The sequence below is a fragment of the Lotus japonicus genome, chromosome 6 (assembly GCF_012489685.1).
Source record: "Lotus japonicus ecotype B-129 chromosome 6, LjGifu_v1.2".
Lineage (NCBI taxonomy): Eukaryota > Viridiplantae > Streptophyta > Magnoliopsida > Fabales > Fabaceae > Lotus > Lotus japonicus.
In genome coordinates, this window is record NC_080046.1 from 22,750,349 (window position 1) to 22,822,193 (window position 71,845).

Sequence of the window (71,845 nt, forward strand, 5' to 3'; positions counted from 1 at the left end):
CCCTGCACAGAAGGACCCGGCACGGTATATCAGTTTGTTTTCTCTTATATACTACTGTATAGTGTATACTCCAGTTTGCTTGTTTGTTATTATTATCTCTACTACTTTTATTGGGATATGAGATAAATTACTGTTTGTATACGAATACTCATCATTCATCAGGATTTTAACATTAGGAATGAACGCGTTTTGGTGTCTTTAGTTCTGTGGTTGTGTGTTGATAGAGACAGAACTTTAAATTAGATAATTGCTTAAGAAATTGATCTTTTTGTGTGTGGTAGCTCGCTCCCATTGAAGTGGAATTGTAGTGACGCCATAAATTTCCCTAGCAATCATAGAAACGGAGGTGTTTGAAGTCATGTAGAACTGATTATATTAGGTATTTTAGAAGATATAGGCATCCTGCCAACTATACTTATGAGGATTGCATATTGAGAAGTTTGTGATATTCAGTTTCTTCTGTGCCATTGACATTTGGACAGAGAATAAAATAGGGGATACTCTCATCCCTTTGTCTTAATTTGGGTCAAAAGGTTGTATGGTATATTTAGTAAATGTTGAGCAGAACTATGGTTCATTCCGTGCTTGTTCTTGTTCATATTGACAGTTACTGAACACTCCATTCACAGAATGTCTCTGACACTGAAGATTTTATAATTTATTTGCAGATTGTGTCAAAAGACCTGTCAGACCCTGTGCGCTCTCATAAGGATCTCGATAAAGACGCAGCACCATTCTTTAAGAAAGCAGTCAAATTCTATGAGAGTCTCGCGAAACAGCTTGTTAGCCAGGGTCATGTTTTGGATCTTTTTGCATCAGCACTTGACCAGGTGAGTGCTCACACTAATTTTCTCAAATTTTTCAAATTATTTCACTTGATAGTTGGATATAGAATGTATGTATAGATCACAGTGCTTCTGAGTTTCAGAAAGTTAGACTTTTGAAGCATGCAGTATTATTGTGCAGTTCAATTTTCCCAAAGTCCACTTTTGAAGACATATAAGCCCACATTTCAAAACTTTTTAACTTTCAGTTTTGAAACAATCAACGCTTTGGAAAGAAGCCAAGTTTTTTAATAGATTAGTTCTCTAATTTTTTAAATCTTTAAAAAATAAAATAAATAATAATTATTTTTTCTTGAAATAAGTCCAGCTTACTAGTGGTGGATTTCAGAAATCATTTTCGATTTTTCGTATGCTTTTTCCTGATTTAACAGTTTTAATGCTTCAAAATTTTAAACTTTCAGTTTTGAAACAATCAACGCTTTGGAAAGAAGCTAAGATTTTTAATAGATTACCCAAGTTCTCTAATTTTTTAAATCTTTAAAAAATAAAATAAATAATAATAATTTTTTCTTGAAATAAGTCCAGCTTACTAGTGGTGGATTTCAGAAATCATTTTCGTATGCTTTTTCCTGATTTAATTTCATGAAAATATCTTATATTTATTGCATTTTTGTGATATATTTAAATAGAAGCATGCTATACATACCATAGTTCGCCTTCACTATAGTGAAATTTCCAGGGGCTTGTATACATCCTCTGAATTTACCTTTGTTTCTCTCTAACTGCCAACACTTGTCTACAAGGCCTCTAAGGCTATATATATATATATATATATATATATATATATATATATATATATATATATATATTCAATGTGGGTGTTTGTAGTCATGGCACTTCGTTGGCCAATAGTTATATCTGCTTTAGATAGAAGCTGTTAATGTTTTCAAACTTCAATCTTGAATTCTTACTATCGACTTCTTTTTTTTTGAAAAGGATCTTACTATGGACTTTATTGGGGGATATGCTAGAAAGTTTTTGTTTATATTATGCATTAGGCAGTAATGAAAATGAAGTTGGTATTATTGTCAGATTGTTGCATTGAGAAACAATTAGGATCTAATTCTGCTCATTCTTTGTTTTGTGCTGATCCATGTATGTTTTAAATATATAGGTTGGAGTTGCAGAAATGAAAGTTGTGGTTGAAAGAACTGGTGGCCTTGTTGTCCTGGCTGAAAGTTTTGGTCATTCAGTCTTCAAGGACTCTTTTAAGCATGTTTTTGAGGAAGGGGAGCAATCTCTTGGACTTTGTTTTAAGTGAGCATTGTCCCATATCAAATGTTTCTGATATTTTCTTTGTATTGATGCATTTTCATTTTTCTCTCCCCTTTCTCTTATTTTCTTAATTTCTTTAGATATCTTGCTCACCTGTTATCAGACATACTCACTGCCAAGTTTGTTTATATTTCAGTGGAACATTTGAGATAAATTGTTCAAAGGAAATCAAAATTCAGGGAATAATTGGACCTTGCACGTCGTTGGAAAAGGTTCGATCATCTTATGTTTGAAACTCTTAACTACACGTTGCTTATTGACTCTGGAATTGTAGTTTGTGTTGGGTCAACGGTATTAAGAGTGAGCCGATACATGATATTTCTGGATTCTGATGGTTTACCATCACATATTGCAGAAAGAGCCTTCTGTTTCTGATACTGTTATAGGAGAGGGGAACACAACTGCATGGAAGATGTGTGGTCTTGACAAGAGTACGTGCTTGACTGTGTTGTTTGATCTTTCATCAAGTGATCGTTCAAACACTCCAGGTGGTGCCAACCAACAACTGTACCTGCAGTTCCTTACAAGGTTATAATGGGGAAATTTCACTAATAGGATCTCATACATATATGATTTTGTGCATATTACGATTTGCACACTGGGCCTTGAATATTAATGATAATGTTCTTATGGCAGTTACCAGGCGCCAGATGGTCAATTAGTGCTTCGTGTCACAACAGTAACCAGAAGATGGGTAGACAGTTCTGTTAGCTCTGAGGTAGTTTCAGTCTTTTTTTTATCTATGGCTGAAGATGTCTTTTTATTTGTCATTGTCAAAGAAATAGTTGGAGCTTGTGAATTTCATGATATTAAGAAGCTTCAAAGTTTTTTCTTTAAGCACTTCTTGCTGTCTAGTCTAATTCTCAAGTTATTTCATTTGCAGATAGCTGACCTTATCACATTTACGTATTTATTTTCTATATTTATGACAAAGTGAAAGTTAGTTGTTTAGTCCTGTTAGAACTGACATCAGAAGAGAAGAAAATACATTGATTTTATTTAGAAAAATGAATGCAGCTTCTGAGGGTTTCGAGAGCCTAAGTTCTCCCTAGAATTCCCAATTTTACAATATGGATGCCTTACAATGAGTTCCCTTTTCCTTTTTATACTACACTAACTTCCTAACTAAATAAACCATTCACACTTTAGGTTAGTTACTTATTATTACAACAAGGTTAGTTACTTGTTATTACAATAACAACCTCTATCAACCTAACTATCACTCCCCTCCCTATTCCTATCAAGTCCGTATGTTGCTTGCTATTTAGGACTGCATTTTATTGGGAAGGAGATTGTTAAATTGATAATTGGCAGGACCTTTAATTGTTACATTACTATGCAATTTAGGAATTGGTTCAAGGATTTGACCAAGAAACTGCTGCAGTGGTAATGGCTAGATATGCTTCTCTGAAGATGGAGACTGAGGTATGTCACAAATTATCTAACTATCCATTCTATATGGTATTTTAACACCATTGGGTTTTATTTGCTCAAGCTGCATTATTTTATAATTTGTTCGAATGGATATTGTTGGGAGTTTCAGTAAAACATGAAATTGGGAGAAATGGTTTTATAATTATTAAAATTTGCACTTGTTTATTGTTTTGCTATTATCTTGCTACAAATAACCGTTTTGCCAGATATGAAATTGAGTTGTTGGACATGTATTACATGTTATATCTCTTTTAAGTAAACTATTTTTATAAACAAATGCCTTACTGGGCATCAATTTTTGTTTGATCAGGAAACATTTGATGCCACACGGTGGTTGGATAGGTTCCTCATCCGGCTCTGTTCCAAGTTTGGTGACTACCGCAAGGATGATCCATCATCTTTTACATTAAACCCGTCGTTTTCGCTGTTCCCCCAGTTTATGTTCAATCTTCGACGCTCACAGTTTGTACAGGTACCTTCGATTGTAATTTTCTTCCTTACCTACTTTTCAAACTTATTTGTTAACTTTGTGGCATATGGATGGTGAATTGTATTGGCAGGTTTTTAACAACAGTCCAGATGAGACTGCATACTTCCGCATGTTGTTAAACCGGGAAAATATTAGTAATGCAGCCGTCATGATTCAGCCATCTCTAATATCATATTCATTTAATTCACTGCCTGCACCAGCATTGTTAGATGTGGCTTCCATTGCCGCAGACCGGATTCTGTTGCTAGATTCATATTTCAGTGTGGTTATTTTTCACGGGATGACAATAGCTCAGTGGCGCAACTTGGGATACCAGAACCAACCAGAACACCAGGTCTGTGCATAGTCCTGCTAAGGAAATTTTTACCTCAAAATTCAGCGTGCAAATTATATAGATTTTATAATTTAATCTTCTCATTGGGGAGGCATTAGTTACTTTCTGTTACTTTTTCTATGGAACTTGTTTTGCTCTGAGCCATATTTATGTTTAGTGTTGTGAGTTGTATCTACCATTATTCCTTTCATCACTCTGCTGATAACTTTAATATATGGCACAGGCATTTGCCCAGCTATTACGAGCTCCACATGATGATGCCCAAATGATAATCAGAGAACGGTTCCCTGTCCCTAGATTGGTAGTTTGTGATCAACATGGTTCCCAGGTCAGTACTGTTTAGCTAAAGCAATTTGAGTGTTATTTTTCTTATTAAATGTTGCAGAGTCTTTCCTGAATTCTCATACCATGAGCAATACTGATGTAAATTATTTCTAACCCTTCCATAACATACTGTCCTTTTCTCCCCGTCTATTAATTCCCTTAAGTTTAGATTTTCATCATGGAAAACTTAGCTTGGTTTTCATTGATGTTTTGAGCAGGCTAGATTTTTGTTAGCAAAGCTGAATCCCTCAGCAACATATAATAGTGCACATGAGATGGCTGCTGGTTCAGATGTAATCTTTACTGATGATGTGAGCCTTCAAGTTTTCTTTGAGCATCTGCAAAGGCTGGCTGTCCAATCTTGACAGCAGATAATTGTAGAGACATACAGTTTAGGGTTCTGGACTTTTTGGTTTGGGGAATTCACCAATGATGTGTGTCCTGCCATATGCTGTTGCATTCAGTTATTTTCCTTTCTTTCCTATATTCTTAACGAAGTGAAGGTCGGAGGCCTGCATAAATTGAGGAATAACGAAGGAAGACCTGAAACATGATTCTTTGAGGTTCTGGTGGAATTTTGTTTAATGGAGAAAATAAATGGTTCAAAAGTATGTAGAGTTTGGTTATTGCGGAAAGAAGGGATCGAGATTCGAGTTAACAGCTACCTCTGCCACAGCAGTATAGCAAATGAGGGAGATATTTATCTCATTTTTTTTTTCAGATTTGTTTTGTCCTGGATATTAATTTTGGGTTCCTCATCTGGTAAATTCATATAGTTGTTTACATTTACATGCTCCCTAGGTTGCAAAGTAACTTAAGTCATTTTGTCATGTTGGAGTTTGAAAGCATACCTCTTCATATTGTTTTGTATTGTATATTGAGAAGTAATGCATACAGGACTCATCGTGGTGAATGAATGCTGTGATCCCTGTTTACGTTCTGACTTCCATGCCTGCCTAAAAAAGGTCAAAATCTCCTTATTATAAATGAACCGAGTCCACTAGCCTTTACTAGGGGTATTGGAGAATGGGGGCTAGACACCCTAAGCGAGGGAAATGAAGAGAACAAATGAGTAAAAGATGTGATATATGATTAGATGTGATAGAAAGAAAGATGTATAGAGGAAAATGAGTGTATGTCTCTTGTTTGTGTGTTTAATTGAGGGTGTATTCTGGTTGGTTATGTCTAAATACATGTCGGATTCTGTCAGAGCTATTATGTTGGGTTGGTTTGGGTTTTCTCAAATTTTACTAGTCATTCATAACTTAACTTGTGATAGGGTCATTCATAACATAGGGATATACAATGTCTTCAAAAATAAGAAAAACAATAGAAAATTATGGAATGTTTGATTGCAGTTTTAGTTTTCAGTTTTTAAAATAATTTATAAAAACAGTTTTCAGAAGAAGAAAACAATATGAATGACATATTTTCCAACATTTATAAAACTGATATCTGAAAACTAAATATAGAAACTGAAAACATCTTTTAGTTGTTTTTGTTTTTTAGTTTTAAAAACTGAAAAATGAGAACTATTTTCAAAACAGTTTTTGAAAACAGGTCGTACCAAACAAGTTTTCAGTTTTTAAAAGCTGAAAACTGTTTTGAAAACAGGAAACATACAGGTCCTTAGTATTTTTTTTCTAGACCTTTTGGTCACTCCCTTGACCATGTTGAGGTATTTCATAACCACTCCCAATGTATGATTCCTACTAGGTTGACAGAGTGACCATGGTTTAGTTGGACAATTTCAAGACCCTTTGGTCATTCCTTTGACTTGTAACCTTCATAATAGGAGATTTGACCAAATTGAGGTTGCAAATGAACCAGCTTGGTTCTGAAATGTGTTTTGTTTTGGTTGAATTTGACCAAAATCGATCAATGGACAAAACTAATACCCATAACCTCCCTCACCTGTGAAGAAACTAGTAAAATTGGCAAGGACCAATTCTTGCACATAGCGTTGTAGAGACATCTGAGAGTATGACAAATACTTCTATTAAGATGATTATGGATTGACTTGCTTTTTGAGATTCGACGATGATCTGCCAATTTGTAGCAAAGGAAATTAATGTGCTCAAAACTTTCAAAGGTGCCTCATAAACCCGCTCCTCTGCATCCTCCAATTATGCGACCATTACCTTAGCCTTCATGCGAGACTTATCCTTCCCCTTGGGTGAATCTCCTTTATTGACGACTTTTGACGTCTCTTAACTTAGACCAACTAATACATGCATGCTTATTGGAGGAAGGACCTATGATAATGCCATTTATGGAGAGCTTATTGGAGTTATAATTCAATAATGACTTCCAATTTAGCTTGTATTGCTAGTATTGTAATCTTCCTCACTTGTATTTTCTTTGTTTTTATTTCTTTTGAGCTTGTATATTGGCCTACTTAGAATTATGATTGGGCGTATTCCGACCTAATAGGGTTTTGACTTGTATATTGGTCCATTATAGGGTCTATCACTTAGATGTGCCATGATGGGCCTAGCTCATGCTACATGGTTGAGTTCTTTAGAAGCTCCTCCTATAAAAGGGGCTTCTTCTTTTTATTTAGGACATATAAAGTTTTTTAAATCGTGTTCTCTCTCAAGATTTTCTGAAGGAACTTCCTTAGGGTTTTATCAAGTGGCTTCATGTGTGGCAATCCAAAACCAAGACTTTTCAATCTCATCCATGGATGATTGTGGTGCCTAGATCCATTCCTCGTCCCTTCATCATCTTTTATTTCTTCTCTTTTGGTTACAAGTTACTCATAGCGAATTTGGTTTCTTAGGCCATAAGTAACTAGATCTAGTAGTTGTGGACTTTCCTTGCATGGATCCTTATCACCAACCACAAGGCTCAACTTAGTATTGGTCACCTGCCTTTACAATATTTGTGTTCAAGTTCTTCACTTCACTTAAGTTTTATATTTTCCATTTCTTTGTTTCTTTTTAACTTAACTTTTTTTTCTATAGATTTGCAATTTCTTAGAATGATTAAGGCCTTTTAAGTTGCTTTCAATTGGCTCTATACTTATTAATAAACAACTCTTTTTCTTATTCATTTTGAAGCTTTAAATTAAGCATACTAATTCACTATGCACGTACTAAAGAAAACAATTTGTTCCAAATGATGTGACCGAGTGGCCTTGTAGCTTCGACTTTGGTTGGTTGACCGAGGAAAACCACCCTTGGCCTTGGCAAATGTCAAAGGTTCTAAATTATACTCCCTCCGTTTTAAAATAACTGTCAACTTTAGAAAAATTTTTTATTTCAAAATAATTGTTCACTTAGAATTTCAAGAAAGCATTAATTGATGTTTTTCCAAACAATACCCTTACAAAAAGAATAAATTAGGAGAGATAAAAATGTATTCTAAAGGGTAAAGTAGAAAAACAAATGAAATTTTTCTAAAAGTTAACAAAATTAATTACACTTCTTAATATATGTGTTTTTTACAAAGTGGACAATTATTATGAAAAAGAGGGATTACTTATTAAACGGAGACATCAAGTTGAAGACATCAAATATGACTCGAACCATGTCATTGTCAATGTCATCCAACTTCTTCTGCCAAGATTGCTGGATGTCAACCACCTTGGTCGACCTTTCTTAATCTTTTTCTACCAACTTTTCATTAGCAATTGAGAGGCCCTCACCTTCAGCATGTTCGATGATGTTCTTCAACTTCTTATCTTTCCAAGCTAACACTACCACGTCCAAGTTTAGATTTTTCTTTCGAGGCTCATAAGTTGACAGCTACTTGTCGGTAGCAACCTTGGATTCATTGACTTAAGCATTGAAGTGTCTTCTACATGTGACCAACACCATTACCGTCCTAGGCCAAACCACGACAGAGCTCAGCCACTGAGCACGGCAAGAGAAACAATCCTGAATCTAGGAAGAACACCATCATCCATCATATATTTCATTTATCTCTCTTCTCTTTCTATCTCTCTTTAACGTTGTGTTTGGAAGACATGAAAATGCTAGGAAAGAAAAAGGCCATGATGGAATATGGTGGTGGGATTTCCGTATTTCCATCATGGGGATGACAAACCCAGCTAAGTAGTCCACGTCATGCGCCTTTGTGGCCCAAACTCGCCTTGTTCTACTAGGGATTTTATGGGAAGAGGTCGCGCCGACCTGTGCGGGGCATGACCGACCCACATAATTTTTCTTTTATTTCTATTCCTCTCATTCTTGCATCTCTTGCCACCCAAACAGGGGTGTGAAAGCAACTTTTTTCTATAAATTATGGTTGACGATGGAAGATGGAATAAAAAATGAGAGATAGATAAAATGAAATAATGATTGAACTCTATTCAGGATGAATAATATTGAATTTACCACCCATATCCACCTCCACATTGTTCAAATGTATTGAGAAATGAGAGAAATAAGTGAAATGCTATGTAATGTGACAGGATATACAGAGAGATAGAAAGAAAAATGAGTGAAAATGAGATGCTAGAAAAAGTGAAGTGTGAATATATCATTACTCTTGATAGAAGAGAGAGAGAGAGAGAGAGCAAAATGCCCGTGTAGTGTATTAATCAAAATCAAAACTGAAATGAAAAATCAGTTTGGCGCCATCCCCCTCCATTAGCATTTAGCAGAGAAGAGAAAATGTACTTGAGCAGCGATTCACAGAGTATGGATGTTGACGACGAGGGCGAATCACAATCACAATCACAGCGGTGTTGCTCTCAAGGCCACCGTTCTTCTCTGAATCTTCCAACACACCAAGGTGGCTCAATCTGCCTCGTATGTTTCTCCAACCTCATCTCTAACCCTCACTCCCCAACCATCCATGTCTCCTACGCTCTCTCTCACCTCTCTCGTTCCCTCTCCTTCCCTCCTTTCCTTCACTCCATCCTCACCTTCCACCCTCACTTCCTCCTCTCCCCTCTCATCACCGCCCTCTCCTCCTTCGACGACGACCCCGTTGCCGAACAACTCATCCATCTCGTCCTCGCTCTCGCTGTTTCCCCTCAACAACCTTCCATCCGCCGTCAATTCGTCGCGAGAGTTTCCGATCGCATCTCCTCCGGTGCTTTGGGTTGGAGTCCCCGTCAATTGCACATGGTACGTTAACGTTTCATCTCCTCCACTGTAATTGTTCAATTTCGAACCTAAACACTTGCTATTGTAGGAATTTCATATGATTTTCAAACACCGCGCAGTTGCAATGCGATGAAGCTCTGCGATCGGCAGCATAACAACAACAATTGCAATTGCATCATGATGTAATTGCAACTGGACTGCAATCAGAACTTAAAATAATCAGAACTTACAAAATAGAATGAGGAATTGTTAAGAATACATAGAGATGATATAGCATAAAATGAAAATGTTGCTCTAAAAGGAATGAGGACTTTCATGGAGTGTTTCTGTTGTTTTGATGGTTGTGAATGTGCAGCTTCACTGTCTCGGCGCTCTTCTGAATTGTGAGAAGGATGATGATCTCCATGTCCACATCAAAGATATATATAGCCTCATTTCCGTTCTTGTTACGGGACTTCAGTTGCCAAGGTAAAAAAAGAATGTATTGGTGATGTTGTCAACTTGATGTGCTGTTGACTTCTGAATTTGTTTTACGCTTTGTAAGTCGTATGTTTTCTCGTTGCAGTGAGGAGATTCGCGGGGAGGTTCTTTTTGTTCTTTACAAACTGTATTTTCTCCAAAGTAAATCGGCGGAGGGAGATGGGAGTGATATTTTGATTCGCTTTTGTCCAAAGCTCCTGTACCTGTTGACAAATGTTCTCATGAAGACTCAAAATGATGATGTTCGCTTGAATTGCATTGGTCCGTTGCCAACTTTTCAGTAGTTTTGTTCATTGAAAAGAAAGATTGAAATTTCTTGTTTGTGTGTGTCTTTATGTTTTTCCTTTTGGGAAGCCTATTTTGGACTGGTATTAAGGTGAGAAAATAGGAGACTTTCTCCAAAAAAAGATTTGTTTATTTTCCTTATTTAGACTAATAGTTTCCATTGTTGTTGATTAGCACTTTTGACTTTGCTGGCACAAAAGCATTTGCTTCAGGAAGAATGTGCATGTGATTCTAGTTACATGTCTTCCTCTGGTGGAGTTAACTACAAGGAATCCGAAGATGGAGTCAATGGATCATCTCTGGTTAATCTGTTTGCTGAAGCGATAAAAGGCCCAATGCTCTCGTCCGACAGTCAAGTCCAAATCAGCACTCTAGATTTACTCTTTCATTATTTGTCTTCAGTTGGAACTTCAGGCAATCAGATTCAAGTCTTGGTGGAAGAAAATATTGCAGATTATTTGTTTGAAATATTAAGATTGTCAGGTGAGAACTTTGGGCAGAAATGTCTACTTGTGATGGTTCTTTGAACTCATTGTTGATTGAATGAAATTTTGGTTCGTTATCTGGATAAAGTTTACTCTATTCTAATTTAGCTTCGCTTATCTTTTCCCATCATAAGTTCCATGAGTGAAAAACTTAATTTTGACCTTACTCTGATACCTAGGAGGCTTACTATTTGTTCTGTTAATGAACAGAGTATAAGGATCCAGCAGTGAAAATGTGCCTTCAGCTACTAGATCTTTTATCAACTGCAGAGGAAGTCTTTAAACCAAGGCTTGTTGTTGGGTTTTCAACTTTGATTCCAGTACTACGTTACGTGGCTGAAGTTCCTTTTCATCCAGTCCAATATGAGACACTGAAGCTAATTTTTTACTGCATTTCTGAGTTTCCTGGAGCTGTATCAACTTCTCAGCTGGAGGAACTGGTTCTTATTTTGACAAGAATGTTCAGAAAGCATTCTGATGGGGAGATGGGTATAATTCCCGAGACGTTCGCAATGGCCTGCTCAGTATTTGTCGCTCTTATAAGATCTCCATCTTGTAAAGAAGCATTAGATCTGTCAAAATCAATTGAGGAAGCAATCAAACATGCCATTTCAGCTTGCCTTTATGTCTCTGAAAGGAATATCAACCAAATATTGCAATGCTTGTACCTACTTAAAGAGGCATATGCATACAGTCATGATGGAAACTCCACCAACTCTAGTATACTGGAACTTAGATGCAGCATTCTAGATATATGCAGAACACGTTTACTGCCTTGGCTTCTATCGGACATCAATGAAATGCAAGAGGAAATTGTCCTCGGTTTGCTGGAAATTTTTCATTCTATACTGCTTTTGCATCCTAGTATTGATTCCACAGAATTTGCAGAGACTCTGATTTCATCCTGTTGGTTCAGTTTCTCCTATGGATGTCTGGGCTTGTTTACCGGAGATAGGATGAAACATAGAATATATTTGTTACTTAGTTCACTCATGGATTCTCTACTGGGCATTGATTCTGGACAACCAGTTAGAGATGCTGCTTTACACCTGCCTTCTGACCCTGTTGATTTACTCTTTCTGCTGAGGCAAAGGAGTACCAACCGTTCAGATTTTCCTTCTTGTCAGTCTGCTGCTTTGCTGATTATGTACACCAGTTCACTGTATGATGAAAGGTATTTGAACTGCCAGATCTACTGTACTCTTGGTCCTCTCATTGCCTCCATGAAAATCTATTTTCACTAATAGTTCTCTAACTTTCATTGTCAGACTTGCAGATGGGAAATTGGTTTTAGCTTCTCTTGAGCAATATATTCTCCTTAACTGCGGTGCTTTTCATAATTGGGCAACAGATATTTTGACTGTGACGCGACTGGTGAATCTTTACAGTTTGTTAAGGGGTCTTGGCAATATGGTCTACCAAGTTCAATACAGTCGAGAAGCTGAGGAGATTATATTCCAGCTGATAAACAATGGTGAATGGGATTTACTTTCTGCAAGAACTCACATAGTATCTCTGAAGTGGTTGTTTCGACAAGAGAATATAGTCAAATCATTGTGTCATCAGATTTTGAAATTCTGCCAAAGCTATAACTTAGAAGAGGCTGACATAATTATCGGAAACAATAGCCAAACTATCAATGTACAGACACTTGCAGAGTTAGTATCCACTGGAGAAAACTATGGAGCTAGACTTTTCGTATGCTTATTGGCACAGCTATTCGAGGAAGAAGGCCAGGAACATGAGATGATTTCTGTTTTGAATCTCATGGCAACTATGGTTCATGTCTGTCCAGCTGTTTCTGACCAACTATCTTTGCACGGAATAGCGGCAACAATCAAGACTTGGTGCTTCTCGACAACAACTTTCATGTCCATCTTGATTTTGGCTTTTAATATTTTGAGTTCAGCGCATCCTCAAACACTATCTGCTGATCAGAGTTGGGTTGCAGTAACCATGAAGGTGAGTAAGTGAACTCTAAACTTCTAGTTATGCACCTCATAAACTATAATGTTAATTCAGTATGTAAATTGTAAACTATAAAGTAGTTAGAGAATATATAAATATAATCATTATCATGATTAGAAACTTTCCCTGATTGGCCTCATTTTCCCTGGTTTTGCAATTTGCGGGCCTCAATTTCCTCTTAGAGTTGCCTCATGCCCTCTCTTGTTTTTATTTGGCTAGAGTACTATTTTGGTCCTTCTAATTCACTCTTGCTATTGAGTTAGTCCCCGGATTTTCTAATTGTGTCAATTTACTCTTGATTATTTATCAGACTTAACGTAATCTGTAACCCTCCATCTTTGATGTGGGTATCATTTTGGCCAATTTCGAATTTTGAATCCTGATTTCTGATATGAACATCCTGAAAGATGTAACTTAGCATCCTGGTTTTTGGTATAGCAAAGCATATATGGCAAAACATAATTGATGTGTGGAATGCAGCACCAACACTCATGTTTGGAAAAGTTTGAACTGTACCATGTTATTATATTAATAGATAATGGGTCACAAACAACAAACTGGGGATGGATCATATGAATGATTTAGAACTATAACGGTGCAACTTAAAGTTTGAAACACTGATACCAAATTGAAATAGATTATCGCAAAACATAGTCGGAGATGAGGTAGAATGCAAATAGTGTATGACACTGCAAAAATTCCGTAACTTACCAACTATCCCTAAGCTTACCAAAAAACAAGATGATTGTTCTAACAGCATGTTACCCCTTCTGCAGATGATTGAGTACTCTATTCCAGCCACAATGGCTGATATATTAAGTCATGAAAGTCTCTTCGTTATTGGCATTCTTTCCCTGATTTTGCATCTTTCCACCAATGAAGCACTTGAAGATCCTTCGAAGTCCATTCTTTTTAATACTTGTATAATATCTGCAGTCAACACTGTAGTCTGTGCAGCTTCTTCAAAGGGAGCTGCTTTGTCTGACCATGATGAGGGAACAAGCACCGGAGAAACTTTAATATTTGTTCTTTTACTCAATTACTTCGCCGTTAAAAGGTAAGCCGGTCCACATCAGCAAATAAACTAAGTTATCAATGCTAAAGTTTTAGATTTTAATTTATCTTGGTTAATGGACGCCTGTTTAAAAGAATTGCTTCTTACATTTTACAAGAGTTGCCTGATTATCAATCGTAACTTTAGTGTTTTCTTAGTTCTTAATTTATCTTGGTTAATAGACTCCTTTATTTTTTTATAAAAATTGCTTGTTGCATTTTTCTCCCCTCATGCTTTACCCCAAACAAAAAGAAACAAGTTATCAATGCTAAATTTTCTGTTCTAGCTTGCATGCTGTCATTCCAGGGTTTGTGGATTGGCAAAGCTTCCTTGTTTCAACGAATCCATCAGAGCCACTAGCCTTCATAGGCATCCGTTGCCATGAATTGTGCAGACTTCTGCATTTTGGTTCTTCTGTGATCAAGATTATTGCTTCTTATAGCTTGTTAGAGCTGTTTAACAGAATATCAGATCAAATAAACAGTAAACATGAAGAGTTGAGATGTAGCATTGGGCACTTAATGTCCATAAGGAGTATACTGGAAGGGCTGGTATTTTATAGCGACCTGAGAGTGGCTACAAATTGTGCCCTCTGCCTGTCGATGCTTATGCGATGGGAAAATCATGCAGAGGAAACAAAACTATTAGGACATAGCAGCTGGTGTAGATTGGTTATAGAGGAGATGACAGTATCTTTGGCAGCCCCTTCTCTAGCATCACAATCATTCATGGAGAGTCAAAGGCCTGCAGTCCTTATAGCTATTGCGTTGCTGAAACTGCATAAAATTCCACAGTGGGTGAGATATGTGTTTAATAATTCATGCATATCTGGCATACTTGAGAATATTGCTGCTACTAATTTGAGCTCAGAGATTTTGGTTTTATTTCGAGAACTACTGAAATCCGACTTCTTAAGTACCGAGCAAATCACAACTATAAATCAAATCCTCCAGGTAACTCATTTAAGTTTCCTTATATACTTGATGCTTCATCCTGGTCTGCATACATTTAATTGTTTTATGGCTTTAATGAGTTTTTCCACATGTATATAATTTATATAGTCTACTGATACTGATATATGGTGAACACGTTCAAAAATATTGATTACATAGTTCTGGCATTTGTTGATATTCACAGGAATGCAGAAAGCGCATGTACACAAACAATGCTCAGGAGGGTCTCCCAAAAGAACCAGTGAAGAGGATCCTCACCACACCAGACGATCTTGGAGACATTTGTCGGTACCTCATTGATTTGATGTCATCAGAGACACATTCAGATCCAGATTCATCGGGATTTAATAAGGGCAGTAGAAAGCTCTTGGAAGAAATAGAGCTGTTTTTCAGTACCTTGACCGTAGATGATGGTGGCATTAGATAGCTTGTGTGTTGATAAAACTCTAGTCCACTGGACGCTTGGATCTGAATACTTACAAATTGGTAAGCACGTCTAAAATTCATTGACAAGCTAAAAAAATGATTCTGACTATTTAGATTGAGTCTTGATAAAGCCTAATGTAAATTCTGATTGGCAAAGGTAAATATATGTAAAAACGCTAATTTTCTTGTAATCTATCCTGGTTATTAGTTTTTGTAAGAACTGTTTCCATCTAATAGGAATCTGGTGATTGACATTTGGTGTCATCAGAATAAACCCTTGAAATACTAAATGAAATTCCGACAGAAAAAAATAGCAGAAATACACAATATTTACATTGACAAACTGAAGAATGAGTCAAAGAGAAGAAGCTCTGACTATTTTTGTTTTGAAGGAGAGAAACAAGGTAATAATATTAGAGGAATGGAGCAAAATAGGAATGAGCGAAGGAACGAGATTCATTACTGATAGAACATATCGCACATAAAGTACTAACGCTTGCTGGCAATGCATTTCTTCGGGATAAATCTACCTTCGTTTGCACTCTATCTATCAATACTCTCCAACCGAAAGCAAGTTGATTGGAAGGGGCTTTGACTGCCCAAAGTTTACAGAAAACCCCATTCCCATCATCAGTGAAGTCTTCCTGAATCCCGTCATATGCAGAACTTACCGTATAGGAGCCCGAACTATCCTTAGTCCAAACCCACGCATCCCTCTGTCCTTCTTTTGGATAAAAGGATCCAATCTGTCTCAGAAGTTCATGGACCTTTTCCTTATCTCTGTCCAGCAAGGTCCTATTCCATGGTAATTCCCATACCCAACGCCCTTCTCTCCATGTCTTACTTAAGCTAGCACACTGTTAGGATGACAGTTTATACAGTCGTGGGAATAACCTCCTGAGTGCTCCACCTCCCAGTCAATCTTCATTCCAGAAGGAGACATCTTATCCATCCCCAAGTCTCCTACAAATTGCCTCATTGATGATTGAACCATCTACCTTGATCATCCCAAAACAGACAGAATGGAGATACATTTTTAATGCTAAAACACAAGTGTGCTTTGACTTAATGTTTTAATCTTGACCGTTGATGGTTAGATCTAACGGTCGTGATTTATTCTCATTTTCTCACATAAGATTACCTTTCTCATAAGATACATCCTCTATATATATATATATAGAATTTAGATATAGATAGAATTTAGATATAGATAGATTATGTTTTTCAATTGCTTGCAGTAATATATCTTCAACATACTTAAGCTATGAGATGTCGACAATTAAAATAGAGACTTCAATGTTGGAGGTTTCAAGATTGCATAGGTATATTTTTCCCTTAAACAGTATGTCTTAAGATTGTCTACGATTTTTCATATTCAATTTCTCTAGACTCTTCAGAAAAGGTAAAAGGAAAGGAGTCATTACATTGTTCTTTCAAATTATCAATTTTTTTAGGAGCACTGCATGAGAGTCATTTAGTGGCTGTTTTGAACCGCCACAAAATTACAAGTTCAATAAAACAACAGTACCGTTTCTGGCGGTTTTAAACCGCTAGAAAATGCTTCGTGCCGTTGTGGCACACAACATTTTCCTTTTTTTTTGATAGTTCAATAACTTAGAGAAGACATTTTGAGTTAGACCATAAATACCCGCGTCCCGTAGAGTTAGTGAGGTATTACAATTGTAGAAAAGTTTCGCAATGAAACTTGACTAGATGAATGGGTGAACTTCATTTAGAACCATTTCCACAACCAGAACGTTTTATTAACACTGTGACTATTGATGCTTAAGGACAAAATGTCATCTCCAAGTTAGTTGAACTAACACTTAAGAAAATGTATAATTTAAAAGAACTCTGCAATGGTCTCTTTCTATGTCACTTTCTTAAGAGTTTGGAGCTGCTGAATATGAAAATTTGTAGATGGTTACAAGAAATATTGTTCAAGGGAAATATAAACCTAAGTAATCTTAACATCTACGGATGAGATATTGACACCCTACAACGACCGTTACACAAATGGTTACATCTAATTAATTGTGTAAAATGTAGCTTTGAAAATATTTCTTTTACCAAAAGAAAACATTTAGGCCATTTTTATTATTTGATTTTTATGTATTTTTCTTTAATTAACTAAAAAAGGAATTAGCTTTGTGAAAATATGATTTGTGAAATGACCTTAAAGAAAGATTTTTTATTTTTGGAGTGCCTACAGATTCTTTCTTGAGATACATCAAAACTATTTAAACAGAATTTTTTTAATTTGATTTTTGAAGGTTTGAAGAAGTCATTTTTGTGAGAGGATTTTAATAAAATGTTGAACAACAAACCCATCGCTGCTCGCGACGAGCTTTTATCAAGGGATGTCTTGATTTATTCTACCAAAACTCAATAATCTTTTGTTCAAATTATGTTGAAGAGGGATAATGAAGAAACTTAGAGTACTAGCTTTCTAGAAGCCTTTATTAAAGGTGATTCCAAGTTCGAACCAACCAAGAGCTGAGCCGAGAAATCAAACATCGATGTGTTAAAACTAATAGTCTCACATTGGATACTTTGAAGGTAAAATAATGGTCTATAATTGAGGGTGTTGTTATTTGTCCAAATTCTAATAGTGCAATTTTGGACTACGACACCCACCTAAAACCCCAATCCTATTTTGCACCCTTTGGGCCCGCGAGCTTCAATGACCAAGTTCACAAAGTTTTAAAGTTGCAATGAACTTAAAGCCTCCATGTAGATTTCTTAGCCTCTTTATTTTTTAACAAAAATATTTAGATTAAACACCTAAAGCAGTTTCTTAGCTGCACTTACATCATGTTAGACCAAAATACTAAGAAGTGATACTACAATGTATAAAGATATGTAAATTAAAAACAAGCATGTTCTGTTAAACCAGCTGATACATGAAGTAAGCGAAACCCTAATGTCTATACAAAAAGCCTCTAAAACCCCAAAATTCAATAGATTATGCATCTGACTACGGAGTAGAGAAAGTTTTTTTCTACTTTTTTAATCAGCACTTCAATATCAACAACTCATTTGTTTTGTCGAAGTTGCAATCTGTGTAAGTATCAGGATAGTCCAAAATGTGACTACAGTAGCATTAGATAAGGGCCAATGTAGATAATTTGAGAATGAGGAGAGGTGAGACAGGCTTCTGTAGAACCCAAACAACCAACATCAAAGGCCTTTGAAGGAAGGTGGAGGCGGCAAAGGTAGAGACAGTGGGGAAAGTGGGTGGCGCAAGGGCGCAGGAAAGGGCAACAACGGTAGTAGTAGGTGATCAGAGACAGAGGAGGAGGCTGGTGGTTGTGGCTGACACGAGAACTTGTGAACATCGCAGCAACAGGAAGAGGAGGTTGGACTGAGATTTGTGATAGGGATGAATGTGGGCGCGGTGGAAGGCCGGTGGACACTCAATGGGCCGATCGCTAGAGGTCCCGCTATAGAAGAAAAGGAGGCACAATGGCCGAAGATGGAGGATGAAGGAGGTGCAGCGGTAGTGAGAGGCAGGAAGAAAAGGGGGAAAAACTAACACACCAAAAAACCCACTTAATTAAGTAAAGAACCACTTGATATGGCAAAAACCCACCTTTTATGGGTCACACACCTAGGCGCGCAAGAATGAGAAAACTCAACAATCTTTTGTTCAAATAGAAGTCGAGCATCCATCAAATTGTGTTGAACAACTAATGAAGAAACTTAGGGTACTGGCTTTCGAGAAGCTTTTATTGAAGATGATTCCAAGTTCCAACCAACCAAGAGCTGAGCCAAGAAATCGAACATCTCATCTCTTAACTTGATGTGTTAAAACTAATAGTCTCACATTGGATAATTGAGGGTGTTATCGGTCCAAATTGTCATAATGCAATTTTAGACTACCCCACACTAACCTACAAATCCAATCCTATATTGTATCTCGAGCACCCTTTTGGGCTCGCGAGCTTCAAGGACCAAATTCACAAATTTTTAAGCCTAGAAATGAGTTTTAGACTTCAAATATGAGAACTTAAGGAGAAATATGTTGCAATGAAGTCAAAGCCTCCCTTTTAGATTTCTTAGCCTCTTTTTCTACACACCTAAAAGGATTGCGAGGGACACTTATATCATGAGACTAAAATTTCATGAAGTGATACTAAAATGCACAAAGATAAATAAATTAAGAACAAACATCTTCATTGTTGGTACAACCAACTGATACATGAAGTATATAGTAGGGTTTATTTGTCCTATGGTTTTGGTGTACCCTTTACTCCTTTTATATATATATATATATATATATATATATATATATATTCATTGGCTTATCAAAAAAAATTTGATACATGAAGTAAGCAAAGCCCTAAAGGCGATACAAACAACCTCTAAACCCCTAAAATCAACAAATAATCTAACTGACTATAGAGGGGAAGTATTTTTTCTACTTTTTTAATCAACAATCCAATATTAACAACTCATATGCTCCATCGGAGTTGCAATCTGTGCAAGTATCAGGTAAGCCCAAAACGTGACTTCAGCAACATTGGACATGAACCAATTCAGATAATCTAAGAGCAAGGAGAGGTGGCGAGCTTCTGTAGAACCCCAAACAAACAACATCAAAGGCTAGGAGAAGAGCTCCCTAAACACACCAAAAACCCACATAGCCTTTTTTTTTTGTGTTAACAACCCACTTAACCTTGTTTCTCCTTTTTACTTGTTGTAAGGGGGCTGGTCACCATTCTATTAGGCCCACCATTACAACTAAAAAATTATGGGTTGTAGCTAAACATGTTGTTAAAAGAAAATTATACCCTTCTTTCCAAAAAAAAAATTGAGAGTATTATTGTAGCCGGACATGAGCTATTGGCTGCAATGTGGCGCAGAAGATATAAGGAAGAAAAAATTGGTATTTACGGCATAAGAACGAGAATAAGGAGGAGGAAGAAGAAGGGATGTGTCATGCCATGTAACTGAAGGTGTGAAAAACGACTAAAGGGGGGGGGGGGGGTTGAATAGAGTTTTGAATATAAAAACTTTCCCCTTAAGATTTAAAGTAAATCTTTTCGGTTTATCTGAGATAGATGGTGCAGCGGATAAAGATAGAGAGAAGAGAGAAGCACACAAGTATTTTATCCTGGTTCACTTGATAAATCCCTCAAGCTAATCCAGTCCACCCGTTAAGGTGATTTCTTCCTTCTTAGAATGAAGGCAATCCACTAATCAGATAATTGTTACAACTGCACTTGAAACCTACAAGTGACTAACAATACACTGACTTAGCTCACACTAAGATTCACTCTCTTAGTTTTCTCTAGGATCCGATCAACCTTGATCTCCTAAAGGAATCACCACTAAGATACACAGATCCTAGTCTTCTTAAGGATACTGACCTACCCGGTCCCTTAAGGAAAATCAAACAACTGTTTGAGGTTGGTGTTTACAAAGGTTTGCTTCTAAATAAGCTGAGTGTAAACTAAATAAGAACAGATGAAGAAAGTGGAGGCTTGAATCTTTTCTTGTATTGCAGCTCTTGGTTTCTCTCTCTCATTTCTTTCTTCTTTTCTTCAGCCTTAAATAGTCCAAGGTGCAAAGGATATTTCTGTTGAGAGAATATGACCGTTGGAGGGCATTTCTGGAACTTCCAGAACCTGCTGTGGCTGAACCTTGGTAGGTAGGCTTTTCAGAATAGTACACTGCTCTTGTACTTCTTGATAGAGACATTTGCCTTTAACCATTGACTTCTGATCTGACGACGCTTCATGTTGGAACTTGTGAAGCTTGGAGATCAGAGTCAGAGGGAAGCTTGGATCCTCTGACCTTCGTAACTTCTGCTTCTGTACCTTCAGAGCTTCTGGACCTTCAGAGCCTCTGGTCCTTCAGAGCTTCTGGTCCTCAGATCTTCTGATCTTCTGATCTTCAGATCCTCTAATCTTCAGATCCTCTGATCTTCTGATCTTCAGATCCTCTGATCTTCAGATCCTCAGATCCTCAGATCCTCAGATCCTCAGATCTTCTGATCTTCTGATCTTCAGATCCTCTGATGAATATATCTTCTGGTGTCAGAATCAGAACTTGTTTGTCAAAACACTCAAGACAAACATAAGAGTATCATAATTGTTCATCCACAAATAAATACTTGTTATCATCAAAACATAGAGTTGTACCACATGACCAAATCTTGATCTTACAATCTCCCCCTTTTTGATGATGACAAAACCATGTATTTTGATGAACAACTCTAAACAAATAAACTGAATACACTCAGAGTATAAGGTATCAGAGTTAAAACTTATCCTGATGTGTATAGTTTATCTTGCTCCTTCTGAATCCAAGACTCGAGCTTGATTCTGAGCTTAGCTCCCCCTGAATCTAATACTTAATATCAACCTCGTCAGAGCATAGAAATTGATCACATAAGGGAGTTGTCAAGATACTATTAGTTCTCCCCCTTTTTGTCATAAGCAAAAAGAATGAAGGTGGGAAAAAAAATACTAAGAGCATAAAACGAAATACTCCCCCTCAGAAGGAATACCAAGGGATACTTGGCTTCTGATTAGTGTATCTTCTGATGAGAGCAGAAGTGTGGTTCTGGTGACATCTCCATTCTGGACAAAATTTCATCTTCAGATACTTCAGAATGAGAAGCTATGAACCTACTCTTCTTCTGATGATGCAAGTCAGAAGTTGTAGTAGCATCTTCTGATGTTGTTGCTTCTGGTTTGACAAGTTCTGAGTCTTTGTTTCTTTCTGAAACAGTCATGCTCATCTCTGCAAGCTTTTTCAGCTAGCTTTGACTTGTTAGAGTCAAGCTTATCATTAATTCTAACATGAATAGCGTTCAGAATATCAACAGAGGGGTTCTTATAAAAAACCAATGATTCCTTGACCAAATCTTACTCTTCTGATGCCTCCAAGATCAACTTCACCTTCAGGTTCAAGTTTTGGATCTTGGGACATATGCCTTTCTCTCGTCATGTGTTGCCTGCATCCACTGTCCAGGTTCCATGGTTGGAGTTTCGATGGACCTACTGAAGATATCTGCAACATATATAATCTTATCCCTAGGTACCCACTTTCTGGGTCCTTTCTTGTTAGTTAGCCCAGAAGTTCTGACAACTTTGGGTCTTTCAACAGGATAATATACAGGAATTTGAGCATGATATTTTGACATAGAGAAAGTTCCTTTCTTAAGAGATGATGGAGCAACTTCAGAAGGTTTAGAATAATCAATGCCATATATTCCATTTCTGCTTACGCCATAGATCATTGAAGCCATTAAGCTTCTGTCTACGTTTTTAGCCAGGAATCTTTGAAAAGATTTTTCATATATAGATTCATTCTTATTATCAGAGGCATCATAAGCAATAACTTCTTCTAACTTAACAAATTGATTTTTGAGCACAGAGTTAGAATACACTAAAGCATGATTATCATTTTTCAAATCGGAAATAATTTTCTCATGTTCAGAAGAAGTCTTAGAAGCAGCAGAGAAATCCTTTTTCAATTTTTTATGCTTAGTCAGTAAGGAGTTATACTTATCCATAATATCAGACAAAGCATGTTTCAGTTCAGAGGTTGAGAAAGAAGCGAATACCTCATTTTCATCGTCAGAGTCTGGCTCTTCCTCTGATGCAGATTCAACGTTAGTTGCATCTTTTGACTCTGCTTCTTTGTCTTTGACAATAGCCATGAGTCCTTGAACTTCACCATCAGAGTCAACATCCTCTGATTCTGATTCATCAAAAGTCACCATCAGACTTTTCTTTGGTTTGAAATGCTTCTTTGACTTTTCGTCCTTTGATGAACCTTTGTATTTGCTCTGCTTGTGCTTCCACATGCAGTTGAGCTTTATGGATATCAGAGTCAGCTCATCTTCATCAGAATCTTCTGATGCTTCTTCAGATTCTTCTGCTCCAGCTTGGAGAGCTTTTGACTTCTCAGATTTAGCCTTCTCAGAGCGCTTCAGCTCATGGCATTTCAGTATGCTGATGAGTTTTTCTAAACTTATATGCTCAACATTTCTTGTAAGCTCTATTGAAGTCACCAAGGGCATCCAGCTTTCAGGAAGACATCTGATGACCCTTATGACATGATCTTTAGTTGTGTAGCTCTTGTTGAGAGGTCGTATTCCAGCTACGAGCAACTGAAATCTGGAAAACATATCCTCAATGGATTCGTTAGGTTCCATGATGAAGGATTCATATTTCTGGATCAAGGACAGCGCCTTTGATTCTTTCACCTTCTTGTTTCCTTCATGTGTCATCTTTAAGGAATCAAGGATACACTTAGCGGAATCACGATCAGTAATTTTCTCATATTCTTCATATGAAATGGCACTTTGCAGAATAGCTCTTGATCTGTGATGATCTCTGAACTCCTTCTTTTGATCTTCACTCATCTTCTTCCTTGGGATCTTTACACCATGTACATCAACAGGAGGGGTGTAGCCATCAACAACAAAATCCCAGAGATCAGGATCAAAGCCAAGAAAGAAGCTTTTGATTCTGTCTTTCCAGAATCAAATCTCTGACCATCAAAGATAGGTGGTCTTGCACTGTATTGATATTTGCTTGTAGTAGTGGTGGAATCCATGAGTTTTTCACACTGGCCTGAATCTACTGAACACTGTTATGTGTGGTAATCAGAACTTGCGCTTTGATACCAATTGAAGGTGTGAAAAACGACTAGAAGGGGGGGGGGGGGTTGAATAGAGTTTTGAATATAAAAACTTTCCCCTTAAGATTTAAAGTAAATCTTTTCGGTTTATCTGAGATAGATGGTGCAGCGGATAAAGATAGAGAGAAGAGAGAAGCACACAAGTATTTTATCCTGGTTCACTTGATAAATCCCTCAAGCTAATCCAGTCCACCCGTTAAGGTGATTTCTTCCTTCTTAGAATGAAGGCAATCCACTAATCAGATAATTGTTACAACTGCACTTGAAACCTACAAGTGACTAACAATACACTGACTTAGCTCACACTAAGATTCACTCTCTTAGTTTTCTCTAGGATCCGATCAACCTTGATCTCCTAAAGGAATCACCACTAAGATACACAGATCCTAGTCTTCTTAAGGATACTGACCTACCCGGTCCCTTAAGGAAAATCAAACAACTGTTTGAGGTTGGTGTTTACAAAGGTTTGCTTCTAAATAAGCTGAGTGTAAACTAAATAAGAACAGATGAAGAAAGTGGAGGCTTGAATCTTTTCTTGTATTGCAGCTCTTGGTTTCTCTCTCTCATTTCTTTCTTCTTTTCTTCAGCCTTAAATAGTCCAAGGTGCAAAGGATATTTCTGTTGAGAGAATATGACCGTTGGAGGGCATTTCTGGAACTTCCAGAACCTGCTGTGGCTGAACCTTGGTAGGTAGGCTTTTCAGAATAGTACACTGCTCTTGTACTTCTTGATAGAGACATTTGCCTTTAACCATTGACTTCTGATCTGACGACGCTTCATGTTGGAACTTGTGAAGCTTGGAGATCAGAGTCAGAGGGAAGCTTGGATCCTCTGACCTTCGTAACTTCTGCTTCTGTACCTTCAGAGCTTCTGGACCTTCAGAGCCTCTGGTCCTTCAGAGCTTCTGGTCCTCAGATCTTCTGATCTTCAGATCCTCTGATCTTCAGATCCTCTGATCTTCTGATCCTCAGATCCTCTGATCCTCAGATCCTCTGATCCTCAGATCCTCTGATGAATATATCTTCTGGTGTCAGAATCAGAACCTGTTTGTCAAAACACTCAAGACAAACATAAGAGTATCATAATTGTTCATCCACAAATAAATACTTGTTATCATCAAAACATAGAGTTGTACCACATGACCAAATCTTGATCTTACAGTAACATGGTGATGTAAGCTTTCCGTGTACCGCACAAACCCTTTATAATTTTATGTATATGTCTTTAGAATTTTGGGTGAAAAATGCGTGTTTTCATTAATGTGGTTTACTCCTCGTCCAATGCAGTTTTTTTTTTTAAACTAAACATGAATATTATTAAGGGCCAACTGGCCGAGAAACAATTACATCAAAGTTTACCAAACTAGCAGCAGCATCAGGAACTTCTTCCACCCACACCAAATCACCATAAGTAGAAGCGTTCTTAGCCAAGTAGTCTGAAACCGAATTACCAGAACGTCTAACAAAAGACAAAGAAAATAAATCAAAAAACATATTAATGATTATGCATCTCTCATACTACAGTTAAAAAACATATTAATGTAATGATTATACCTCCTTACACCATAATAATAGATATTTTAGCTGATGATTACCACAACCAGGGCCGGTCCCGACATTTTGGAGGCCCTGGGTATATAATAAAAATGGACCCCTAAATTTTTTTTTTGAGAAAGTTTAATGGGAACACTACGCCAAAAAATGTCTTTTACAACGGTTAAATTTGGCCTTTTACAGCGGTTCGGACCCGTTGTAGAGCTCGCCGCTGTAAAAGACTATACAGCGGTCCGAACCGCTGTAAAAGATAGATTATTTACAGCGGTTCTTTAAGGATAACCGCTGTAAGAATGTTCGAATTTTTTTTCGAGACCCTTCTTTTTGGAGGCCGTGAGTCTGCTTGCATAGGCACAGGGCCGGCCCTGACCACAATAAACTGTACACTTCAGCACTTATTACTTTAAAATTTATTTGGATAAAATACGTGATGTTGTTCATTAATGTGATTTATTTTTTGTACAATTTAATTATATAAATGTACCAACGGCCCATGTCTCTCTTATTCTATAACTGTGAGGGTATACTTACCCCTCATGCCATAACATATAACCCATGTATCTCACTTCAGAAGTCAAAACACGTGGTGGAGGAGGAGGAGGAATAGGAGTTTGAGATTTGGATAAGCATCCGAAATATAACAAAATTGAAAAACTCAGAAGATTATCCATACCACATGCGACAACAAATACAATACAACCTGCCTGAATAATCATCAATTCTCAAAGGTTGGAACTGGCAAATTCCAGTTCCCAACGTCAAACTTGTCATGCTTGACATCCTCATTATACATACATGACATAATCACAAGCCCTCCAATGTTGCCACTTCATTCAGAATGAAATGTGCGTTTGATTTTGCAATTGCTTTAATGAAGCATTGATGCTTAATAGACCATTTTAGTGAAAAAAAAATAGTCCCTCCGGTCCTATTTATAAGCAAAAAAAAAAAAAATTCACATAGTTTAAGAAATGTAGTAAAACTAGATAAAATGCATTAAATTTGTCTTGAATCAAAATAAACTTCCAAAATTACCCTTTGTTATTCATATTGGAAAGTGGGAAAGAGAGAGAATAATTAATGAGACACATTCTACAAGTTAGAATTAATAAGGGCATCATTGGAAAAAAATAATTAATATAGCTCAAACTTTCATTTGGTTCTTATAAAAAGGATCAAGATTTTTCTTCTCTTTCATGCTTATAAATAGGACCGGAGGGAGTATTAGCACCTTTCCCACCTCCTCCTACGCTTACTACCTTCCAAAAGTCATTTAAAAAAAAAAAACATCTCCTCTCTGTTTCTCTTTCTGGGATTTCTTGCATGTTCTCCAGTTGAGTTTGCCAAGTTCTGTTTTGTTAGTTTTTGACTTCTTCAATCACAGAGACCCGTAAATGCTCATAACAAAGCGTGACCACGGATTCTTCAAGTTCCGTGCACTGCACTGCTTCTTCTCTCTCACAAACAACAAGCCCCATTTCTACAGCAACATCACTAACACTTGTTCTCTATGAATTCCCAAAACTGACCCTGTATAGAACCCACATGTGGCATGATTCTTTTTCCACGTAAAGGGCAGTGAGAGGAACGTGTCACATTCATAGTAGTACAATCATCAATATCATCCGTTTATTCCCTTGTCTTGTCAAATCTTGCAGCCTCCACTAGTTATCTCTCTGTACTTTTTTTCCTTGCCAAGAAAAACAACAACAAAAATACCAAATGGTTACCAAGAACTATGATGATCACTTCACAAGCGGGGTTGTTGTGAAGATGGGTACGATAATGCTGCAGAGTATTGGTCACTCAAGGCTCTTCTCGCTATTTTTATTCTTCACTTTCCTACTCTTTCTGCACAAAAACTGAAGTGTTTTGAGTTAAGGTGATTCATTGTTAGCTGGAACATTTAGTTCAGAATTCCAACATGTTTTACAATCAAAAGGGTAACGAGGATGCCAAAGGTGAGTCTCGTTACATGGAAACCGACCCAACTGGTCGCTATGTCCGGGTAAGTTCTAATTAGTCTAATGGCTTTTGTGACTGACTCATGTGATTTTGTGTTATAAGATTTAATGAAAACAAAGTGATTTAGTGAAATTTTTCTATAGCTGATTCTGAAGTTAAAATCAATTTTATGGACAAACTTTTGTGAGTATCTTCTGGTGTCACTTAATTATGAAATTGATTCTGACGAAGAATAAGCTGATCTAGACATGCTATTAGATATCTTGTCCCTTATGACTCATCTTTTCTGTACTTTAGGCCTTGTTTGCTTAAATTAGGCTTATGGCTATTTTAGCATAATTCTATAGAGTTGAACTTTATAAAATTTGAGACTACCTTTGATATTGGAGAGTTTTTGCATATCAAGTTTGCATGCACAGACAGCTTGTATTAATTTCTTTTACTATTCACATTCTGATTGTTCTTTTACTATTCACATTCTGATTGAGCAGATCAAGCTGGGTCCGATGAAATTTCATAATATTTGATGTGTGGTGTGAGACTACTTAGAAATAGCCATATATGGTTCAGAGCTTGCTTACCCGTTTTCAGAATTTAATAAAATTATTATTTCTTAGTGTTCTATTCAAAGGATTGTGTTTGAATTTGTACTAGACTACAAGTGACAAACATACTTATCTTGATTTCTCTAGAAATAGCCATATATGGAGATTAGGTTGACTTAATATGACAAAAGTTCTTTACTTTTGTTTGAGATTAGGTTGGAGATGTTCTTGGAAAAGGGGCAATGAAAACAGTGTACAAAGCAATTGATGAGGTTCTTGGAATGGAGGTAGCATGGAACCAGGTGAGACTCAATGAAGCACTTCGTACACCAGAGGACTTGGAGAGGCTTTATTTAGAGGTTCATCTTCTCAGCACCCTCAAGCACCAATCCATCATTAGATTCTATACCTCATGGATCGATGTTGACAACAAGACCTTCAACTTCATCACAGAAATGTTCACTTCTGGGACACTCAGAGAGTAAGTGCCCTTTGGTTACCGTTTCATTTTTCATTAAGTGTGTTTAGGTTCTTTCTGTAAAGAAAAAGTGTCTCGGGATGTGTTATTTTCCCGTTTTCATCCTTCCTAACTACTTATAATTATACATTGCTTAGAAATATTTTTACTATGCCATATGAAATAATTGATAAGTTTGTGGCTTTTGCAGATACAAGAAGAAATACAATCACGTAGGCATACAAGCAATAAAGAGTTGGGCATGCCAAATCTTAGAGGGTCTTGTTTATCTGCATGAACATGATCCTCCAGTAATTCACAGGGACCTCAAATGTGATAACATATTTGTGAATGGCCATCTTGGACAAGTGAAGATTGGTGACCTGGGTCTAGCGGCGATTCTCCGTGGTTCCCAGCCAGCCCACAGTGTTATAGGTACTTATTTTTCTTCCAATGAATGTTACAGGCTGTGAGCCACTTCAATTATGGTGAAATTTTTTCACTTTTTGTGCCAGGCACCCCTGAGTTCATGGCACCAGAGTTGTATGAAGAAGAATATAATGAACTTGTTGATGTGTACTCATTTGGCATGTGTGTTCTTGAAATGCTTACATCAGACTATCCATATAGTGAATGTGCTAATCCTGCACAGATATACAAGAAAGTGACATCGGTAATTTCGTAAATTCATAACCTAGCTTAAGGTTTAAAGATATTAGTAAAGCTGGGATTTTGTACATGAGCAACTTCTCGGTCTTTCTATGTTTAGGGGAAGCTACCCAAAGCAATTTTCCGGATTGAAGACATGGAAGCGCAAAGGTTTATTATCAAATGCCTGGTACCTGCTTCAAAGAGACCGTCCGCAAAAGAATTGTTGCATGATCCGTTTCTTGTGTCTGATGATGCATCATCCACACCTAAGATTGGAATGCAGAATCCATTTTTGAACTACAATGAGATGGATAAACTTCAATTGAGTGATGGTTCATCAAGGACTGCAATGTCAATAACTGGGAAGCTGAATCCTGAAGATGATACTATCTTTCTCAAAGTGCAAATTTCTGACACGGATGGTATATAGTGTTTATCCTATTTGATTCATTGCAGGGAAATTTTTATTTGAGCTATTTAAATACATGATTATTGCAATTTCACCACAACAGCATTTACTTTTATTAAGTAAATTAAAGCCCACAGATTGAAGTAACAGTGAAACTTCTCTTCTGCCTTTTCCTGCAGGTTCTGCTAGGAATGTATATTTTCCCTTTGATATCTTCACTGACACCCCCACTGATGTTGCAACGGAGATGGTGAAAGAATTGGAGATCGCGGATTGGGAGCCTTCTGAAATTGCTAGTATGATTGAAGGAGAGATATCTTTGCTGCTTCCAAATAGGAGGAATAGTAACTGTTCACACATCTGCCATACATTTAGTTATCCAGATGATGATGATGATGAAGGTCCTCATCATCGTTTCAACTCTGCCTCTTGTTCTTCATCCCAAGAATCAATATCTGGTTTAGCTATCAGAGCTGATGAGATATCAAATGAACATTGCTGGCTTCATGGTACCTCTTCTTTTTCCCTTCCCTTGTAATGCAATAGCCATATGTGGATGTCCTGTTTCATTAATGTACTTTAAGCTATCTGTTTAGCAGCAGGCTTCTTAAGTCAGTCCCTTGGCTGGGTTTGAGGGGCATTGCCAAAGATTATGTTAGGATTTAAAAGAGGGGAAAATTAGTGAGGGCTTTTATAGTAATTAGGGGAGATTTTTGTAACAGTAATGATATTCAGACATGCAAACAGTGCATACATCCAACAGATACCTCAATTTTCTCTCTATCTCTTCTGTCATATATCACATTAATTACTTCTCTTTCTTCCCTTTCTCACTGCGGTGTCTGTTGGATGTCTGCACTATACAGATGTCTACAAATCATTTTCCTTTACGTAATTACTTGTAAGCAAGGTTTAAAAATAAGGAATAGAGAGAGTAGAGGGTGTCATTCGGTATCATTGTTAGTTTGTGATTAAAAGGAGAAATCCTTTGGGAAGTGGAAACCCTTGGGGAGAATTCATTCTCCATTTTCTTGTTCAATTTTCAGTAATACAGTTCCATCCTTTTAGTTCTTTCAATCAATCTTTCATCTTCATTTTCTAGTTCCTAGTAAATGGTTCCTAATAGATTACCACTGAATAAGTGTCCTTGAGGGCATAACTAGTAACTAGTATTTGTTTGGTTAATTAGCTTTTGGAAGGATAAAATGCAATTCTAGGCTTTGTGCTACATGTTCCTCCCCCTATTTCTCTCACATTTCAGTTTAATGTTTGTCTATGTATATCATGAAGAAACCATGCCAAAAGCTTAAGTTGTTGGACGAAGACACATGAATGATTTTATATAATATTTCCAACATCATGCTCACACAAAAGTCAATTGGAACTGAAGCATGGACAGAGGCTCACCTATCATGTTCTGAAATTGAACTTTATTTATTAGAATAATGGGGCAACAAGGTTCAAACTCTAACCACTTGGTCATAAATCCTCTGATACTATGTCATGAACCAACTATTACAAAAGCTTAAGCTGATGAATAAGACACATGAATGAAAAACTAATACTATGAATATGAATTTGTAAGCAAGTCCTCATAAAAACCTACTATAGTTTACATTAATCATCTAATGGGAGAGGGAAAATGTTGTTTAGCTCTTAACTAATTTTAATTTCTGTAGTAACCTGGGTGACAAACTACTGTTGCAGATGATATGCATGATGATGCTAGTTCACAATGCTCTTCACATGGAACATATTCCAACTTGAACTTTTGTTCTATGGACGACCAGGAGCACAATGTGGCTTCTACAAGAAAAGAAAAACATCCAATCATAAAGAGTCACAAGTTTACAAGGTTTTCACCTGGTGAAGACTTCATCACTTTGAACCAGTGCAAAGTTCTAGCAGGACTACAATCACCTTCTTCAAGTAAAAGTAAGAGGGTGATAGATAATCGTAGATTGACAAGGAACAAGTCACTGATTGATATACAGAGCCAATTACTTCACCGGTCACTAGTCGAGGAGGTAAACAAAAGACGGTTATTCAAGACAGTTGGAGCAGTTGAAGAGATTGGATTTCAGACACCTTATGAGGTTACCAGCAAAATGTCACAGCCAGTGTATAGTGCTTTGGATGTGAACCCTTCAAGGAGTGGCAAGGGAGAAAACTTGTAAGATTAAGAAAAGAAAAAAAAAGGTTGTCTCTTGAGCATTGAACAAAAAAATGTATATCTTGTGTGTGCTAGAGAAAATAATAAGGTTGATGTGTTGTGTGGTTATCAGACTTCTAATATTTAGCATGATTTGAAGGAAAAGTTTAACTTCAAGGTTGGCCAACGAGATACCTATTAAAGTAGTTGTATTATTAGGGGGTTAGGTTCAATTGAGTGTAAATAAAATGTACATAGTGTGTACTGAAAGTGAAAATAATGCATGCCATTATGGAGATGTATAAAAGTATCAAGTAAACTTGATCAGCATTAAGCACACTATTTCTCTAGAGCTTGATAGGGATAGAATTAGAGATAGGGAAAGAAGGGAAAGAAGAAGATAGAATCAGAGAAAGAATAGAGAAACTGGGGAAAGAGGGGTTCCATTACATGATATCAATCACAACATAGCAAATACAAGGACTGACTCTAGTATATATACCCTCTTCCTAAATGATGTGCTCTGATATCAATGATAGGGATAGAATTAGAGATAGGGAAAGAAGAAGATAGAATCAGAGAAAGAATAGAGAAACAGGGGAAAGAGGGGTTCCATTCCAGGATATCAATCACAACATAGCAAATACAAGGACTGACTCTGGTATATATACCCTCTCCCTAAATAATGTGTATCAGAGCTGCAGCAGGGCTACCAATAATTTTCGGTGTAAGAGAAGTATCTTTTTCGGGAGGCAATCCTGTGAGAACATCCAAATCTCAAATCCGAAACTTTGCTTAAGGAGAGAATTAAACATGTATTACTTGATCCAACCAATGGTTGGTGAAAGCTACTAGAATCAATTGGGTTTATAATTTGTATAAGAAAGACGCGTCAAGTGAGTTGCACACCTTGTTTCAGGAGTACACCAATACACACATGACACAAAAAGTGGTGGTTGAGTTGTGTGGGCTTGGGTTGGAGAGAACTACGATGAACAACAACAAAGAGAGCGCTGCTCTGTTAAGACAGCGTAAGCCACACACCTTGCTTTGGGTGGGCACCATTACACACACCTTAAACTGGAGCCTGTGACCCACGGGAGTGCTTGACGCACTACAACATTGGAGGCACTACAGTTCGGCTGTGCATACTGATCACCTCAAAACTTGGAGGCACCCCTCCCATTTGCCGGGCCATACTACGAGATAAACTCCAACCCAGAGCCACACAAACACACAAATGGATAAATAATCTACCACCAATTTAATGCTCCATCTTTGGTCACAGGCACGCGTCACCATGCCCAGCGAACAAATTGCTCATATCAAAGGTATATAAGGTGTTGGGCAGACCTTAAATAGGTCGATGTGGGACTCAATGTGGAATAGTGTATATGTACCCTTATTTTCTTGTGCCTTTTTGTTCTAGTCCTAGAGAATTTCATGGGTCTTAAGACAATTTTTTCAAAGCTCACACTATGTGTGTTCTAAAACATTCAAATGAGTGTTGATATAAGACTTTTGGTCTTGGATCTTCTTGGATGATGAAACATGAGAATGAACTCCCTCCATATAAGGAAATGAAAAGGACAAGGAATGGTGGAGAAGCAATGACAATGTGGGACTATAAAGAGTTGACTAATTGTTCACTTTCATGTGAATTTTTAATTCCTTATGCCAAATTTGATATGTTTTTTAATTATCCAAACACTTTTTGTCTTTGATGAATGTCACCATACGGTTACATGTCCCTTCCAACAAATATTTTTCTTGAGATTCAAACTTGCGTTCTCATTCTTACGGAGGTCTAGTTTGTGTACTACTTGACCAACACCGTGTAGACGACAACATCTTTCGAATATCACCGACCTCATGCAAAACGCGACTCACAACTCTAGATGTGAGTTTCTTGAATACATATCCACGGCATGTTATACAACATTTTCATTTTGCCTTATAAGCCAAAAATAACTTAGTACTTAGTAGACATTTAATTTATGTCTTGAAGTGTTTTTTATTGTAGACATTTGCTCTGACTTTCTAACAATATAAAAATCACGTCAATATCATTTCTATGTTGTAAAATATGTCCAAGATTAAACTATATATTTCTCATTTTAAAAAAACTTGTGTAGTTCATTCAAATTTAATTCCTTTATGATGAAATTTGTAAATGGAGACCAAGACCCACTCAAATTAGCAGTTAGCTTAAGAAATTTGAAGTCACTTCCCACCTTTTTTTGTTTATCTTTTTACCGCTCTTCTTTTCTTTTCTTTTCTTTTTTTCTAATTTTTGATTCTTTTGGATTTGCATGGATTAAATTCAAATAAAATTTGAAAGAGAAATAGCATTGAGACTGAAATTAAGATTAAAATGAAGAGGATAAAATTGGGTACTGAAACACTTTACCTTCTAACACTTGATTGAACTAGTTAGTTTTGCAAGACAGCTGGTGCTTCTACTTTTAAAATTGGGTACTGAGAAAGACTTAACCTTCTAAGGAATGGGCAGGGCCATTCAGAATGTTGTTTTTGTTTCCAGTCTGCTGCTAATCAGGTCATCCGATCCAGATAGTCTATAGAGAATGTATCATAAACAAAAGACTACGTGCATGTTTGGAAATATTTCTACAATTACTCTAAAGTCATAATCAATTATGAGGAGAAGCTTCTGTCAGCAGGTTCTGAGTTCATAATTGATTGTTGAAAAAATAAGTTGATCCAAACATGCTATAATACTATTATCAATCACAGTCAATAAAGGAATTCTGAAGAAAGTGAGCAAATAACTTATTTTTGATGCCATATTCCAAGAGATTTCTAGGTTATCAAAGATTAAGTGAGCATTATATTTATTTGAGAGTCCAGAAAAGTTGTTGATCCAGGTGTTTGATACAACTTACAAGACTATTTACACATTTATTGGAGAATGATAATTTGAGATCTTTACATTTTAAGTTGAGCCATGTCATACCATATTTGCTCAAATGCTTTGACAATGAGCTCATGGTATTCACCTGAATTCAGTGAAAGATAGCATGCCAGCAGGTTCTCCAGATCTTTTGATTCCCTGATATTGTTCTCCATAATCATCTCCACCATTGATTCCTTGAAGTCTCTTTGTGGATCAAATGAGGACTTAACAACTGCAAATCCCTCTGGAAAATCTGCACTTAGTGATGAGTCTTTGCATGACACACTCTTTCTTGCATAGCCTTGAACTTTCTTGTTTGCAAGTTTTGGAGAATTTACTCTGAGCCTTATGCCTGTGGAATTAGCAGAGGACACTCTAGAAATTGGACTGGTTTTTCTCTCCCTCTTAGTTCTTCTGTTTTTCTCTTTCAATTGATGAGTCTTCAACTCATCCAATTTGGTTGATCGTATGAACTCATGAGTAGATTCAATGACCTTATAATCATCATTAAACTTCACTGGCTTTGTAAATATTGGGGCAAGACCTAGCTGTGAAATAGTATCAAATTCATCAAGTTTTTCAGTGAAGGATTCATTTTTCATGTCAATGATGATGTCATTTGTGGAAGAGCTAATTCTACAACTGCAATCAGAGGCTAGCCCATTAGGAAAGTGATCAGGAACAGTAAACTTATCACTCTCAGAATCAGATGTAGCATATTCATGGAGATTTGATTCAGAAGAACTCTCTATGGGGGAAATAACTTTAGGAGAAGGCTTATAGATGGCTTTTCTCCTTGATCTTCTCTTGGATGACCTTCTTGGTGAATCAGTGAATGGGATTTCTGACTGTTTGGAGTGAATAGGAGAGTTGTATAAGTATAACTTACCAGCTCTGTGTGGTTCAATGGCAAAAAAATTGTTGTGACATTTGGGATGTTGATGTGGATGTTGTTGGTGAGGTTACTTTGTTCTTCTTCATGCCCTTAGAGCTATTTCTCTTCCTTGATCTGCTCATGTCTCTGAGCTTATAGAACCATGCATTTGGCATCATATCTGATAATTTGAACTTGTTACCCATCAAAGATATGCCTCCTTGCTCTCTCTTAGTGCTAATTTTTTCTTTGTTGTGATACCTCAGAAGTCAGAATTGTTAAAGGAGATGAATGGAAGATGTAGATAGCCAGAAAACTTGATTTATAATAGGGAAAGATGAAGTTGGTGGTCTACAAAACAAAAGTAGCAAAATGAAAGCAAGGGGACCAAGTTTGTCCACCAATTTGACTTTCTCACATCATTGCTTCCAGCAAGCATGTACAGATATCTGGCTTAAGAGTGCAAGTTATAACAAACTAATAGTATTTTTCCATGTACATGTTTATTTAACTTATCAATTATTTTGTAAGAAGTAAGATATTATGTGTTTAGAAACTCTTCTACAATTGATTCTGAAATGAAAATCAATTTTGCGGAGAAGATTATGTCAGTAGCTTCTAAATTTTGAAATATAATTTTGATGAAAGAAAAATTTATCCAAACATTAAAGTAATAATTAATAGTTGTGCCCCGAATCTTCCTCTTGAACTTATTCAAAGGGGATGCCAATAAATATTTAGAAGGTTGAATTCTTAATAGAGGTTTTTAAGAAAAAGAAAATAAAGTAAAACGGCTCTTTAGTCGGGGAAACCATTAGAATCAATCAACAATCTGTCTATTAAAGAATTCACACAATATTTTACATTTCCGAGATAGTTCACACAAAATTTGGTTACACAAGTATCCATGTCAGTGTAGTGATTTCTGAATCACTGGATTCAATTATAATCTGACACAAAAAAGGTCTTCTAATAGGATTAGGGCCTAATTCTAAAACTATCATCTACTGGTTGTAATGGTGCAATAGTCACACCATGGATTTTATCGCCTATTGCCTAAGTAGAAAAGGGTGTTAATATTATAACCGTTAAAAGGTATGCTTTGGAAATTTGCAGTGTTACTGATCACAAATATTTGCTTTTAGTTGAAGGATTGTTACTCATAATCTGGTTCACCACGCCTTGTGTTGGAGTATGTGTGTTAACCTTAAATATAAGTAATCATGAATGGAGCAAACAGTGTAGACCCATTTGCAAATGCATGATTTCATTTATTCCTGAATTCCTGGCTTTAGGAATGATGGCATCCTTTGCCTTTTAGTCCATTATCGCCCACATGCCTAGTGCTTCCATAAGCACCTCTCAAACTCTTGGATTCGTTTTGTTTAGCTTTAACTTTCTAATGCTTTTTTTTTTAATTTGGAGAGTCATGTCGGGCTGCTATTGCATTATATTTAAGCCCCAGTTTAGGTGGTTTAGTGTGGTCTTCAACATCCTGTTCCTGATGTTGTAGGTCCAATAATCACTACTACACAAAAGACAAATGGCAGCAGTAAAAATATAACGGTCTAATTTAATTTAGACGTAAACACAAAATTAGCTCAAAAGTAGAGAGCATTGTAGCGTTTATTTACCCGCTACCTTTACCCTGGAAAAAACACTATGGATACTAAGTTTAAAATACAATTATCCTAAAAAAAACACTTAGGAAATACTTGGGTTTTATTTTCCAGAGCTCGTGCATTCCTCTCCAATATTTGCCTAAAACCCTAATGCTTGCGCGTTCTTCTCCTCCGGTACCGCGTCATTCGATCTCTATCGGTACCATGTCGTTCTTCTCCTCCACGATATTCACTTTCCTTCACATCGTTCACTCTCCTCCGACCGTTCTTCTCCTTTGGCCATTTTTCCCCTGAAAAGATTGTGTGTTTGACTCCCGTTGCCGAAGTATAGATTGTGTTCATGAATGATCTATCTGCAAATTCTCTATAGTCCCAGAGGTATACCCTTACTCCCTAACCGTAGGGGTCACTACACTAAATCGAACTCACCCAAACTTTTATTCATTAAAAAGATTTTATAATTGATGCTAAAAATATACTCCCTTCACTACAAAAAAATAAGCATTTTGCGGCGCTTCTGGAAGCATTTTGCGGCGGTTCAAACCGCCGCGGAATGTATAATGAGGCGTTTACTTGAGCGTCGCAGATACGAGTGTCGGGGGGCATTCTGCGGCGGTTTTGACCAACCGTGGGAATAACCGCCGCAGAATATAGCGGCGGTTAAAAGCGCCGCAGAATCTGTAATTCATTCCGCCTCTGTTTTGCGGCGGTTCAAAACCGCCACAAATTTCTACAGGGATTTTTAAAATATTTTCTATTTAATCATTGAATTGCGGAAAATAGTTTTTCAATTTTTGTTAAAAGTCAAATTATATATTCAATCAATAAATAAAATGAAGCTTATAATCTTTATAAAATGATCTCTTTGAATAAAGTGAAGCTTATAATCTTTATAAAAGAGGGGTATTCAGAAAAACTAGCATATTCACGTAACTTAAGAAATACAGTGAAGGAATCTAATAAGAATAGTAATTACTCAACCATCAAAGTACGCAGTAAAAAAAGGAATTAAGCTCAAACTAACCTATGAAATAAACATGCATATGGCTATAGAGCTGGTAATCCAACAACAAGATGCTTTATCCAGAGCTGTGTTGGAGGAGGAAGCAAAAGTGTAGGAATAGCATCTGCTGTTAAAGTAGCAGTTTCATAGCGAGAAACTTCAAGAGTGTTTATGTGATTATGCATGACAGAAGTTAACATTATGCCTGCTGAATTATATATTACTTATGAGCATAATATATCAATTAATCAATAGAATGACTGACCTCATAAAGTTGCTCTATGATAGCAAATGCAATCGCTGGATCCTCAATACCCATGTCTTTGCAGAAGATTATAGCAAACTCTTCAGGATCACTCTCAAAGTTGTTCAAGTCCTAGAATACAATGATATTAGACACACACAAGCTGAAACAACAAACAAGATTAATATGGTAGAGTCAGTACTGTTCCACCCAGGGATCTTTGTCATAGTGTTTTTGAATATAAGAATAAAACAGAGTTAATACATATAAAATTATTGATGTATGTATGTACATAAGCTGCTTGGTTATATCCAATAAAAAAGCATGGCCAAGCAAATAAATCATAGACAAATGGATGAACAAACACATGCTAACTAATCAATTCCCACTGATCATGAATGAACAAATACGGCTCCTCCACACATTTCCCTCAATCTTATAAAGTTCCTCCACAAACATAATATAACAACAACAACACTAACATAACGTGTGTGGATGTAACGAAAGAGAGAAGAGAAGAGTTTCACTTTCAATTTTGTAATGTTTGTGTGATATAGTGTTGTAATTATAGCATAGCATTCAACCATCCAAAAACCACTAGTGTGATTTTTCAACATTATACAACCAGACCAGAATAATTCATCTGTTTAGAGTGATAATCAAATTCGAACATACATAAACAAAGATTTTGCACATCTGAGAGGAGAAGAAATTGAAACCGAGAATGAGGTGCTTACCTTCAATCCAAAGCTAAGCGGAGAAGAAACTGAAACCCCAATATGAGAATCTGAGTGGGATGGTTTAGAATCAGAGCACAACACGGTTCAAGAGAGATATGAGAATGCAAATCTGAAATCCCTAATTCCTAACCAAAACAAACGGACCCAAATCAGAAACATGAAATCTGAAACCTGAAATCTCTAATTCCTGATCAAATCGCGAGATGAGACGAAATGCATACCTTATCCTCTATTTTCATAATAACTGTCATGTGAATAGCGCACCACAGCTATACAAACTTGTATCAAATCTGCATACATAAAGTCAATGAAGAAATAAGATATTAAGCTAAAATATCAAGCAAAAACTTCAAAATTAAGAAGGTCCTAGACCTACAACATATAATCCCTTCAAAGAAACTCCAAGTAAACAAACTCCACTACCACCAACAGAATCCAAAATACAAATAACTAAGTTGAATTCATTGATGCAACTTATGAAGATACATGTAGTTTGTTTTTCCTGTCAAAACTTATAGGATATTGTTGGATTAACGAATCTTTTTGTAACAGAATGGCAAAGAGCTAATTGATGTAGAACCTGCATTTTCATTCCATCCTCAGCCACCCAGAGATAGTCTTTGATTCTTGAAATGTGATACTTAAATGACTGGGATTTACAATCAGGATTCAAAAGCTGCACACATGATTAATTACTTAGTCAGAATCTATAATTGTTGCTCTGAATCTATGACACATACGAAAATGTAGCAGCAGTTAGGACTAAAGTTGAAAACAATGATTTTATAAGAGCTTAGTCAAGCACATTTTCAAGGTTCAAAAATACTTCAGTAGAATGAATGCGGGAGGGAGCAATGTGAAATCAAGTAATGATAACACAGAAGAAATGGAAGTCCAAATCTAGGTTCCAAACCAGGTACTTTTTTCATGCCTACCTAGGTTCCAAACCAAGTACCTTTTCCATGCCAGCAAAAAAGAAATGGGCATCCCCCTTTGATGCTTGAATTGCAAACTCTCAATGACCTATGTGCAGAGCATAAAACTTTTTGGATAAAACTTTTCAATGCTACAATTTCACCTTGTAATGATTAAGATGGAATGAATAGCAATATATAACATATATGTCAATTCTATACAACATGTAGCAATGAAAAAACAAGAAAACTACATCCACAATGTCAACGAAGAAATAAGATACTAAGATAAAAAATCAAGAAGTTCAATGGGAGGTTCTCCTCCTATAAGAAACTATGATAAAAAGGTTACTCGCAGAACTAGTACAACATTATCATCAATCACTCATTTTTCCTTTTCAAAAAAGGCAAGTTATTCACCACCTTCTAAGAAAATGAATTGCCTATCACATAATTAACATGCATACAAAAAAAATGAATGGTGAAAGAGGCTAAAATCCTGCCACTGCAGAGACTCCATCATAGAGAATCCCCTATCAAGATTGCACCTGCAACTTCAAAATTTAACACGTTTTGACTTAGTAACAAAATTTAATAGGAGGAGAACCTACAATGAAAGAGAAAACCAGAATCCCCTTTCAACATTGCACCTGCAACTTCAAAATTAAGAAGTTTCATCTACTTCCTGCATTAATCTTCCAACATCTAGAGATGATTATGCAGAAATTAATCTAAATCAGAGGCAAAACGAAGCATAAGGAAACCCTAGAAAGTGACGAATTTTGTGAATACATGTTGGTAGAGAGAGGAGCGAGGGTTGAGTTTCTAGGGGAGGAGCGTGGCCATGGAAATATGAAGAGCTTACCAAAGCTTCGAGAGAGGTGTCTCTTGAATCAAGGCTCCACAATCATCACCGACTGCACTCCATGCTCCGTCGTCGAAACCTCCGTGTCGCAGTGGTACTCGACGCAGCAGCGGATCTGAAACCGTGATTCAATGGGAACCTGAGGGTTTTTGGTGGCGGCGCAATGGCGGCGAGGTGAGCGGTGGCGACGAGGTGGGCGGTGGTTCGCTGAACGACACGAAGGAATTGGTTCGCAGAGGGGAGCGAGTGAGAGTCGCGAGAAAGAGGAAATTTTCAACTAATTATATGATTTTATTTTTCCAATTTACAAGTTTGACCTTTAAGAAACCGCCACTAAATGAAAGAAAACCGCCGCTAAATTAAATGAAACGGTCGCAATTATAAAACCGCCTCGGGAAGCGCCGCAAAGTGGCTTCTAGCAGCGGTTTTCGTTGAAGCGCCGCAAAATGACCGTCGTTAAAATCCAGTTTTGTCGTAGTGCTTCGTTCCTTATTAGAAGACATTTTTTTGTGAAAAAAATTTGTTTCTACATATAAGTCACTTTCTTTCTAATAAATACAAAATACAAGATTTTTTTTCCAAATTTACCCTCATATTTAATATGAAAAAGAAATTTAAATTTTGAAATATTAACTTGGGAAGAGAAATTCACAAGAAATTAAATAAGAGTAATCTAAGAAAGTTGATAAATTATTTTACACATTTACTTCTAGTAACTACTTGTTTTTTTTAATGTTAGTAACTACTTTTCTTAAGAATTAGGTAAATAAGTCCTCGTATGATACCTCAAGATGTAGGAGCTTGGGACATATGAGTTGGGTACGGGGAAGTTCAAGAATCGATTCCTGGCGGGTGCAATTTATCTTTCCAATGTATCAAAAAAAGAATTAGGCAAATAAATATTAAGCCTCATTTGAGAAAGCTCATTTGAGCTTATCTGATAGCATAAGCGTTTATGCAAGCGTTTGAGAGAGCTTATACACCCAACTTATGGCCTACCATAAACTAGTAAGGATAGCTTATGAAAAAAACTTATGCTTATTTATATTTATATATATCAATATATATTAGAAAAGAACAACTTCTAGCATGACGTGTCAGCACCAGATTCATTCTTAGTGACGTGTCATTCTCATAAAAAAATTCCACGTATCATTCTCAGGTATTTTTAGAGTATTAATTAATTTTTATGGTATTTTTATTGAATTTTCAGATTTTTAATTAATTCAGGATTTTATGAGTTTTTATTGTGATTTGCTAGATTTTGGAAGTTTTTATCTATATTTGTTTCTCTATTTTAGATTAGTATCTACATAAAGAAATATTTTTTTAAGATTTTGTTTAAATAGTTAAATAGATATATGTTTAGATAGATTTAGCTTCTTTTTATCTCTTTGTTAGATTAATAATAAACTAAATCTTAACAGATATTCAACCGAGTAGAGATGTAATAGAAGGGGAAATTAATCTGGGACTGCTAAGTTAGTTAGATGTTATTATAGTAGTTACTTAGTACTAGAACAAGATGAGTTATAAATAGAGAGAAATCAAATTAGAGGAACACATTATGTAGCATTATATATTTCTCATTAAGTATGTCCTTTAGTATCTGAAAATATTGCTAAAGTCTGGTATTGAACATGTCTTAAGCACAAGAGAAAGTTCTCATCTTAGGCATTTTCTCAGAATCCTGATTAATTTGATGTATCATATGAATTTGGCAGAGTTTCTCATTAGCTGCGGACTGCGGTTGTTTCTATATTGTTTCCATTTATCACCTAAGAGAACTGTGTTTACTTAAATTTCCAAACTCATGTAAGGATGTAACAGAGGGGAAATTAATCAAAGACTGCTAAGTTAGTTAGATGTTATTATAGTAGTTACTTAGTACTAGAACGAGATGAGTTATAAATAGAGAGAAATCAAATTAGAGGAACACATTATGTAGCATTATATATCTCTCATTAAGTATGTCCTTTAGTATCTGAAAATATTGTTAAAATATGGTATTGAACATGTCTTAAGCACAAGAGAAAGTTCTTCGTGCAACACATAGATAAAAAGTGATTGTTTGAACTTATAGGTCGAAATCTAATTCCTATGAGTGGTAAATAAAAAAATCAATATGATGTCATTACTTTTTTCATAACTTTTTGAAATTTTTAAAAAGAAATAAATATAAAGGCATTTGATGATTAAAATGTGTTGTGCGGATATTAGAAAACATTAATACATATATAGTGTATTTTTGTTTAAGTTAAACTATAGGGTTAAGAGTTCTCACGGGTATGAACATTTTACACGAAAATTCATGTAAAATTAACAGAAAAAGCTCATATGGGGCAAAAAGCTAGAAATAAACCAAGGTATTGATCCATGCCTCAAACACAAGAGTAAATTTCACCGTAAAAACACTAGAAATATTTGTTCTGGAGATGCACACAATTTTCCACTGCTTATCTTTCTGAAACCTAAAAGCGGCTATTGTTTGTATTTGCGTATAATTTTCAATTGATATGTTTTAATTTTAAACTACTATAATGCTACCTACGTGAGATTTTATTTTATATAAAAAGTATCATTATACTTTTTTATACAGTCATTATATTCTAAACTAATTGATTGGTATTATTTTAATAGAAAAATTTAATATAATTAATTTTAGTATTGTTTTCAAAAATTTAAGAGTGTATATTTATATATATTTATAACTATAATAGTTGGATAGTAAGAAAAGTACGAGGAATAAAAAATATTAATACATATGTACTATAAAATTATGACCTAAATTTATTAGTGCTAACAAATTAGAGTTACGAGATCTCACCGGGAAGAACATTTTATATGTAAAATGAAAATTTGTAGGAGTTAAAAAAAATTCATTTTTTCTATAACTTAAGTGTATTTTTAATAATATATACAATAGTTATATATTTATGTATTATTGCATATCTAAAACACAAAAGCATTACCCTTTATGCAACACGAGTACATCTTCACAAACAAAATTCAGTTATACTTCACATATGCAAAACTTAAAGCTTTTGGCTTATTAACTTCTGTGTTTTTCAAAATCTTTATATTAGTTAATGAAGTGTATGCTTACAAAACACTAAACTTGAGTGTCTGAATTTATGTTATTTAAATATCTACATCTTTATTATGATTATTCTTACATTCTTAGCATCTTAAATATTTTATAATTTAAAATATTAATCAATGTATCAAATACAATAAACAAATTTCCCGTGCAACGCGCGGGTAAAAAACACTAATATATAAAAGTATATATAAACTAGTCAGGATATCTTATTTTCATTTTTATTTTAATAAATTTTTTAAAATATTTTATTAATAAACGTTCATGTCGTAAGTGCTTATGATCGCTTATAATCATAAGCATTTTATTAAGCTATTTTCCGAAACGTACCTAAAGTGTCTTATATATATAGATGAAAGAAGTTAGCTGTATATTCTTTTTCAATGTTTAATATTTTTTGTTCTTTGACCACCAGTCTCCACGGGGAAAATGAGTCTCACGTGACTAATCTGGCTCAGAATACATTAGTGATGCCCCTGACCACAAATTTTTGACATAAGCGGGGATTTTCAAGGTTTAATATACTAATATATATTCAGTAAATAAATATTTAAAAAAAAAGAGCCAAATCATATTTGTTTTGTTTTTGATAAGCACCAAATCATATTTGTTGATTCATTCCCCATTTCCACAGTTGAGTTGAGCCAGCAGAAAACACGCCTCGTCGACGTTACTTAAAGGTCCCAGAGAAAAACACGTGTCGAAATCTTGTCACTTCAATCAACATCACCAGCGTGTACGTGTGTCCCACAATACCTCTCATTTCCTCCGAACTTGCCGTACCTTAAAACAAAAAAACTAAAAAACCCAGTTCTTTTTTCCCTTTCTCCAACCCAAAACAACACATAATAAAATTAAAAAAAAACGCAGCGAACTCATTTTCCTCTCAAAGGAAAAAAATTCAAAAATCCCCAAATTCTCATTCCGATTTTGATCTTCTCAATTAGGGTTCGATCTGCGGCGTAGCAACGATGCCGGAGATCGAACAACAACTGCCGGAGGCAACCGCACTGTTCGGAAAATACGAGCTGGGAAGGGTCCTAGGCTGCGGCGCGTTCGCCAAGGTGCACTACGCGCGCAACGTGCAAACCGGTCAGAGCGTGGCGGTTAAGATCATCAACAAGAAGAAGCTCGCCGGAACCGGCCTCGCCAGCAACGTCAAGCGCGAGATCGCCATCATGAGCCGCCTCCACCACCCCCACATCGTGCGCCTCCATGAGGTTCTCGCCACGAAGACCAAGATCTACTTCATCATGGACTTCGTTCGCGGCGGCGAGCTTTTCGCCAAGGTTTCTAAGGGTCGGTTTGGGGAGGATCTCAGCCGTCGGTATTTCCACCAGCTGATCTCTGCCGTCGGGTACTGCCATACCCGCGGCGTGTTCCACCGTGATCTCAAGCCGGAGAATCTCCTCCTTGATGAAAATGGCGATTTGAAGGTTTCGGATTTCGGGTTGAGCGCTTTGAGAGATCAGATCCGACCCGACGGGTTGCTGCATACGCTTTGCGGAACTCCGGCGTACGTGGCGCCGGAGATTCTCGCGAAGAGGGGCTACGATGGCACGAAGGTGGATGTTTGGTCATGCGGCGTCGTTTTGTTTGTTCTTGCAGCTGGGTATCTTCCGTTCAATGATCCGAATTTGATGGTGATGTACCGGAAGATTTACAACGGTGAATTCCGGTGCCCGCGGTGGATGTCGCCGGATCTGCGGCGGTTTCTGTCGCGGTTGCTTGACACCAACCCGGAGACCCGGATCACCGTCGATGGGATGACCCGGGACCCGTGGTTCAAGAAGGGATACAAGGAGATAAAGTTCCATGAGGAGTATCGACCCGAATCTGGATCCGGATCTGGGTCGGAGGTGGTGGACTTGAACGCGTTTGATATCATAACGTTTTCATCGGGTCTTGATCTTTCGAGATTGTTCCGGCAAAAGGAAGGGGAGGAGAGGCTGGTGGTGAGTGGGACGCCGGAGAAGGTGCTGGAGATGGCGGAGGAGGTGGGAGCGGCGGAGGGGATGGCGGTGAGGTGGAAGAAGGAATGTGGGGTGGAGCTGGAAGGGCTGAATGGTGATTACGGGATTGGGATTGATGTTTCCCGGTTGACGGCGGAGCTGGCGGTGGTTGAGGTTAAGATGAGGGGTGTCGACGCCGTGGCATTCAGAAATCTCTGGGATGAAAAGCTCAAGCCTCAGCTGCTAGGTGGTGCAACGACGTCGTATCATCAGGAAGTGGAGCCGGAGTCACCGGAGTCGCAGGTTGCCAGTGATTAGATTCAAATGAAATTCTCTCCCAAACTTTTTTTTTTAAATTACAAAATGGGTTTAAAAACCTAAATTCGGAAACACAAAGTCCAATTCAAAAATCAAAATTGTTAAGAAGAAGAAGAAAAAAACAAATAGCTGTAAAAAAATTGGATTGCTGTTGTTGTTGATGCCAAAATTGAAGATTGGTGAGGTAGGACATCTGCCAAAAGTGTATTATTTGTATATTTATGTTTTTTGTTTTGTTTTTTGGTTTTGTATATTATATATTAAAGAATAAAGGAGTATTTTTCTTTACCTTTTGGATATGTATGAATTGCAGAATGAACAAAAAATTATTCATTTTGCACCTAGCAATGTTATGCTGGGCCATGTAGAATAATAATGCATTGATATGAGAAGGCACCAACTTGTCATGAAAGCAAATGGCTTTGAGTTTGAACATCTTATTTCTCATTTCAGTTTCATGATTTGATGGTTTAGATTTCTTCACATCAGGAAAAGATGAGGATGAGATAATGAAGCAAATAATGTGACAATGATTTGCAGTGACTCAACTCTAGTTGATGCAAGTCACATTCATTATGCATTATACAAACAAACAACACCATTCAAATTTGGCAATATGAAAAAGCAACATGAGGGAGAACTTCAAACTTGTCTTCTTTCCTCATTTTATCCCACTGGGCCTTTTCTATTCATTGATCATTGCCACATCAATGTGTGTTTTTCCCTCCATTTTCCTCTTCATGGACTGCCTCATATAATCTCCATACCTGACTTTCTGGTACAGCTTGGGGTTTTGAGCATCTATCATATGATCAAAAGGCTCAACTTCAACATCATCTGGAGGGATTAGAAAATATGCCCAAGAAATCCTTCTCTTGTTCTTATTTGTCAGTGCTCTATGTTCTACACTCTTATATTTGCCATTACTCCATATCTGTTATGATTATTGCAAAAGTAAGAAACTGAAAAAATGGAGATTGTGGTTAAGTCACTTTATCTTTTGGTATTATTTAAGCATATTACAGCTTTCTCTAAGCCTAGTTTTTCGTTTTGTTAGTTTTAGAATTCAGAATAGGCCTAGCTCTATTCTACCATAAAAACCTAACACACCGGTGAATATCTCTAGACAATGTGAACTGTCAATTATCAACATAAATAATCCGAGTACCTCTATTGCATCTCCAACATTGACCACTAGAGCATTTGACGTTGGAGTCACCGGTACCCAGCATCCTTTGTGTCGAATTTCGAGCCCCGATGCATCATCATGTTGCATAAGTAAGGTAATGGTGCTTCAATCAGAGTGTGGACTCAAACTCATTACTTTCTCAGGTGTGCTGCAAGGAGGGTAGTAGTTCACACGTATAATTTCAAGTAATTCTCCATGTAGTCCAAGAAGAACATGCTTCTGCAACCCCATAACTAGAGACAAAGAACTGAGAATTTCCTCACCAACTCGTTTGACTTCACTGGAATATGCCTCTACTATCTCCCTGGATTATATTTAGCAGATGAAAACCATCAAGAGATCACAAAAAGTGAATGATCTTGTTTATATATGACCCAAAGAACAAACTTATCTAGTACTTTTTCTAATAGATAATTTTCAAATAAGTTTATATGATTTGCATCCAAAAAGGTTTTATATAGTTTTAAATTGTCAGGAACACCTACTTGAATCCCTCTGGTGTTTTTGGCCAAAATTGAAGCTTTTTGTGCCAGGTGGGGTTGGTGACTAACATCAGTGCATCTGACCAGTCAAGTATTTGCTCCTCAGAAACTACATAAGCATGCCCATAACCTTGTATGTCGTTTGAGGCCATTGCATACTTTTCCTTCTCTTCTATTGGAAGTTCAAAAAATTCAGTTACTACATCCTTCATTCTCTGCACAAGTTCGTTTTGGACACCATGGTTTACTATCTGCAAAGTTGATTGTATTAGAATTTAGCCTAGAAGTGAGAGTTGCCCCGTCATTCATAAAATATTAATTGGTCACATCTTTAGACAATGTGAAACTTAACACTCCCTCACGCCCAAGACTTAACGTATGGATCATCAAGGTCATCATTGGAATGCTCATATCTCATTGTGGGATATCTACCAGATAGGTCTGGCAATGCCTTGATCCCTATCATGGGACGTCTTCACGCAGTCAAGTGAACAGATGTCCCAATAATGAATGTAGATATTGTACAAGTGTTCATAATCGGTCCAGTCAAAAGGCAGAGTCAAAAAATTGTAATCTAATCAAACTAAACATCGAAACACTGAGATTTTTTATTGGATTGGATTTTTGATTTGATTAAATTCAAACAAAATTTGAGGAAATATATGTTATTATTTTTTACACATATATCATATCATTCATAATTACATAATTACAACTTCATATGTTTATATATTTTCTTATATGTTACGTACTTATTTATAAAAATATATTTGGGTAAATAGAGTTTTAAGTAATTATTTAAATAAATGTGCATTAACGTGAACTCGTATTTTAAAAAAATATTGGTTATGATATAAATTATGAATGTTATATTGACGCTATAAATATTTTATAGTTGTATTGATAATATGTTATATATTTTTTAAGATGAATTGATATCAAATAGTTTTAAAGGATTGATTTAGAAATTAACTAAAAAAATTTGTATTTTATTTTTCGTATATACACCTTGAAAATTAAAATGGTTTTGGTATATTGATTCAGAGCATAACAAATTAGAAAAAAAAAGAATTAGGATGTAACTAGGATTATAAAGAAAAAAACTTAAATATGTGATATACGTATATAAAAAAGAAAAACGAGAAATGAAATATGAAAATGTTTGATGTATGCTGACAAAGTACTCTTATTCCATTCGTGCATGACGTGGGATCAATACTAGAATACTATAATCTCAATGAAAAAATAACTAAAACTGAAAAATCCAATCCTATTCAAATCTTTATTGATTGGATCGTGGATCGAATTTGAAATTTTGGACAAATTCATTAGATGAGATTGGATCAAATGAGTTTTCCCTTATAAACTGATTCAATCTAGTTCGTGAACACCCTACTAGATAGACTATGATACCATATTAAAATTCAGATTCAGAGTGAGCACAACTCTACCTTCAAAGGTGAGGATTGCCCAATCATTCATAAGTTTTTAACTAGCCATATTTTTAAGCAATGTGAGGCTTAACAAATTGCAATCTCAAGTAGTGTTTTGTGAAAACTAAAACTAACATCTAACTTATACAATTCTTTGGCCATAGATTACCTGAAAGGAACCCCACTCCTTGCATGCTATGTCCAGTTTTGATAACTCCTTCGCGTCCCCATTTAAGAGCAGTGTTTAATTAAGGAGAGGTATCTGAGATGAAAGGTGAGACAAGTAGTTGAGTTTCTCTATTTCTTGAGGACTCCTTATGTATCTTTCAAGAACCTGTAAATGATTCTTCTTCACCATTTCTTGAACATTGGGTACTGGTAAAGATGGAGCCAAAGAGGGTGCTTCTTCCTCCATCACAATAACCAACTCATGATCACCTCCATTGAGATTCATTTTTGCTTGGTTTGATTGTTATCCTTGAGATTGCAAAGAGCATTAGTTATAAGAACCCTCATGAAGCCACAAGAAGGTTTCCCAGAATGAATGGCTATGTGTCGCTACCAGGTCCGTTTGGATTATGTGTCCACACTACAAGAAATGCTTCTTCAACACACTTGTCATGCACTTGCTTATGTGCTGTCAAGCATGCAACCCATCATTGACAGACACTTCCAATCAAAATGAACCGTCTCAAAGCAATGTTTCGTGTTATTCGGTCATACTGTGTCATAATCTGTTGCAGCAAGGAGGTTGGGGAAGGAAGCTGAGATCAACAGAATGTCTTCTCTCTCCTGCAATTTTTTGCACATATACCAGAGTATTTGAGGTACTCATTCATGTATCTAGCATCCATTCCTAGATACATGTTTAGAATAGATAGAAAGGGACAGACTGTTCAGTTTGCAGAAAAACTAAAGCATTTAATTTTATCTAATTAAGAACCATGTTATTTTTAATACTTCTGGATAGTTTTGTGTTTTTGATGATTTTGGTAGAGCTTTTGAGGGAAAATAAAAGGATGCTAGGCAGTAGGCAAAAGTCCAATAGATAAATTGAAAGGGAAAGAAAAGGCGTGCAAGATCAAGAAAAAGAAGATGATCGTAGAGATCAAGAAGAACTCCAAACAAGGACACGCAGTATCATTCTTCTTATTTATTTCTATTTTTTTAAGGCTTAAATAAGTTTTTCGTCCCTAACCTTTCCATAATACCTGGTTTTCGTCCCTCGCCGGAGCAAAGGTGGGGTTTAGTCCCTAACCTTTGCCAAAACGTTTGGTTTTCGTCCCTCCGGAGCTCTGGGTCAACGCCGGAGCTCCGGTGGCCCATGTGGCAATGCCACATAGGATTAGTGAGGCCACGTGTTATTATTATTATTGTTAAATTTTGGATCTCATCCTCATGTATAAAATTGAATTTGGTTTTAGTCCCTGGAATAATAATCATGATTTGGCATGCATCCTTACATAGAATATTGATCTGTGTTTTGGTCCCCTATTGGATATTAAAAGGCTACTTAGGAAGAAAAAACGTGTTAAAGTATGACAATCGCAAATGCCACAACATAATTTCATGCATAAGTCAATGGTGAAAACTTACTGGAGGGGTTGGAGCTGTTGTTGGTGCCTGGTTTCCAGCTTGCTCCTGTGCTGGTTCTTGAGGATTTGTCACATTCCAGCTTGCTCCTGTGCGTGCTAATGTGGATGGACCACTATTTTTATTGATGTAGCCAAGTTAAGCCACTTGTGCAATTTATGTCTTTGTGGATGGACCACTATCATTTTGTAAGAATATTTTGACTTATGCATGAAATTATGTTGTGGCCTTAGCAATTGTCATACTTTAACACGTTTTTTCTTCCTAAGTAGCCTTTTAATGTCCAATAAGGGACCAAAACACAGATCAATATTCTATGTAAGGATGCATGCCAAATCATGATTACTATTCCAGGGACTAAAACCAAATTCAATTATATACATGAGGATGAGATCCAAAATTTAACAATAATAATAATAATAACACGTGGCCTGACTAATCCTATGTGGCATTGCCACATGGGCCACCGGAGCTCCGGCGTTGACCCAGAGCTCCGGAGGGACGAAAACCAAACGTTTTGGCAAAGGTTAGGGACTAAACCCCACCTTTGCTCCGGCGAGGGACGAAAACCAGGTATTATGGAAAGGTTAGGGACGAAAAACTTATTTAAGCCTTTTTTTAATTAGTTGGCATTCTTAAGTAGGGAAGAAAACTTTGTTGCATATAAGAAATGTGGTTTTCTTCCTCATGTAACCGAAAAAAACAATATAGGGAATGTGGTTTAATGTAGAGGGTCATGTTAAGTATTGAGATTATTTGACTAGGCATATTATATTTAGGGTATTGTTATTCAGACCCCCCACATCTATTCTGACCTCCATTAATGTGTGAACATTCTGAAATGCCTTTAATGACAAATTTTTTTGAAAAAACCCTACCTCCATCCTCACATTTTCTTTCATCTTTTTTTTTTTTCCGAACCCCCCCCTCCCACCCCATCTCAAGAATTATCTCTCTTTTCCTTCTTCTTCAACTTCCCCATACCCATAATAGAAACCTCCTTCAACCTCCCCCAACTCGTTTCGCCGGCCACCACCACTGCCAATTCCACCATCGTCGAAGGTTGGTTCTTTGCCATCGTCACTGGTCGCCTCCCCTAACCGGTCTCCTCCATTTCCCGGTCTGATGATATACTAGAATTTCTCGATCTTGATTTCTCGCACTTTTGAAGTGCGTTACAATCGTATCCCGTGAATTGCGTTGTTGACGCACTCTTTAGGTATTATTTAAGCATATCACAGCTTTCACTAAGTCTAGTGTTTTGTTTTGTTAGTAGAATTCATAATAGGTCTAGCTCTATTTTACCATAAAAGCTAACGCACGGATGAATATGTTTAGTCAATGTAAACCTTTGTAACAGTTATCTACAAAAAAAAAATTAAAACCTCTATTGCATCTCCAACATTGACCACTAGAGCATTTGATGTTGGAGTCACCAGTACCCAACATCCTTTTTGTCGAATTTCGAGCCCCGATACATCATCATGTTGCATGAGTAAGGTAATGGTGCCTGAATCAGAGTGTTGACTCAAACCCAATACTTTCTCAGGTGTACTGCAAGAAGAGTAATAGTTAACACGTAGAGCTTCAAGTAATTCTTCATGTAGTCCAAGAAGAACATGCTTCTGTGTAACACCCCGATTTCGGTGGCATCACTTTAGTAACAAAAAAGAAAATAAAGCGGAAAAACGTGAATATTTTTTTTTTCGATTTGTTTTAAATAATAAAATTAAAGACTTGTCGAAGTAAAGACTCTACAGCGAAAGACAAACATAACTAATGTACAATATATTTACAGCCCCCGCTGTAAGTAGTGGACCACGTCACGAGTATCCTCCAGTGACGGGAAGTAACCGAAAGTAGTGCCCGTGGGCAATATGTACAAACGAAAGTGAAAGGTCATGTGTTCGTAATACAGTCCTCCAAAACGAAAGTAGGTCAGCCCAAAACGGCCTAAACATGACCTCCTAGTCCGACCAACTCTCTGTGATTTCCATAAAGAAAACCACACAAAAAGCTAAGGGTCGGGAACCTACCCTGCCCCAAATTACGAACATGACGACCAGAGCTATAACGCTACTCCTACCCTAATCCTGTCCAGAGGAGTACACCCCAGCACTCACAACTACATGCTAGCGTGATCATCGTCCGAATCAGAATCCAGGACGACTAGGTCAATGTCTGCAACCATCCCCCTTCTCGCTACCGCAACATGCTCCTGAGCTGGTCTCACGGGTCAGGAACCCGATCCAAAGTCATGAGCAACAGCAACAATAGGTGAGCTAGAGTCCGATGAAGTCCCTCCCACTGGCTCCTCCTCCGAGGGGTCCTCGTCGTCAGAAGACGACGGTGGTGGTGGTACTCCTACACCGGGTCCACAGTGCACGCTGGGTGGCAGGTTAAAACTGACAGTGTAACGCCTCAGAACTCCCTCCGTCAAGTATCCCAGACTGTCGACACGATCTTCCATTATTCTCCCCGAGTAAATCGCTCTGTGGCCAGCGGGGTCGACCACCCATGAGCCGGGGATCTCCTGATCAAGCATCTCAAACCTAGTCCCCCCCCGAAGGGTGGACCATCGTAAACCAATCCGCCATGGACATCTGACAAAGGGCGTAGTCCGCCAAAACACAAACAAAAGGCGCGAGGGTCAACTCAAAGAATTACATAAGTAATACACCCAGTAGATAAAGTTTAAGGGATAGCTACTTAGGCTTAGAAGTCGATAACAACATCATCAATTGTATATCTTCCAATCGAATGTAAATGATAATTACTGACAAATAACATATATCAGGTAAGATTAACAAGTATCAATCACACTCGGCAACTAAGTCAGTATGCATGGTGCATGAATGAGATGACGAGGAACAAGATGCAATCCGGAAGGATGGACACCAACGAGTCAGTCCTATCACCGGCCAAAGTAGGACCATTTCTGCTCGGGCATCTCTTACACCAAACAAAATGTAGTCAGATCAGCAGTATACCCGCAGGCCTGCCATTTCTGTCTGCTACTAAGAATCACCGTAGTGTTCTTATATGGAAATCCGGGTCTTAGGACCATTTTGGATTCCATCGAGGTCCGACTTCCCGCCGTGTATAAACCTCAAAATGTGTGAATGAATGCAACGTGATTAGCCAAACAACGTCTCCGACCTCACTCGTCACGTCGTCACGTGTTCTAGCTAACTTATTGTCTCTAAAAAGAATACCCTAAGGTAAATGTCGATTCTGCGATAAAAGACAGTTAAATATAAAAAGAGTGCAACCACGCATGATAACCTCTCGGGTCATACGACTCATCTAATTCCGATGGTCAAAACTGCTCAGCGAGCAAAGAGTAACAATGTACTTGGAAACTTATAGTTCCCTGACTTATCCTTTAGATAGTCAAATAAATAAACTGCTCATCGAGCAAAGAGTATAAAATACTCAGAAACTTATTAGCTTTCCTAAATCTTGGATTCGGCGACACTTCTCATTTTCCAAAGCTAATATCCAAACCCTAAGCTTTCATCTGAGATTGTTGTCATTATTTAAAGGGTTCGGAGGTTGTTTAGTGTATTATGAATTTTTCTTGTAAAATAGTTTCCATTTAGTTTTATCTCTAATCGTATGAGTTTAAAAGATCCCATAATCCCAAGTAACTCCCAGAGAAGGTGAGATCCACTAAAACAATAACAAGGCCCGAACCTCCGTTCGTCCCGTCAAACTTTCCCAAAATCTCATGATAAATTTGGCATAACTGCCCGTTATCCTCTCTGACGTACAACAAATATATGTGTAATTTCATGATCAAAGTAACACAATCCAACAGTCATGGCACATATATCAACACATCCTAGATTAACCATTTAGCACATAGCATGTAAATCAATATCAACACATCCTAGATTAACCATTTAGCACATAGCATGTAAATCAATATCAAAAGCAAATCCAGCGATAAATAATCATCATTGTCAGCCGAAGCCTCAGAAAACATTTCCCAGTCAATCACAATCAAGTGCATAAACAATAAATCAAGTCGAATTCGTCGACACCTAAAGCATTATCTAGTATTCAGTGAGTAGCCCTCACATGTAGCTCCTCCAGCGTGATCCTGCAGCGTTCCTTCACAATCTCCTCCTTCCGCTCCTTGGAATTCCTCAAACGAACCTTAGAACGAAACCACAAAATTCAATCACAATCAGTCAGAAACTCAGCAAACAATAAGTACTAAGGTTACACGAAGCATCATAAACTCTGAAGTACGATAATCTAATGCGATAAGACAAGTTTTCGAAAACGAGAAATTCCCCCCCCCCCATTGAGGGTGCTCTCGGCCACACACACTAATTGTGTTCGCCGATTTTTCTTCAATCAAACTTGGTTCCTAGGTTATCATTAGTCGTAGGCTTAATTACAACTTTGGTCCTCGACGTTTACCAATACCACGATTTTGGTCCCCCACCTAATTTAATTACATGGATGGTCCCCGACGTTGTAGGCTGCGTGCAACGTTAGTCCTACAATTTATTTCTTAATGGAGAAGGCTTACGTGGACGTCTAGTTGGAGAGAAAAAGGAGATCTGAGGATAGAGGGGAGCACGTGAGTATCACGTGAACTCACGTGAACCTTATATGAACCCATTATACCCAAATCTGAAACCCTAGGGATCTAAATCGCGTTACCTTCTTCGTTCCAGGGAGGTCAGTGGTTTAGGTATAATGGATTCAGATAAGGGTCACGTGATACTCACGTGCTTCCCTCTCTCCTCATACCTCATTTCTCTCTCCAACTGGACGTCCACGTAAGCCTCCTCCATTAAGAAATAAACAGTAGGACTAACGTTGCACACGGCCTACAACGTCGGGGACCATCTATGTAATTAAATTAGGTGGGGGACCAAAATCGTAGTATTGGTAAACGTCGGGGACCAAAGTTGCAATTAAGCCTTAGTCGTAACTAAGGCAAATTAAAGCTCGGAAAAATTATCGGATCGAAAACTGACGCAGGGGTATTTTGGTTAGTGTTTTTAGCTCGGAATTTCAAAATTGGAATTTCGAAAAACAAATTAGATGGGGACGTCACCAACGACGTTTATGACAACTAATCCTACTGGCGCTAAGCTCAGTCGAGAGTTTTAAGTCTAAAGGGCGAAGCTTTGGTCAAAAAATGGGTTTTTTGAGCAGAATTGAAACTCGGCGGCAATTCGGCGAGATTCGGCGAAATGTAATCCGCTAAACATGCTCTTGGGCATGCAAGGAATAAGTTTAGACAGAGAAATCAAGTTATTTGGACAGTTTTACAAAAAGCTCAAAACTTTGAGCACAGAAAGACATAGAGAAAAACGACAGAATTGACGATCAGAAGTAAGGAATAGCATCTATACCTCGAGGTCTTCGAGTAGCAACTGCCGGTGCAGCGATCAGGCAAGAAACAGCGAAAATCTCTTCCTCCCCTTCTCCTCTCAAGCTCGCGGGTTTGGTGTTAATGGTGGTGGAGGATTTTGATTTTTTTCAAGCTATTTATAGTTGATGGAAAATGCGGAAAAATGAAAATTTCGCGATTCCGATTTTTCCTGTGCCTTCCTCTGTGAATTCTAAGATAGGTTCTGGCGACAGAATTCCATAACTCAAAATAGTTTTCTTGGAATTAAGACAAACGATCCAAAGTCGGTGTAAATTTATTTTACCCGAAAAACTACTTTTTGCAGTTGATGTCGGATGAGAAAACTTCTTTCTGAAGAAAGATTAGAAAACTCGAAAGAAATAGGTGTACGCGTGTGGAATCTTTGTTTGAAGCTCCGAATAGAAAAAGTCTTCATCGACCGTTTATTTTAAGTTTCTTGAGTTATCAGGGATTTAGTTTCGGCAAACCTCCGAGAACTAGAATCGGACGTTCGTACATTCCAGGGTTTCGTATCGAAACGCTTGTCATGGAAAGGATTAAGAGAAGTTCTAACATTTCTCTGAAGATTTTTGGAATTAGTTTCTATCGTGTCTTTGAGTGCAAATTAGTCGTTTACTAACACTCATGTCCTAGGTATAAGCGAATACTACTTGCGCTATAACTTATTTCGACCTTAATACTATCCTTAGCCTTTTCCTGAACTTTCTCCTTCATGAATTCATTCCATTCAATAAACACTTGTTCAGGTTTTCCTTCACGATACATCGAACCTAATCGTGAATAGGAATTTCATTTATTTATTCTAAGCTTAAAAACTTGGGTCTCACATTACTACCCTCCAAAAAGAAAGTTTCGACCTCGAAACTTAAGTTTCAGCAAAAAGTTCCGGATACTGTTCCTTGATCTTTTCCTTCAGCTCCTATGTCGCATCACCTGTGTCCTTGTTCCAAATGACTTTCACCAATACAATCTCCTTTCCCCTCAACTGTTTTATCCTTGTGTCACCAATGCTAATTGGCGGCGTCTCGAATGACAGGTCATCCTTCAACTCGATGTCATCAAGTTCGATGACATGCGTCGGATCCGCAATATACTTCCTCAGTTGTGACACATGAAATACATCGTGAATGTTTGATAAAAATGGTGGTAGTGCAATCTGATAAGCAACTGGTCCTACTCGACGGGTAATTTGATAAGGTCCAATGAACTTTGGCGTAAGCTTCCTTGACTTCTCCCGTAGTCTGTGTAACTCGCAGAAATACATGGTCTCCTTCTTCAAATTCTAGAGTTCTGCGCTTTTGATCGGCATAACTTTTCTGTCTACTTTGAGAAGTCTTCATTTTCTCTCTGATCTGTTCGATCTTCTCGGTTGTTTGTTGCAGAAGTTCTAGTCCAACTAACAAATTCTCTCCATCTTGATACCAACACAAAGGTGTTCTACACTTCACACTTGCCACCATACAAAGCTTCATACGGTGTCATACCTATGTTCGTATGAAAACTGTTGTTGTAAGTGAACTCAATCAATGGAAGTAGATCATCCCAACTGCCCTTGTTGTCTAATACGCAAGCTCGTAGTAAATCTTACAATGATTGGATAGTTCTCTCAGTCTGTCCATCAGTCTGTGGGTGATAAGCAGAACTTAATCTGAGCCTTGTCCCCAATGCCTCCTGAAGAGCTCCCCAAAAATGTGAAGTAAACTTTGGGTCTCGATCGGAAACAATACTAGTCGGTACTCCATGAAGGCGTACAATCCCAGCTATGTAAATCTCCGATAGTTTCTCCACGTTGTAGGTAGTTCTCACAGGTATAAAGTGAGCCGACTTGGTCAATCAATCCACTATTACCCAAATCGAATCATATCCCTTCTGAGTTCTTGGCAAAGCCACGACAAAATCCATCGATATGCTATCCCATTTCCATTCTGGTACATCCAAACTTTGTAGCATACCTGAAGGTTTCTGATGTTCCACTTTAGCTTTATGGCATGTTAAACACGCAGCAACATACTCAGCCACTTGTCTTTTCATTCCAGGCCACCAAAAATTCATCTTCAAGTCTTGGTACATCTTTTTCATTCCAGGATGAATGCTCAACTTGCTCTTGTGACCTTCGTCCATAATCAACCTCCTCAAGTCAGGGTTGTTAGGTACGCAAACTCTATCCTTACACCGCAGGATATTGTCACTTCCTACCTTGAATTCTGGGTCCTTACCCTAAATTACCAAATTTCTTTTCCCGAGTAGAAATTCATCTTGTAACTGTTGGTCTCGGATTTCTTCCATCAATCCATTGGTGATTCTGATCATACCGAACTTCAGTTCTCCCTCGGACGATCTCACATCTAAGCTCAAATCTCGAAATTGTTCCAGCAATTGCAACTCTTTAACCATCATCGATGAGATATGCATCTTCCTGCTCAAGGCATCAGCAACAACATTAGCCTTTCCAGGATGATACTGCAGGGTAAATTCATAATCTTTGATAAATTCCATCCATCGTCGTTGTCTCATGTTCAGCTCCTTCTGCTCAAACAAGTACTTCAAACTCTTATGATCACTGAATATGGTAAAAGTGCATCCATATAAGTAATGTCTCCAGATTTTCAGCAAAAATACAATAGCAGCTAGCTCTAAGTCATGAGTCGGATAATTCTTCTCGTGAACCTTCAGTTGTCGTGAAGCATAAGCCACTACTTTCCGATGTTGCATCAGCACACATCCCAAACCTTGATGCGAAGCATCACAGTAAACCTCATACGATTCCTCTGGTTGTGGCAGAACGAGTACAGGTGACGTTGTCAAACATTCCTTCATCGTCTGGAAGCTAGTTTCGCATGCTTCGGTCCATGCAAAAGGTTGATCCTTCCTCGTAAGTTGAGTCAAAGGTCCAACAATCTTGGCGAAGTTCTCGATGAAACGACGATAATATCCCGCCAAACCGACAAAACTTCTGATTTCAGTCACAGTCCTTGGCTGTTCCCATGCCAACACGGTCTCTACCTTTGCTGGGTCTACAACTATACCCTCTTTAGAGATCACGTGGCCCAAGAATTTGACTTCTTCAAGCCAAAATTCGCACTTGGAAGGGTTGGCGTACAACTCCTTCTCCCTCAGCACTTGTAAAACCTGACGCAGGTGCCCCTCATGATCCTTAGCATCCTTTGAGTAAATTAGAATGTCGTCAATAAACACCACGACGAATCGATCTAAGAATGTATGAAAAGTCCTGTTCATGTAGTCCATGAAAATAGCAGGTGCGTTTGTCACCCCAAATGGCATCACTAAATATTCATAGTGTCCGTAGCGAGTTATGAATGCCGTCTTCTGGATATCCTCAGTCTTTACTCTGATCTGATGGCAACCCGATTTCAGGTCTATTTTTTAGAATACCGCAGCTCCTCAAAGTTGATCCATCAAATCATCAATTCTAGGTAACGGATACCTATTCTTGACGGTTGCTTTGTTTAGTTGTCGGTAGTCGACACACAATCTAGATCTTCCATCATTCTTCTTCACCAATAAGACTGGCGCTCCCCAAGGCGAAACGCTTGGCCGGATAAATCCTTTCGACAGAAGATCCTCTATCTGAGACTTCAATTCCACTAACTTTGCAGGTGCCATACGATACGGTGCAATCGAAATCGGCCCTGTTCCCGGTACGATGTCAATAGCAAACTCGATGTCGCGTACAGGCGGCAATCCAGGTACATCGCCAGGAAAAACATTAGTGAAGTCTCTCACAACTGGAATATTGTTCACTTCCGGGTTCCCTTTACTCTCTAAGTTTAGCAATACGGAGTACTCTTGAGATCCTTCGTTCAAAGAGACACTAATGTTGTTGGCAGATAGATACTCGAAAAGATCCGAGTCAGGAAATACCACTCTCTTTCGGTTGCAGTCCAAAAGACAATGATAATGAGATAAGGATAACATCTAAGTTCTTGAGAGTTATGCATACTAGGTTAGCATGAAAGACTCTATTTCTATATGTCACCGGACAGTACATGCATGCAGCATTAGCAAGTAGGGTTTTAGCAGGTGTGGTAACAATAAGATCAAAGCTCAAAGCAGTAACAGGAAGTTTCAATCTGGTCACACATTCCCTAGAGATAAACGAATGCGTTGCACCGGAATCGAAAAGTACAGTTAGGAGATTACCGTCAATCTCGCAATTTCCTCTGATCAGACCGTCAACTCCTTCAGCCTCTTCACCATCCATGGTGTAAACTCTCGCTTTAGCAGCAGGGCGCTTTCCTCGAGCAGTGTTAACAGTCGGTTCAGTCTTGGGTGCCTTGCACTGACTGGCAGTGTGTCCCAATTTGTTGCAATTAAAGCACTGGGGTCTCGTATCTGGACAAGCATTAGCATAGTGCCCCATCTTTCCACATTTGAAGCAAGTTACCTCCCTGTTCGAAGTCTGATTTCCAGAACCACTAGCAGTACCAGTCATGGGTCTATAAGATCCTGAGGTAAATCCTCTCCCAGTAGGACGTTGATACAGCTTCTTGTTCTGAAATTTCCCTCTACCTTGATAGTTTTGAGAACCTGATCTCACTGGTCCTCCAGTCCCAACACGGTTCAACCTCTTATTCTTCATCAATTCCACCTCTGTGGCTTTCTCAACTAATGACTGAAAGCGCATGATTCCTAATGGCCTCACAGAGTCCTCGATATCAGGCCTCAGTCCATTGACAAAACGCTTACACATGTAGTGTTCATCAACATGATCGTTGAAGAATTGAAAGTGTTTCGCCAGAGACTCCAACCTAGAAGCAAATTCAGGTACAGACATACCCCCTTGACGGAGTGTTAGAAACTGTGCCTCCCGCTCGTCCCGAGCATTAGTTGGAAAATACTTTTCCAGGAATGCAGTTCGAAAGGAGTTCCAGTTGATCTCCTCGTTATTGGCTTCCATAATTCCCCTGGTGCCTCTCCACCAGTACTTAGCATCACTAAGTAGCAGATAACTTGCCATGCCTACCTTGGCACCTTCAATAGTCTGTAGCACACCGAAAATCTTCTCAATCTCTTGGATCCAAAGATTCGCTTTGTCCGGGTCAGTACCACCCGAGAACTTTGGTGAATCCTGTCTCCTGAAGTCATTCAGTCCCTTGTTCTAATCTAGAGTCACTTCTCTCTGACGCTGATGTTGGTCACGTGCTTCCTCAGCCGCACGTCTCATAGCATTATCATTAGCCTGTGCAGTCACAGCTTGGGCCATATTGGCCATCATCTCAGCTAGTTGGTTAGAATTCACCATGTTCTGTTAAGTCAAACAAACAGTTAGTACTCATCACAAGATAGTATCTGGCATAACTATACAATATGATTAAGCAATAACTTCAATCAATTCTAAGCGAAAAATCGCTTGCAAACAATCAATTTTCACTCTTTGCAGAGTCACACAACCTAGCACAGAAGACCTATTCCCCAAAGACGCACGAAAGACTCGACAAGCTTTGATACCACAATGTAACACCCCGATTTCGGTGGCATCACTTTAGTAACCAAAAAGAAAATAAAGCGGAAAAACGTGAATATTTTTTTTTCCGATTTGTTTTAAATAATAAAATTAAAGACTTGTCGAAGTAAAGACTCTACAGCGAAAGACAAACATAACTAATGTACAATATATTTACAGCCCCCGCTGTAAGTAGTGGACCACGTCACGAGTATCCTCCAGTGACGGGAAGTAACCGAAAGTAGTGCCCGTGGGCAATATGTACAAACGAAAGTGAAAGGTCATGTGTTCGTAATACAGTCCTCCAAAACGAAAGTAGGTCAGCCCAAAACGGCCTAAACATGACCTCCTAGTCCGACCAACTCTCTGTGATTTCCATAAAGAAAACCACACAAAAAGCTAAGGGTCGGGAACCTACCCTGCCCCAAATTACGAACATGACGACCAGAGCTATAACGCTACTCCTACCCTAATCCTGTCCAGAGGAGTACACCCCAGCACTCACAACTACATGCTAGCGTGATCATCGTCCGAATCAGAATCCAGGACGACTAGGTCAATGTCTGCAACCATCCCCCTTCTCGCTACCGCAACATGCTCCTGAGCTGGTCTCACGGGTCAGGAACCCGATCCAAAGTCATGAGCAACAGCAACAATAGGTGAGCTAGAGTCCGATGAAGTCCCTCCCACTGGCTCCTCCTCCGAGGGGTCCTCGTCGTCAGAAGACGACGGTGGTGGTGGTACTCCTACACCGGGTCCACAGTGCACGCTGGGTGGCAGGTTAAAACTGACAGTGTAACGCCTCAGAACTCCCTCCGTCAAGTGTCCCAGACTGTCGACACGATCTTCCATTATTCTCCCCGAGTAAATCGCTCTGTGGCCAGCGGGGTCGACCACCCATGAGCCGGGGATCTCCTGATCAAGCATCTCAAACCTAGTCCCCCCCCGAAGGGTGGACCATCGTAAACCAATCCGCCATGGACATCTGACAAAGGGCGTAGTCCGCCAAAACACAAACAAAAGGCGCGAGGGTCAACTCAAAGAATTACATAAGTAATACACCCAGTAGATAAAGTTTAAGGGATAGCTACTTAGGCTTAGAAGTCGATAACAACATCATCAATTGTATATCTTCCAATCGAATGTAAATGATAATTACTGACAAATAACATATATCAGGTAAGATTAACAAGTATCAATCACACTCGGCAACTAAGTCAGTATGCATGGTGCATGAATGAGATGACGAGGAACAAGATGCAATCCGGAAGGATGGACACCAACGAGTCAGTCCTATCACCGGCCAAAGTAGGACCATTTCTGCTCGGGCATCTCTTACACCAAACAAAATGTAGTCAGATCAGCAGTATACCCGCAGGCCTGCCATTTCTGTCTGCTACTAAGAATCACCGTAGTGTTCTTATATGGAAATCCGGGTCTTAGGACCATTTTGGATTCCATCGAGGTCCGACTTCCCGCCGTGTATAAACCTCAAAATGTGTGAATGAATGCAACGTGATTAGCCAAACAACGTCTCCGACCTCACTCGTCACGTCGTCACGTGTTCTAGCTAACTTATTGTCTCTAAAAAGAATACCCTAAGGTAAATGTCAATTCTGCGATAAAAGACAGTTAAATATAAAAAGAGTGCAACCACGCATGATAACCTCTCGGGTCATCCGACTCATCTAATTCCGATGGTCAAAACTGCTCAGCGAGCAAAGAGTAACAATGTACTTGGAAATGTAAGACCCAAGTTTTTAAGCTTAGAATAAGTGGAAGAGATTTCCATTTACGATTAGGCTTGATGTATCGTGAAGGGAAACCTGAACAAGAGTCTACCAAATGAAATAAATTTATGAAGGAGAAAGTTCAGGAAAAGTCAAAGGATTGTATCGAAGTCGATCTAAGTTATAGCACGACTAATATTCGTTTTAAAACCAAGGACAAGAACCTTAGGAAATCAGACTATGTTCCACCCTTGGAACACTATAGGAATAAAATTTCCAAAGATGTTCCACCCTTGGAACACTGTAGGAATTTAGTCCAAAAATCTTCAGAGAAATGTTAGAACTTCTCTTATTCCATATATAACCATCGTTTCGAGGCGAAACCCTAGAATCTACGAACGTCCGATTCCAACCCTCGGAAGTTTGCCGAAACTGAAACCCTGGTATTTCAAAACCCTAAAATCAACCGACAATGAAGACTTTTTCTATTCGGAACATCAAATGAAGATTCCACACGCGTACACCCATTTCTCTTGATGATTTCAATCTTTCTTCAGAAGGAAGTTTTCTATTCCGACATTCGATGTAAAAAGTAACTTATCGGGTAAAATAGTTTTTACACCGACTTTGCATTAGCCACCTAAAATACAAGGAAACCTCTGTTGAGTTTTGGATTTATGTCGCCAAAACCTATCTTAGAATTCACGGAGAATGAAGCCGGAAAAATCAGATTCGCGAAACTTTCATTTTCCCGCGTTTTGCCAACCTCTATATATAGCATTAAAAACAAGCCTCGAAAACCAAAAATCATACCGATATTTCTTTGAAGAATTAGAAGATTCAGCGGGGAGAATATCGTGTCTAGAATACATTGGAATCAGTAGGAAGAATCGGAAATCACTCATATTTTTATCTTAACTCTATGAGCTAAATCCTCCGATATCTAAACAAATCTGTACCGGTTTACAAAATATCTTTTGAAAATATCTTTACAAAATATCTGTTCATCCTTATCCAATCTTTGATAAATATCTATTCATCCTTATCCAATCTTTGATAAATACCTATTCATCCTTATCCGATCTTTGATATATATCTACTCATTTCTTGGTTAATGGATCATTTTAATTTGCTCAAAGTGATCATAATTTATATTTTACTATTTCATAAAGTTCCTCATAATTTTTAGTATAGTTATATATCCATTATATATTTTTCTCTTAACTTTGTGAGCTAAATTCTTCAGTGTCTAAATCAATTTATACCAGTTTACAAATATCTTTCCTAAATATCTAAACCTCCTTATCCTCCCTCACTCACTCTGTCGACATCTCTCTCTCATTACACTTTTTTCTTCATTTTTCTTCCTTGACCCATTTCCTACTTCTTCTTCTATATATATTATGTCCCTCCTCCTTTTCTTTCTACTTCTTCTTCTGCCTATTTTCCAAAAGCTGCAGCACCCACGCACATCATCAATCTTCTCATCACCATTTTCCTCCTTGCTGCCCACGCACACATGTTTCTTCTTTCTTTCTTTCCTACTTTCATGTTGTTTCCTTTCCATTGCAACAAGCCACCACCGTCACTAACCCACCACGTGCAAGCCACCACGTCCTCCCCCTCACGAAGCCACCGTGAGCAGAACGAAGCGAAACCGACGTCGCCGACGCCGTAATCTTCGATCTTCGATTCTAGTGTCATCGGACCTCTGTTCACAGCAAGGTTAGTACCGTTAGAACCCTTGCGACGTCCACAACAAAACCCATATTCCGGATCGCCGTTCCGTCGCCGTCAACCGCCGCCGTTGCCGCCTTCGGGAGCTTTTTCCGGTCAACTCCGCCGACCAATGGAAAAACGGAGTGTACTGCGACGATCCTTGCCGCGAGGAGAGCAAAACCCTATCTTCAATTTCGTATTTGGGTCATTTTATTCGATGACCCCGACAACCACCGTCGACCTTCGGCTGAACTTTCTGGGCAAACCGTCGACTCTTTGGGGAAACGGACAGCGCCGTTGAGTTTCTGGCCGCGAAAGGATGAAGGAACAACCTTCCTTTATGTCTCCGGCGACAGTTCCTCCGTCAACCCCGTGAGCCGCAACTTTGTCTGGCGACTCTTCGCCTACAAGTTTCAGAAACTTGATTTTCGTACGATGAACGGAAGCACCTTGCATCGAAGCTACACAATGGGAGGAATTGAGCCAACATATGCAAATAAAGATGTAATCGGATCGGAGTTGCACCTTAGTATGGAAATTGGCTAAGGTGAGGGCTACTCTCTGAATTACTAGATAATGTTTTAGGTGTCGACGAATTCGACTTGATTTATGTGTTATGCACTTAATTGCTAAATGTCTGAAATGATTTCTGAGGCTTCGGCCGAGCTTGTTGATTTCATGATGCCTTGATATTGTGTGCTAAATGATTCACATGTTATGTGCTAAATGGTTAATTTAGGATGTGTTGGAATATGCTGTTTATGCTTATTGGATTGCGCTGATTTAACTATATTATTCCACTTATATTTGTGATACTGAAGAGTGAGAATAACGGGCAAGTCATGCCGATTTTATTTTGAGAGTTTGAGAAAGTTTGACGGGACGAACGGAGTTCGGGCCTTGTTATGGTTATGACGGATCGAGACATTCTCGGGGAGTTAATTGGGATTTTGGTGGATGTTGAAGACTCATAAGATTTGCGATAAGACTAAAAGGATATTATTTTATAAGGAAAATTCATAAGACATTAAACAACCTCTAAACCTTTAAATAATGATAACAATCTCGAATGCAAGTTGAGGATTGAATCTTAGTTGTGGAAAGCGAGAAGTGTCGTCGGATCCAAGGGTTGAGAAAGATTGTGAGTTCTGAGTATGTTGATACTCATTCGCTCTGGGAGCAGTTTGTTTAGCCATCCAAGGGATGTGCCGAGAAGCTTCACTGAGGCGTGAGACCTTGTGAATGTGTGATACTCCACTGAGGCGTGAGACCTTGTGGAAAGCATGGATCTTCACTGAGGCGTGAGACCTTGTGAATGCGGGATACTCCACTGAGGCGTGAGACCTTGTGGAAAGCATGGATCTTCACTGAGGCGTGAGACCTCGTGAATAGCATGGAACTTCACTGAAGCGTGAGACTTCGTGCAAGTGTGTAAATTCACTGGGGCGTGAGACCCCGTGAAAGCATAAAACTTCACTGAAGCGTGAGACTTTGTGAATGTGTGAGACTCCACTGAAGCGTGAGACTTCGTGAGAGCATTGATGACTCGAAGAGTTATCGTGAGTGGTTGCACTCATTTTATGATTATTGTATTTTGTCGCAGAATCGACTTTTACCTTAGGGTATTCTTTATAGAGACATTAAGTTAGCTAGAACACGTGGCGACGTGTCGAGTGAGGTCGGAGACGTTGTTTGGCTAATCACATTGCACTCATGCATACATAGGAGGTTAATACACGGCGTGATACCGGACCTCGGTGGATTCCAAAATGGTCATAAGACCTGGATTTCCGCGTAAGAGCGCTGTTAGGTGACTCTTAGTAGCAGATCTGGCTGCCTTTGTGTGGTGTAAGAGGCACGCGGGCGGAAATGGTCCCATCGTTGCTGGTGCTAGGATTGATCCGTTGATGTCCATCCGTTTCCGGAATGCATTTGGTTAACTGGGTTAACCGTCATTTGCATTTCATGCAACATGCATACTGACTTAGTTGTTGAGTGTGATTGATAATTGTTAATCCTATTTGATGCATGCTATCTGTTATTACTGCGTTTATATTCATTGTGAAATATACAACCCTAGGATGTTATCCCTAGCTATAAGCCTAAGTGGCTATTCTCTTATCTATATCTATTGGTGGTATTATTTACATAATTCTTTGGAGTTGACCCTCGCGTCTTCTGTGTGTGCTTTGGCGGACAAACGCCCTTTGTCAGATGTCTATGGCGGACTGATTCAAGATGGTTCGTCGTTCGGGGAGGATCCTGAGCACAATGACTGCTACTGAGCCTTCGACGTGGACCCGGACTTCATGCATGATCGGATGAGGGTCGATGTTAGGAGTGTATTATATGGGGGGATTGTTTTCACAACTCTGATTGTCATTTCCCATTTGGGGCTGACTTATCTTCTTGAAAACTGTATTCATAAAACTCATGGCTCTGACCATGGGATGAACTTATTCGCCTGCGGGCACTATCTCCAATCACTTTATGTTTATTATCTTTGGGTTGAGTCTTCATTATGTTAAGTCTTATATTTGAAAATAAAACGAAAAAAAAAAAAAATTTACGCATTTTCCGCACTATTGATTTAAAGTCACTAAAGTGGCACCACCGAAATCGGGGTGTTACAGGAAACTTATAGTTCCCTGACTTATCCTTTAGATAGTCAAATAAATAAACTGCTCATCGAGCAAAGAGTATAAAATACTCAGAAACTTATTAGCTTTCCTAAATCTTGGATTCGGCGACACTTCTCATTTTCCAAAGCTAATATCCAAACCCTAAGCTTTCATCTGAGATTGTTGTCATTATTTAAAGGGTTCGGAGGTTGTTTAGTGTATTATGAATTTTCCTTGTAAAATAGTTTCCATTTAGTTTTATCTCTAATCTTATGAGTTTAAAAGATCCCATAATCCCAAGTAACTCCCAGAGAAGGTCTCGATCCACTAAAACAATAACAAGGCCCGAACCTCCGTTCGTCCCGTCAAACTTTCCCAAAATCTCATGATAAATTTGGCATAACTGCCCGTTATCCTCTCTGACGTACAACAAATATATGTGTAATTTCATAATCAAAGTAACACAATCCAACAGTCATGGCAGATATATCAACACATCCTAGATTAACCATTTAGCACATAGCATGTAAATCAATATCAAAAGCAAATCCAGCGATAAATAATCATCATTGTCAGCCGAAGCCTCAGAAAACATTTCCCAGTCAATCACAATCAAGTGCATAAACAATAAATCAAGTCGAATTCATCGACACCTAAAGCATTATCTAGTATTCAGTGAGTAGCCCTCACCTGTAGCTCCTCCAGCGTGATCCTGCAGCGTTCCTTCACAATCTCCTCCTTCCGCTCCTTGGAATTCCTCAAACGAACCTTAGAGCGAAACCACAGAATTCAATCACAATCAGTCAGAAACTCAGCAAACAATAATTACTAAGGTTACACAAAGCATCATAAATTCCGAAGTACGATAATCTAACGCGATAAGACAAGTTTTCGAAAAAGAGAAACCCCCCCCAATTGAGGGTGCTCTCGGCCACACACACTAATTGTGTTCGCCGATTTTTCTTCGATCAAACTTGGTTCCTAGGTTATCATTAGTCGTAACTAAGGTAAATTAAAGCTCGGAAAAATTATCGGATCGAAAACTGACGCAGGGGTATTTTGGTTTGTGTTTTTAGCTCGGAATTTCAAAATTGGAATTTCGAAAAACAAATTAGATGGGGACGTCACCAACGACGTTTATGACAACTAATCCTACTGGCGCTAAGCTCAGTCGAGAGTTTTAAGTCTAAAGGGCGAAGCTTTGGTCAAAAAATGGGTTTTTGAGCAGAATTGAAACTCGGCGGCAATTCGGCGAGATTCAGCGAAATGTAATCCGCTAAACATGCTCTTGGGCATGCAGGGAATAAGTTTAGACAGAGGAATCAAGTTATTTGGACAGTTTTACAAAAAGCTCAAAACTTTGAGCACAGAAAGACATAGAGAAAAACGACAAAATTGACGATCAGAAGTAAGGAATAGCATCTATACCTCGAGGTCTTCGAGTAGCAACTGTCGGTGCAGCGATCAGGCAAGAAACGGCGAAAATCTCTCCCTCCCCTTCTCCTCTCAAGCTCGCGAGTTTGGTGTTAATGGTTGTGGAGGATTTTGATTTTTTTCAAGCTATTTATAGTTGATGGAAAATGCGGAAAAATGAAAATTTCGCGATTCCGATTTTTCCTGTGCCTTCCTCTGTGAATTCTAAGATAGGTTCTGGCGACAGAATTCCAATACTCAAAATAGTTTTCTTGGAATTAAGACAAACGATCCAAAGTCGGTGTAAATTTATTTTACCCGAAAAACTAGTTTTTGCAGTTGATGTCGGATGAGAAAACTTCTTTCTGAAGAAAGATTTGAAAACTCGAAAGAAATAGGTGTATGCGTGTGGAATCTTCGTTTGAAGCTCCGAATAGAAAAAGTCTTCATCGACCGTTTATTTTAAGTTTCTTGAGTTATCAGGGATTTAGTTTCGGCAAACCTCCGAGAACTAGAATCGGACGTTCGTACATTCCAGGGTTTCGTATCGAAACGCTTGTCATGGAAAGGATTAAGATAAGTTCTAGCATTTCTCTGAAGATTTTTGGAATTAGTTTCTATCGTATCTTTGAGTGCAAATTAGTCGTTTACTAACGCTCTTGTCCTAGGTATAAGCGAATACTACTTGCGCTATAACTTATTTCGACCTTAATACTATCCTTAGCCTTTTCCTGAACTTTCTCCTTCATAAATTCATTCCATTCGATAAACACTTGTTCAGGTTTTCCTTCACAATACATCGAACCTAATCGTGAATAGGAATTTCATTTATTTATTCTAAGCTTAAAAACTCGGGTCTCACATTCTGCAACCCCATAACTAGAGACAAAGTACTGAGAATTTCCTCACCAACTCGTTTGACTTCATTGGAATGTGCCTCTATTATCTCCTTGCAATAATATTTAGCAGATTAAAACCACAAAGAGATCACAAGTGTATGATCTTGTTTAACTACGAACCAAAGAGCAAGCTTATCTAGTGCTTTTTTTAAGAGATAAATTTTAAGTAAGTGCTCTTTGATTTGCATTCATACGGGCTCTATATAGTTTTAAATTGTCACGAACACCAACTTGAATCCAATTGGTGTTTTTGGCCAAAATTAAAGTTTTCTATACCGGGTGGGATTGGTAACTAAAATCAGTGCATTTGACCAGTCAAGTATTTGATCCTCAGAAACTACATAAGCATGCCCATAACCTTGTATGTCATTTGAGGCCATTGCATACTTTTCCTTCTCTTCTATTGGAATATCAAAAAACTCAGTTGTTGCACCCTTCATTCTCTGCACATGTTCTTTTTGCACACCATGATTTACTATCTGCAAAGTTGATTGTATTAGAATTTGGCCGAGATGTGAGATTTAACACCTCACACGCAAGAGGACTTAACATATGGAACTTGAAGCTGATCATTGGAATGCTCATATCTCATTGTGCGATATCTACTAGACGGATCTAAAAATGCCCTAATCCTTATCATGGGATGTTTTCACACGGTTAAGTCAACAAATGTCCCAATAATGAGTCTAGATACGTTAGGGATACTCATTATCGATAAAAACCTGAATCAAATAAAAAATCAAACAGATTGAAAACTGAAAATTTTCTTTTATTTGATTTCAGATTTGATTTTCAAAACCGAACCAATCCTATCCAAATCGAATATTTACAAATATAAGTAATATTTTTATATACATATCTTATCATTCATACTTACATAATTACATCCTTATATATGTATATTATTTAATAGCACGTACTTATTTATGAAATTGTATTTGGGTAAATAGAGTTTTAATAAATTATTTAAATAAGTATTCATCAAAGTGAACACCTACAATAATAATATTAAAAAGTATTGGCTATTTATGAAGGTTATATTAATGCTGTAAATTTTTTTTAAATTATGCTGTAAATTATTTATGCTTGTATTGGTTATAGTTGTATATTGTTTAAGATTTATAAACTACAATCTAAAAAAACATCAAAGCGAAAAATCCAATCCAGTACAAATCGTTATTGATTGGTTTGAATCGAATTTGAAATTATTAACACATCCATCGAATAATGAAACAATAAAACAGAAACTGATGGAATTGAATCAGATAAATTTTACCTTATAAAGGGATCCAATTAAATTGACGAACACATCTACTACATAGCTAGAGTCTCTTACCTTCATAGGTGAGATTGCCCAATCGTTCTTAAATTTTTCATTAGCAGAACTTTAGGCAATTTGGTCTTAACGGATTGCGATCTCAAACAGTGCTTGGTGAAAATTAACTACAACTAATTAAACTCACAATTCTTTGGTGATAGATTATATACCTGAAAGAAACCCACTCCTTGCATGCTATATCCAGTTTTGATAACTCATCTGTGTCCCCATTTGAGAGCA

The 71,845-nt window shown here is 37.8% G+C and overlaps 5 protein-coding genes and 2 pseudogenes across 5 annotated transcripts in view; 4 read left to right on the top strand and 3 right to left on the bottom strand.

The window, feature by feature from the left end:
- The window catches only part of LOC130722642 (protein transport protein SEC23 E-like), a 6,702-nt gene extending 1,065 nt beyond the window's left edge, over positions 1–5,637 (top strand). Inside the window, exons 2-12 of the mRNA XM_057573447.1 lie at positions 1–24; positions 669–830; positions 1,960–2,102; positions 2,257–2,332; positions 2,476–2,648; positions 2,757–2,838; positions 3,468–3,545; positions 3,865–4,026; positions 4,115–4,378; positions 4,602–4,706; positions 4,921–5,637. The exon at positions 1–24 is cut by the window's left edge and continues 150 nt beyond it. Of these exons, the coding sequence (XP_057429430.1) occupies positions 1–24; positions 669–830; positions 1,960–2,102; positions 2,257–2,332; positions 2,476–2,648; positions 2,757–2,838; positions 3,468–3,545; positions 3,865–4,026; positions 4,115–4,378; positions 4,602–4,706; positions 4,921–5,067 (1,416 nt within the window). The 3' untranslated portion in view covers positions 5,068–5,637. The remainder of the gene's footprint in view (positions 25–668; positions 831–1,959; positions 2,103–2,256; positions 2,333–2,475; positions 2,649–2,756; positions 2,839–3,467; positions 3,546–3,864; positions 4,027–4,114; positions 4,379–4,601; positions 4,707–4,920) is intronic.
- A 3,413-nt stretch (positions 5,638–9,050) lies between these two features.
- LOC130726460 (protein PUTATIVE RECOMBINATION INITIATION DEFECT 1) lies at positions 9,051–15,713 on the top strand. The gene is made up of 9 exons (XM_057577721.1): positions 9,051–9,780; positions 10,115–10,227; positions 10,325–10,500; positions 10,699–11,007; positions 11,220–12,183; positions 12,278–12,971; positions 13,754–14,034; positions 14,318–14,984; positions 15,169–15,713. Exons 1-9 carry the CDS (start codon positions 9,322–9,324, stop codon positions 15,409–15,411), a joined length of 3,906 nt encoding a protein of 1,301 aa, XP_057433704.1. The 5' UTR covers positions 9,051–9,321; the 3' UTR covers positions 15,412–15,713.
- An 11,212-nt stretch (positions 15,714–26,925) lies between these two features.
- Positions 26,926–31,977, top strand: LOC130723097 (probable serine/threonine-protein kinase WNK4). Its single transcript, XM_057574030.1, has 7 exons — positions 26,926–27,629; positions 28,347–28,612; positions 28,800–29,023; positions 29,104–29,261; positions 29,358–29,661; positions 29,828–30,157; positions 31,356–31,977. Exons 1-7 carry the CDS (start codon positions 27,546–27,548, stop codon positions 31,823–31,825), a joined length of 1,836 nt encoding a protein of 611 aa, XP_057430013.1. The 5' UTR covers positions 26,926–27,545; the 3' UTR covers positions 31,826–31,977.
- Positions 31,978–34,673: 2,696 nt separating this feature from the next.
- Positions 34,674–36,034, bottom strand: LOC130726951 (transcription repressor OFP1-like; annotated as a pseudogene).
- An 8,855-nt stretch (positions 36,035–44,889) lies between these two features.
- LOC130722795 (CBL-interacting serine/threonine-protein kinase 11-like) lies at positions 44,890–46,634 on the top strand. Its single transcript, XM_057573642.1, has one exon. The coding sequence runs from the start codon at positions 45,048–45,050 to the stop codon at positions 46,344–46,346; it is 1,299 nt and encodes a 432-aa protein (XP_057429625.1). The 5' UTR covers positions 44,890–45,047; the 3' UTR covers positions 46,347–46,634.
- A 397-nt stretch (positions 46,635–47,031) lies between these two features.
- LOC130725115 (oxoglutarate-dependent flavonoid 7-O-demethylase 1-like) lies at positions 47,032–49,904 on the bottom strand. Its single transcript, XM_057576368.1, has 4 exons — positions 49,785–49,904; positions 48,021–48,268; positions 47,671–47,839; positions 47,032–47,280 (listed from the first exon to the last, which is right to left on the bottom strand). Exons 1-4 carry the CDS (start codon positions 49,902–49,904, stop codon positions 47,032–47,034), a joined length of 786 nt encoding a protein of 261 aa, XP_057432351.1.
- A 135-nt stretch (positions 49,905–50,039) lies between these two features.
- Positions 50,040–71,845, bottom strand: part of LOC130725116 (oxoglutarate-dependent flavonoid 7-O-demethylase 1-like) — a 49,910-nt pseudogene continuing 28,104 nt past the window's right edge.

Coding starts and splice junctions, on each gene's coding strand:
- LOC130726460 (XM_057577721.1), top strand. CDS start 9,322: ATGTACTTGAGCAGCGATTCACAGAGTATGGATGTTGACGACGAGGGC. Junction 10,228..10,324: donor ACGGGACTTCAGTTGCCAAG/GTAAAAAAAGAA, acceptor TTCTCGTTGCAG/TGAGGAGATTCGCGGGGAGG. Junction 14,035..14,317: donor AATTACTTCGCCGTTAAAAG/GTAAGCCGGTCC, acceptor TTTCTGTTCTAG/CTTGCATGCTGTCATTCCAG.
- LOC130723097 (XM_057574030.1), top strand. CDS start 27,546: ATGTTTTACAATCAAAAGGGTAACGAGGATGCCAAAGGTGAGTCTCGT. Junction 29,262..29,357: donor TATACAAGAAAGTGACATCG/GTAATTTCGTAA, acceptor TTCTATGTTTAG/GGGAAGCTACCCAAAGCAAT. Junction 29,662..29,827: donor GCAAATTTCTGACACGGATG/GTATATAGTGTT, acceptor CTTTTCCTGCAG/GTTCTGCTAGGAATGTATAT.
- LOC130722795 (XM_057573642.1), top strand. CDS start 45,048: ATGCCGGAGATCGAACAACAACTGCCGGAGGCAACCGCACTGTTCGGA.
- LOC130725115 (XM_057576368.1), bottom strand. CDS start 49,904: ATGAATCTCAATGGAGGTGATCATGAGTTGGTTATTGTGATGGAGGAA. Junction 47,840..48,020: donor AAAACACCAGAGGGATTCAA/GTAGGTGTTCCT, acceptor AATATAATCCAG/GGAGATAGTAGAGGCATATT. Junction 47,281..47,670: donor CTTGCAGCACACCTGAGAAA/GTAATGAGTTTG, acceptor TAATCATAACAG/ATATGGAGTAATGGCAAATA.